This window comes from Diadema antillarum, unplaced genomic scaffold (genome assembly GCF_040938485.1).
Source record: "Diadema antillarum isolate AM-2024a unplaced genomic scaffold, OU_Dant_1.0 scf00000009, whole genome shotgun sequence".
Lineage (NCBI taxonomy): Eukaryota > Metazoa > Echinodermata > Echinoidea > Diadematoida > Diadematidae > Diadema > Diadema antillarum.
The window spans coordinates 1,355,791-1,427,879 of NW_027270898.1; the positions used below are offsets into that span (position 1 = coordinate 1,355,791).

Here is a 72,089-nt window from a genome sequence, read left to right on the forward strand (position 1 = left end):
GACGTCGAGGTTCGATCGAAATCCGTGCCGGGAGCAGTCCTTGCATACCTTCCGGTGACGTCATCAATGTCTTGTAGAGAGCAAAATACGTCATACAATTCGTTTTGCATAATAAGATTGTTCCCCCTTTCAAAATGCTGGGACCTCCAACAAAGTGCAAATGCACGATTTTATAATGTCAAAGCCATTGTGTCACCCTCAGTGAGTATCTTTTAATCTTTATAATTAAAGACAATGCATGTATTACACCAGCTTCGTATATCAACAAATACTACATGAGACTAAAGAAAAAAAAATCTTCTTTAAGATAGAGCTAGGAGACAGCCAATTTGACATCCATAGATAACCGTTATTTCAAGAGACATTGGTAAAGAATCATTAAAGTAATTGTTTTGGGGTGTTGTTGTTCGCCTGAAATACATCACCTGTATCGACTCAATTTCCACAGGCTTCATTAAAGGACAAGTTCACCTTCATAAACATAAGGATTGAGAAAATGCAACAATATTAGTAGAACACATTAGTGAAAGTTTGAGGAAAATTGGACAATCGATGCAAAAGTTATGAATTTTTTAAATTTTTGTGTTGGAACCGCTGGATGAGGAGACTACTACAGCTTGTGAGTCATATGCGTACAACAGTATAAAGAAAATATAAAAGAAAATTCAACATATTTTCACTTTTTTCGCATAATAAAAGAGCAATTGACTTGCCTCTTTCTAAAGGGAGGGGGAATAATATTACCCATAACATTTATCGGTAACGAGTCAGGGGAATGTGTACTTTTTTCAAAAGATGGAATTTTGTGAAATTCTCTTTATATTTTCCTTACATTGTTGTACGCATGTGACATCTAAGTTATTCATACACTGCAGTAGTCTTCTCATCCAGCGGGTACTGCACAAAAACTTCAAAAATTCATAACTTTTGAACGGATTGTCTGATTTTCCTCAAACTTTCAATGATGTGTTCTACTAATATTGCTACATTCTCTCAATCCTTATGTTTATGAAGGTGAACTTGTCCTTTAACTGTCAATAATTCAGGGTTTATTACTCACCGTGCATTATCAGAGGAAGGCACACAGCGTTCTCCAGCATCTCCCCGCCACGTTTTCCATCAGGGAGGGTCAGGGGTGAGGTGACTACATAAGGGAATGTCGGTAGGAGTTCCCCGTTTGCGCCTCTGATTGGACGACAAGGGTTCATTCTGTAATCTAGGCCTACCATGTCTGCTGCAGAAACCATCGCTCCGAGCAATCGAATGTCATTCATTTTGTTACCGTCGGCTGAGACATTCTCCATGATACCTTACAAAACAAACAGATTTAGTCGCGTTCAATTAACAAACAGTGCATAAAACAGACCAGCCAAGTGTACACACAGAGACAAGGAAATACAATGATGCAAAACGAAATATAGACAGGAGGCGGGGCAGAGATAAACAAAAACAATGGCTCTAAAACGAAGAATTTGTGAGGTAGCCAAGATGATAGACGCTCAGACAGTCATGTTACCATTTTCAAACGAGTCCATGAAATAGAAAAAAGATCACTGCAAATCACACTTAAAAAGAGGCGTTATAGTGGTATGAGGAGAGTACCAGGGCTTATAGTGCATGGGGGGGGGGGGGGGATGGGGGGATGGGGGAGGAGTTTTACCTCTAGGCTAATCAGCAAAGATTTAGGATTTCTTCAGATTCAACTATCGAATATCAAACACAATATTCTATATGATCGCTTGAAATGCATGATATGATGTGTTATACTCATGGGCGTAAATCGGGGGGGGGGGGGGGGGATGCACCCCCTCCCCGCTCTTGAAGGTGGAATCGTCTGTACAAGTCATTGTCCCTCCCCCCCCCCAAAAAAAAAAAAACAAAATGTGACCGGCGACAACGGTTTCAGGCAAAAGTCAGGAATTTTGAAAATTCATTTTTTCACTGAATCTCATTGCCCATTTCCTAAGCTTTGCATTGATATAAAACACTTGTATTCTTCGGCACCATGAGTGGGCATAGAAAGAGAAATAAAATGCACTTTTTTAAGTTGATAGCCTGACAAAATTGCGAGAAAACAGGCTTTGAAGATTCACCTCTTTCTCAAAGACAATGTCCGGGCGGCGATGCGAGGGGAGAATCACCCATCCGTACGATGGTGCCAATCGATGTTAAGCTCCGCCTCTAGCAACCACATCGCCTTCTGATTGGCTCACTGAGAGAGTCAAATTTCCCGGGCACCTTCCTCGGAGCTCAGCGTATGGAGCCGAAAAACAATGCATTTCGCTCGGGTTTGTTTACCATTACGTCTTTCAAGATGGCGAATACGATAATTGCACGTATGGTGTACATGTACAATGTTCATGTGTATGGTGCACGCATTACGCAATGGCATCCACATGCCACTGCCGTGTGCATGTAACAGGAGCGGTGGCAAATCCACACATTTACAAATCGCGTTTTCATTGTGGTGCCTTTTTAAGGCAGAAAATTGCTAGTGCTGGTGAGGGTCACGCTTCCTGTTTGTTTTGCTTTTACAAGACATGCATATGTTGCTTTGTTCGGTGGTGCTAATTAAATTAAAACAAACCAACAAACAAACAAACAAACACGACTCGTTACTTTGGTGCGATCTTGACGTGTAGTATGTGAATATGATTGGTTACATGTGACGGCTCCTTTCCTCTCATCTACCTTCCATTGAGTCAGTCTACTGTCATAATTTTTACTGCATGTACAAGTAGACAAATTTGAGAATATTTAGTTTTCTTTTCACACGATTATGTCATGCTACATGATTTTTGTTTCACTTCCGTTGTCGAACATTGCGGTAGAATAGTTCGGATAGAAAGCCAAACGAAGAGCACGCACTACAGAGCAAGCGTATAAACCACTATAGCAAGAACAATGGAGCGTGCACGCGTGGACAAAGCATTCCCCAAATGCTGCAACTGGTGTCTCCGAAAGCCGAATTATGTAAATGTATGCGACGCACCAGCCAATTGCATGCAAGACCCTGCGCCGTAGCAACGCTGAGGATATTGGCGCGGCGTTCGAAAGAAGCTCGAAACTGACGGGTGCGATCCAACATAGGGTGCTTAAAATTCCATTTTCGATAGGAAAAACTTAGTCTTATGCTATGAAATTTGGTGTAGATGTAGAAAACATATCAAAGATTCGATTTCTGCAAAAAACCTAAATCGACAAAAAAAAATGGTCAAAATCTTTGTACCCCGCCTAAGAGGGAATTTGCTCTTGCGACTTTTGCCTGAAACCGTTGTCGCGGGTCACAAATATATATATATATATATAATTATGTATGTATATATATATATATATATATATATATTATATATGTATATGTATGTATATCAAAATGGAAGAAGAAGAAATGCGATTGTATTTAATTTACGAATGAATTTTCAAATGAAGATGTTAACTTCTCATCTTCTCTAAAGTACAAAATATCGATAAATGCTTATACCAACCTGTCAAGAGAAGTAGACAAACATATTTGAATGTGATGCCGGCGGCGAAAAGAACATTTCGTGCCTAAAAGTAAAGAAACAAAAATGACAACGGTTTTCGCCGTGTTATTTGTTGTGGTAGTACGGATCGCAAGCATCACAGCAAGGATAAAGAAAACAGAAAAAAATGTACATAATTATTTAGACATAACGTTTCTGTTTCCCAAATCCGATTTTTTTTTTCAAGGAAAGTTGATACTTAATTGCTATATTTATAGCCCTGAGGCACGGATACTTTTTAGAGGGGTCACTGAAAGAACAATAACGTATTCTTCTGCATTAATGCAAAGTTTGGGTGTTTAACCCGGTGAAGTGGTCCCACCTCACATCCATTTGGACCCCATTCTGGAAGACTAGCTTAATATAGCTGAATGTGGGTTATCCAGGCATCTTCTCAGATGGAAATGAACAGACAAACCAACAAACTTACTTCCTTGCGATGGTCACTTCCGCTCAGCATTGTCTCCTTTTTCTTCAATTTTTCTTCTAGGCAACCGGACTTATTATCAGCGAGGAGTTTTGGCCTAAAAGGTCCAGTGATGGTAAGCACTGTTGCGTGATGGGTCTAGCTCTGATCTCGACAAGTCCCGCTCGATGGATCGGACAATTTGTGTTAGGATTTTGAAGATGACAAGTTACTGACGTTGAAATCGAGACTGCATTCTCTGCACCCTCACGCAAAGAATGATAATGCAGCTGAAGTGAAAATGCATGGTTCAGTGTCGCTCAAGTGCCTCTATGGAAATACAAATATGAAGGTGATTTTTATATCACAGGTTTTCTACGGCAGATCAAAACTAAAAAAATGCCGTTAGTTCGTTCGGTACCACCACCTATTATGTTTGTCGCACGATGGTGAAACAACACGACGAGGAATTCGTCGTTTCTCCACTCTATATACCTTTTAGCGCTTTGTATCCAGTGGAAAAGGCGCTCTAAAAATGTCTACTACTAGTACTACCGCCCTGCCTACACTGTACATTGGTTGACACGAGAGGGATCGTAAAAACGATCGAGGCTATTAGTGTCACATGTGCTTGGGAGTTTCAACGCATCCTATATTTGGCTTTTTTGGTATTTAAAATGTTTGACTCGATGTAGAGCAAGGTTGTTACCTCATAACAAGGAGCTTGCTCATAACCACATCAGCACTTTTCTGTACATCGTAGTTCCAGATCGCTGATAATGATATTGTGTTTGCCCTCTCAACGGACCACTGGTCCTGCGACGTTGGATTTTTAATTGCTTTTTCTGATGACATTTGATACGCCAGAGCATGGAATATATCTCAAGCGAGTCTGGATTTCTGAAACTAAACAATATTCAAATTGAGTCACGTTGCAACGTGATGACAAGAAAAGAAAGAGTGAATAGCATAATTTTGATTCAAATTGTATAGTCATCAGTCTCACAATCAGAATGTCTCCAATATATTTCCCAGAAGATATCTACTCACTAACGTTAAGGGTAGCGTGCTCGGCATGGTGTTGTTTCTGATGTTATTCCTGGTGTTACTCAGCAACAACCTGCCGGAATATATTTAGTTTGCACGTGGATTGCATGATTACTGATCTGCTAATGGTGTTACAGACACGTTAGCCACCTGATAGATATCCATAAATCATATCAATAAGCTGCAGACTCCGTGGTACCTGTTGCCCCATGGAGGTTATGGGAAGTTCAGCTCTCATTTGGTTCCACCAAGGTACGTGTACATGGGATCCAACTCCGCCAATAATGGGAGATGGACTGGTTTCTATTCCCACCAGCAACGCACATGACATCAAATACAATTCGATACTTATCAGTAGCTAATCCAGAGGGGGGCGCACCGGGCGCGCGCCCCCTCTTTATTCTTTGTTAAAAAAAAAAAAAAAAAAATATATATATATATAAAGTAAAAAATGGGGGGGGGGGGGGGGAGGGTCTTGCGCTCCCTTTGATATTTACGGAAATCCTGGATCCGCCCCTCCTTATTACAGGGCCGGTGGAGCGTTTTCAAAAGTGTGGGGGCCCTCTTCCGGGTTTCATGAGCTAACAAGCAAAAAAAAAAAAAAAAAAAAAAAAAAGAATGAAATAAAATAAAAAGTCCTCAGCTCATCTCTCATCTCTCCCCTTGGGTTTCTTCACCTGACGAGCAAAAAAAAAAAAAAAAAAAATGTCCTCAGCTCATCTCTCCCCTTCCATTTACGGGTTTTTTCAGCTGACAGGCAAAAAAAAAAAAAAAAAAAAAAGGTCTGCAGTGGAAAAACATAACCTTACCATGCTCACACTTCAAGATCTCTATATCTATTTCTATTTAGTGCCACTTAGTTTACGTACTTCCGGCCCCCTCGGTTCCGCCGGCCATGTAGTATCCCAATACAACGTACGATAAAAGTTATAACATATCATTACACATTGTCGTTATTATACTAGTATTCACTTGTGTTAAAATCATATCGCATTATACAGTATCCTGAAAGTATGCACGTGGTTAGTTTGTCACTTAAGTTGTCAATATGCGATATTATATGAAATGTTGAGAATTGAACGACGAATATTATTAGTCTTGATCAGGGCTGAACGAAAAAAACGTAGTTCATAAAATAATCCATGATGTTCTGACACAGCGCGTCTCCCATGGTTACGGGAAGCCTTGTGAAATCATAGAAGCACTAATAGAAACAAAATTTCCCTTGTCAACGTAATGAATAGCGTGCTCTCTACATCAACCACAAAGGAAGATCTTTTCATAATGCTCAACAACTGGCATAGGTTTCCGCCGTACATAGCTGCCACATCTTCATTTGGCTTGGCTCTGAAAAACATCTACCCCCCCCCCCCCCCCCCATAAGAGAAGGAGTAAGTGAGCCTACTTTAACAGGAAACCCTATAACCCAAATATAAAATATAAATGTGGATTGAATGAAAGGAATTATAGGGATTATCTTTCCTTCAGAGGAGGGTAAAGTGCGTTTAAACCTCTACTGAATTCAGCATTTCTTTTGTTGATTTTCTCTTCCATCACGTTGGAGGATACTAGTTTGCTTCCTATAGGTTAAACTGTCTAGTTAAAAGTATGTCCATTAATACACTGATATTACTCTCTCTTCTACCTGTCTGCCTTCCTTCATATATTCTATTTTATTGTAACTCAGTTTCATACAGTCCTGCAGCAGTAAGTCTCTGTCCCACTGATCCATGAATGTCTGCAGTCTTGATACATTCTCTCCTGTCTGTGCAAAGTCATCTGCAAAGCCAACGCCTTCAGCTAGTACTCTTCCCTCTCGATATATTTGTTAAAGACATAATGTCTTAAGTCCAACTCTCGAGTATACTCTCGCCTTTCCTACACTCACTGTGTTTTCTACTCTCTTCTCATCTCTACCGGATTTCCGTTGAAGTTTGCCAAGGTATCTATGTATATGAAATATGTATATATCTATATATATATATAATATATATGCTTTTTTTTTCTTTCCCGCCAAACCATATATGTACAGACAAACTTGAAATGTATACCGATTCTTTTGTTTATTTTTTTTACGAGTATCAAATAAAGAATTGATAGGTGATGTTTTTAGCTCTCAAAAAACCGTCAGGTATCCGTCGGGCTGCTCAAGAAATGCATGCGGGGCGTGACCTTACACCAAGCTTGATTTTAACGGCCCTCTCCCGCCAGCTGGTGGAAAAGCGAAATGGCTGCCTTGGTGAGTTAATGTATCTTTCCGGCATCAAACATATTCAAAGAAAGACAAATATTACTAAAACCCTTTCATCATTGAGTTTTGAACGAGATCGTGGTTAGTTATTTATTCCTGTCAAGAAATGATTCCATTGGTGCGGAAATAACATCGAATTCGAATATCTTGCTATAATAAGCTTTAATTGTCCATTATTATTAGAGTACCGACGTGACGATACAGTATTTGTGTTGTAGCTTGGGTTTTAATCAGGCGTGCACATAAATGAGCTTTTGAATTTTCAAAATTCAAATGAAAATATCTCTTTAACACATAAAATACACACACACACACACACACACACACACACACACACACACACACACACACACACACACACACACACACACACACACACACTCAACTACACACTGAGACATCCAATATCAGAAAGCTACATGTAGCATGATTGGCTGCTGCCGGTCATTCCATGTCCATGTCCCTGTCCCTAAATTTTGCAAATCAAAAGAACATGTCTGGAGTCTGCCTGATCAGTGCTTTCATGTAATACATGGATTCTTCTTTTGGGATTTTCACAGTAGCTTCTCCATGTTTATGGATAATGCCCTCGACACCATCATTACATACACATACATAAACATACATAAACATTAAAAGAGACCTCTGGAGGATTTTCTGACTTTTACATTTGAACTATAGATTAGTTATACCGAGTACAGAGTTTCAGAATTTATAGTGATTGGGTTGAGGAATGAGAATGTTTGCAAAATTTACAACAAATTGCGATGAACAAGGATGATGACATGCAGCCTCACCACAAGAATTCATGAGTTGGGGCTCAAGGAAGCAGAACAAAAGAAGATGGCATGCATACATTGTACATTCTACACAGGTGAACTTGTTAAGCAAGTGCTAGTGTAATGGAATAAGCCAGTTCGTACTTAGCTCATGGGCACGTTGGTACAAATGACCTTTCTTTTTTCTCAGTAGGTTAGGCACTTTAATTGTTTTCAAAGAGACATTATGCGTACCGGTAAGCTTGCCCGACCTAACAATTCATGGAATTCATGTTCAAACAATGCATGAACTTGCATAGACCTGCAGTGACCAGAATGGTTCGTCAATCACCCGTCGGGGGAAGCATTCATTTCATTGTTTTACGATGAATGCAATAAAAACTGTTTGAAATTCATACTGCCAAATACCAGGCTTGCGGTCAGGTGGATGTACTGGCAAGCAACATTTACAAGGATTGCATGAATAATCATTATATGACAGTGAATTTAAAAACCAACGTGCCTCTTGGTACAAATGACCTTTTTCTGCTCATGCGCAAAGTGGAACTACGAACTGGCTTATTACATTGCTACATTTCTGAAATATGTGAGGCTCCTATGTCATCAGCACTGTTCAGTGTAATTTGTTCAAGATTTTTCAGAGTATTGGTTTCTCTGCTCAAGGACCACAACAAATTCAACAAATCTATGCATGGAGCTGTCGAATTATGTACTACATGATGTGAAATTCTGAAAATCATCTGGAATGTCCCTTTAAACAGCAACTTCAGACATGATTAGCAAAATGATGCACGGACTGGTATCTATAGACTCAGCAAGCATGGGAAAACAGACTGACTACATATACATCTCATTTTGATACTCATTTATTCTATAAAAATCATTTTTTGATAGAGAAACATTGTGCGTTACATCAGATTTTGTGAAACAAGTGAAAATATATTCTACAAAATACAACACATTGCTATCCTATGATCACATAGGACTGAAAACTTGTGTCAGTGATAACCATACTTGCATGTACAAAATTACATTACACTCAAGTTATAGTACTCACCGTTTCGATACCATTTCGTTCGGTACATTCCATCACTTAGAATCAGTATGATAATGATTATTCCGTATTTGGCTGAGAACTGCATATTGGGTAACTGCTGTGAATTGATTATGATAAATTCCACACATTCGTATAATTCTTAATGTCAGATTTATATTTCACATAATATTCCTTTATATCATACAGAAAAAAAAATACATTAGTTGAGATGACATGCACCAGCCTCTTTAGTTGATGCTAACAAGGCCTTGAAAAAACAAACAAACAAACAAATATTTCAGAATTTTTTACAGGATGTAATATTGTCCATGATTCCTCTTAAAGGGATCATATAGTTTTGGTTGAGACCTCATTTCAGGTTTCCAACATTTTTTTTTTTTTTTGGTGAGATGATATGAGAAACCTCTCATGAAATATGAAAGAGTATGTAAAATTCTATGAGGAATTCAACGTTTGTTTGATGAAAATTGGTGTTGAAATGGCTGAGATATCGAAAAAGAGCGATTCTAATAAAGTGTGGGACCCACACTTTATTACAATCACTTTCTTTTACTTTGTTTTTGGATGTTTCAGTCATTCCAAACTTGATTTTCATCAAATAAACTTTGAATTCCTCTTAAAATGGTATGCTCTGTACTATATCATAAGTGTCTTCTTGGTATCTCGCAAAAAGTTAAAAGCCCAATTCTCATCTCCACCAATACTGTACCATCCCTTTAAAGTCAAAGTTTGGGAGGAGAATGCCTGAGAGTGATCCATGATTTTGGTGAATAGCACACAATCAGCTTGCATCATTTGTAGTCAAATGCCATTCTTTTGAGCTACTCTCATAAAAAAAAATAATAATCAAAAAAATATTGGTACAGTGCAGCATTTATGTTCACATGATTACATAATAGGGTAGTAAGAGCCCCATACTAATGCAAACTTGATGCTCAACCCTAATTTCAACGTTTTTCATTCACTTTTGGTAGTTATGGAATCAGGATTTCTGGAAATCCAGTGCAGAAGAAAGACCCGTTTGGACATGTTCAAATGACTAGCTTCTCTGCCTCCTACACCTTGGGCATGCCGAAGTTGATGTCGTTTTCGATTCCGCACTCATTCTGTCCACGCAGGATCTTGAAGAAGCCTGTGGAGGGAACAGAGAATCAAATCACATCACATACCATCCGTTCTTGACCCCCTAGGAGCATCAAAAATTACTTGGCTGCTCTACCTGTGCATCTGGTTTAATACAGGAAACCAAAACCCAAAGAGAAATGTGGATTCAGTGAAAGCAGCAACATTAGTAGAACACATCAGTAAAAAGTTCGAGAAAAATCGGACAATCGACGCAAAAGTTATGAACTTTTAAAGTTTTGGTGTTGGAACCGCTGGATGAGGAGACTACTAGAGGTTATGATGTATGTGTAAACAATAACATAAAGAAAATATAAAGGGAATTCCACAAAAATTCACTTTTCTAGCATTATGAAAAGCACTTGACCATCCACTTCCAGAATGCAGGGAAAATAATTGGTACCTTTAACATATGTCAGTATCAAGTTGATGGAATGTGTAATTTCCATGAAAAATCTTTTTTTTTTTTGTGGACTTCCCTTTACATTTTCTTAATATCGATGTCCACACATGACACCATCGATTGCATCAATTGTCCAATTTTCCTCAAACTTTCACTGGTGCGTTCTACTAATGTTGCTGCTTTCACTCAATCCACAATTCTCTTTGGGTTTTGGTTTCCTTTAAGGACCATCCATGTTCAATTCAATCCATTTTGGACCCTTTAAGCCCCAGCCCTGTAGTCCAGTGGGGTCCATCGGAACCACCTGAGCAACTCTGTATCCCCCATGCCTACTTTCCTTCTCCTTCAGAGTCCAAGTTTCAAGAGTTGGCCATCAACCAAGAAGATGGAGATATTCTCTCTATCTATTCACCACACCGATGTTCTTTGGAATATACATTTCTGTTCTATCTTGCTTCTACAGGTATGACTCCATCATGATAATTCCTTCTCAAACTATTTCTCTTCAAGAGTTGGCCATTGTCCAAGAAGAGGGGTACATTCTCTCTGTGATCATTAACCTTAACCAATGTTCTTTGGAATATATGTGACCCGCTACAACAAAAGGATCCTAAAGTCGCTGACAGCCGAGCCGAGATAATCAAGTTTGAAGTCACATCATCAAAATTGGTCAAAACAATCAGATTTCTATTTTTTGGCATAATTTTGTAGTCTAATGTTTTGTCCATCATCTGCCGAAATTTCAAAGCTAAATTGTCAAAGGAAAGGTAAGAAATAAGTGTTTTTCTGGGCCATGATTTTCCGACTTTCAATGTAAAAGAAACGTGTCCGAAGATTTGGATTTAGCGCTGCAGCTAAACTCCGCCCCTAGCAACAAGGGAGTGATCTTATTGGTCAGTGCGTGGCATCCTGATTACCGATTGGTCATGCGTAGACCGCTGGCGCTAAGCTTGACTGAACATGGCGGAGGTCGCTAAGAGCGTGCCTTCTATTGTCAAGCGGTGAAAACTGTCTCGCCTCCCCATGACCATGAAATCATCGGAAGGACAACTTTGAAGGCGTTTTTCTTGAAACTCTGATTTCCTCAACCACTTGACACGTGCTGATAAAATAATTGATATCTCCGCAAACGAGTACTTTCATGAGTTGTTTTATATATGAAATTAAATTAGAAGAGTACGGGAATAATATCATGTCATTTTCAGAAAATTGTCCTCCCCGACTTTTGGATCCTTTTGTTGTAGCGGGTCACATATATATACATGTATATTTCCGTTCTATCTTGATTATAACCCCATCCTAATAATTCCTACTTGAAATATTTCTTTCACCATCCTTCCTCTCCCATGTTTCACTCCACATAACCAACCTGATATAATGCTGGTAGAAATAGGTGGCCTATCATTTCCTCGTCTACATTCACGTACGAAGGAGATGACGAGTACTACCAGAAGACAAGTTAATTTCTCGCCTTCTTGATTCCTTCGGTCTGAGGTAAGTTTAAAATCTCATTTCCTCAGGTCAGAGAAGACAAGAAAGCGAGATAGAGATTTCACCTTCTTGACCTCTTTGTTTTGAGATCTAGACTTCTCAACTTCTTGTCATGAGTTCACAAAGGTGGTTTAAATTTAGAGCATGGACTAAAATAAGCATGAAAATCATATACTTTTGACATGCGCGAACCAACGCATGTTTGCTACTGGATGTCTGTTGATGTGCGCAATCTGTCAACAATATCAATGCGGAAGGAATTTGCATAAACCATGGTCTAAATTTAAACCATCTTCATGAATTTTGGCCCTTGGGTTAAAAAAGACGAGAAGGTGAGTTATGAAATCTTGTCTTCTCAACACCTCGGATCCAAAAAGGCGTGATGTCAGATCATGACTTCTCGGTTGCAGGAAGGCAAAAAATTAGAATGTATAATCATGTCTAACCTTCTTGGTGGCGCTCAGATCATCCACACCCCTTTCTCTGATATCCCTTCTCTATCTTTTTTAACTCTTTTTTTTTTCTCTCTCTCACATACCTTTATCTCCCCAATCTGGGTTCCAGGAGTTAGCCACCAGCCAGTAGGGGGAACCACTCTCCACACCCCAGCCTAAGATTCTGATGGCATGTCCTCCAAGGGCTTGCCCAGTGACATGTTGGTAGACACCTGCCAGAATGAGCAAAAACAAAACATATACGATGAAACCATTCACAATGTCACTATTATGATATTCCTTTGTACCCTGGTGCATTAAAAGATACAATCGAATAAGTCAGAAAATCAAACATAGTTAGATATCAGCCAGTAAGATTTGAGTATTCAGAGGCTTGGTGCATAAAAAGATACAATCAAGTCAGAAAATCAAACATTTATAAGTTAGATACAGCCAATCAGAATTGGGTATTCAGAGGCTTGTGTTTGATTTTCTGACTTACATTTGAATTAACTTTTATGCAACCAGGGCCCTGGTAAATGAACACTTTTTTCGATTAGATAGATACAGGGCATTCTTTTTAACACAGTCACGCAGGTAAAAACATATCATCCAAACAAAGAGCTTTTGTCTAACTTTCAGCACCAATAATTTTTGCAGGTTTCTACACAGAAAGACATCATATATATCATAATACATAGCAGATTTGAGGCCACAGCTACCTTCCAGAAAGTTTATGACTTTTCTGTTTCTTGTTGCTGGGGAGGAGTGGAAGAGGGGTTTGACTTGGTCGCAAAATCATTTACCCAACTAATGTCCAAAAATGTTTAACCTCTTCACTATTGAGTATATAAAGGTGCTATTCTGTGGAAGAATACTTTGCACACGACTGATGGTCTACAATCAAATATACATACAGTTTTGTCAACATACATGTGTATGCAAAAGATACGGGTGAAAAACATGTAAGAGATGGACACCAATGATGTGGGAAACATAAGCAGCAGATGAATTTACATCTCTACACCAAAATAAACTCAACTAATCATGTACACTGCCATCACAAAATACACAAATTTCAATTTAAATATTTAAGTTAAGAAGGAAAAGCTTTATTTTGGATGATGTCCAAGCATAAATGTCTCAAATGATCAAACTAATCATGACATAAACTTACATTGATCTATGCACCATCTAAAGATATTGGGAGGTTCAGATTTGACTGATGATAAGTGAAGTAATGACTTTGAATAGAGATTTAGATATCTCACCCGACTTGTAGGTGAGGAAATCCTCATAGACGGTGAAGTCGGCTTCCACTGGACCGTTTGTCATGATCTCGGTCATGATGGCGTCATCCCTGCCGCTCAAGCTGCCAACCGTGTGGGCTGGGATGTGTCGGAGGTTGCCATCGTTGACGGTGTTGTTTGTGGTAGTGGTGGTGGTGGTATATCACAGTTGTTGACGGAAATGGAAGTAGCAACAGAAGACATTATATTGTGCACTTGCGCTTCCCTCACTACAAGCATTATCGTTACCAACTACTGATTATTAACCTGTCCTTGCAAGAATGTCAAATTCTCAAGAAATTTACTTTGCGAAGGATAAAGAAGATTCCCCTATTCAACATGTTAACCCTTCCCTCAAACCTGATACTTCTCTTACAGTATCTTTCCTCTTTGGAAAAAAAAAACAGTTGCAGAACATGTTATTTTTTCTGCTTGTTTCTGGGGCAATGCTCAAACTGAAACATGTATATGGTGACAAAATATACACCATCCTATATCCTGAGATTAAAGCCATGGTTGCATATTCATTCAGGACACTTGAGTTGCAGGTTGTCTGTTCAAGTAACCTTTCAAAAAATCCTATTGATTTCAGAACGCAAAGTGGCATTATAAATTCACTCAATTTCAACAATTCTCCCATAAAATAAATCATGGAAAAGAACAGAAATCTGCCAAGTCTGGATTCAATAAGGAACCTGCAATTTGTAATATCCCACGATAATGACGAATATTTCCATTGAGTAAAGTAATGTGTTGATAATCATCCTCAAATGCAGATAGTGAAGGAGTCTTTGCACAGAATATGTTGTTGGGATACTCAAAAATGTTGCTCACTGGTAGCATATTAAGGAAATTTTATATCCAGAGCTTCTGCTGACTATTTGTGACCCGCTCGAACAAAAGGATCTGAAAGTGGGGGAGGACGATTTCCTGAAATTTACATGACATTATTCCCTTACTCTTCTTCTCATAAAAGTACTTGGTTGCAAAGATATAGATGATTTCATTAGCGCATGTCGAGTGGTTTATGAAATCAGCGTTTTGAAGAAACTGTCTTGAAAGGTTTCCTCTCGACGCTATCATGATCAAGGGAAGGCAAGAGAGTTTTCGCCTCTTGACAATAAAAGGTATGCTCTTAGCAACCTCCACGATGTTCATTCAATCTTATCACCAGCCGTCTACGCATGACCAATCAGTAACCAGTGGGCCCAAAAGTTCTCGCAGGTGGGCCGCAATGTTGGCCAAAAATAGAATGAAAAAAGAGTATCTGATCTAGCTGAGCCCTCCCCCCCCCAAAAAAAAAAAAAAAAAAACCCAAAAAAATGTAGGAAGGAAAAGGTGCCTTGGGGTAAAAAAGGTTGAGAAGCACTGTCATATACTACTTATGACTATGCTAATAATTACAAATTTCACTCTAAGATAAAAGGAAAAGTCTGTCTGAAAACACCCAAAACCCTCCAATAGAATGAATCTTAAAAAGATTCCTCAAGTTAAAATTGTGATGAAAATGCCATGATACTTTTAGTTTTAACTACTGTACATGTACATCTACATTACAAGAGCCAACCTAAACATGGGGTGAAATTGCATTATGGAAACACTTCTTACCATAGTACTTGTCTTGGTCGTATGGGGTTGTGTATCCCGCTTCACACTTTTGACTGCACTTCGGGGTGGGGCCAGTATCACCACAGGGCTGCTTGGTGCCATTGACGTGGTGATCACAAGACTTGATGAGGTACGGCTGGCATCCCTGGTGACTCTCATACTGGCCTCCTGTCACAATACCGGTCTCAAGGAAATACTGCCAAGCTGAGGCGGGGTATCCCCCATCACAGCTGTTAGGTGTACGTCAGAGGGATGAGCAGAAGCAGAGAGAGTGGGAGGAGGAGGAGGAGGAGAGGGAGGAGGTGGAAGAGGAGGAGGATGAAGATGAAGAGGAGGAGTGGAGGAGGATGAGGAGTAGCAGGAGCAGGAAGAGTAGGAGGAGGGGAAGAGAAGGAAGAGGAGGAGATGGAGAAGGAAGAGAAGGAGGGGAGGAGAAGGAGAAGGTGAGGGGGAGGAGCAGGAGCAAGAGCAGGAGCAAGAGAAGGAGAGGAGGAGGAGAAGGAGGGGGAATAGGAGGAGAATGACAGGAGGACAAAATGGAAGATGAGGAGGAGGAGGAGGAGGAGAGAGAGATAGAGGAGTTTGAGGAGGAGGAGGAGGATGAATAGGAAGATGAGGAGGAAGAGAAGGAGGAGGAGAAGGAATAGGAGGAGGAGGAGGAGAAGGAAGGAGGGGGAAGAGGAGGAGGAGGATGAAGATGGAAGAGGAGGAGGAGGAGGAGGAAGAGAAGAAAAAGGAGGTGGACAAAGAGAAGGAGCAGAAAGAGCAGGAGGAAGAGAAGGAAGAGGCGGAAGACGAGGGAAGGGAAGAGAAAGAAAGGAAGAAGAGGAGGAGGAAGAAAAAAAAAAGACAAACGATAAATAAAGTAATTAAGACATATGAAAATGTGATTGAAGAAACAAAAAAACTTCAGGCGACAGTCATGGTCTTCAGGACTCTGCAACAATTCAATCTCTGTCCAAAAGCTGGTTGACTCATTCCATTTCTTGTATGAAAATAGGTGGCATTATACTTTGGGTCAAAGTTTCTTTATGCTCAAGTTGGTAAAATGATTTTGATAGTCAACAAGGTAGTTTAAGTTTCACTGAATCAAATAATTACGAAATTCTTGATTTTTCAAAACACAAAAATATTGTTCACAATCACATGTATGCAGCTTAGCTGAAGCAATGTTAACTCAACTCGGCATAATTTCTTCTGTCAAAGAATTTACAAAGCAGAAATTATTTCATCCAGATCTTTACTCTACACTTCCATTGATTAAGCAATCCTACATCTTCATTTTTTTTTTCTTCAAAAAGTGGCAGAATTATAGCCATGAAAGAACTGACAAAAAAAAAAAACCACACACAAAAAAAAAACACCACATTATACTCCTACGCTGTGAAGTGATGATAGAATTGCCTAATCTGGTATATCTACCAGCATTAATGTACCTGTATCAGACACCTCAGGAGGTCATTTACCAAACTTTTGTTAGCAGTGGAAATGGGAGGGATATATTCCATGTATTTTGCGTTGTTTCACTATGAAATAACTCTCTTACGCTTGCTACATGCATGAACTCTTGCTAGAAGTGCAAGACACAACATAGTGTAGCCGTTTAAGCATTCTCTTGACAATGAATTTACCTAGATAATAACATGAAGAAACTGTTACATTAATTGTTAATAGCAAGTTCTCTTCAGATTTCAATAAAAATAATGATATGGACTGCCCACTTTAGGGAGACACTTGCCCTTTGATTTAGACAATACAATTCTAATTTAGGCAATAAATGCTGTATCCTTCTCAAGGCCAGTCCATATTCTATCAATATTCTCTATTTTCTGAAGAGAGTATGTATGAACCTACCCAAAACCACATGCGCTGCAGCAGGTCATCAAATTCTCAGCCGAGATGTTCACGATGGTAGCTCCATTCGAAGCAATGCAGATTCGGTCTGACATAGCCTCTGCAGCACCAAATGCCTGGTGGGCAGAGAAGGGGCAAATCCAACATCCTCATGTGAGCATAAAAATAAGATCCATTAAACAGTGGAACCACAGATAAGTGCTGCTTGTCCTCCCTTAAGCCCGCCGCACACTACACGATTTTGCCCCGATTCACCGGTCTTAAGACCTTAAGACTAGAAGTGTGACGTCACAGTCTTGCCAGTTTCTGGTCGTACGACTGGGTCTCAGCGCCAGTCGTAGAGATTTGACATGTTGAATTTCTACGACTGGTCGTAGGCTTTCAGCCATTCACAATGCAGTAAAATGCAAGCGCGCGCTTTTACAGTCGGGTCGTATAGTGTGCGGTGTCCGGTTGTATGACTGGTCTTAAGACCTAGCTTGGCTTAAGACTTTAAGACCAGTCTGATCGTGTAGTGTGCGGTGGCCTTTACTGCCTCAACCCTTTCGCTACTCTTCCATCACCCTCTCTTCTTGATGATGGCCCTGTATAATAGGCTAATACGATCTAACCCCAGGCCAACAAGACCAAGGCACCCTTTCCCCTCAAACATTCAAAACATCACTGGCATCTTGCTCCCGTATTGGAGTACTGGAACAGGCAAGTGACATATTATATTTCCCTGTTAAACCCATCCACTTTATCACTTTATGTCCAGAAGTCACTCAGGTTTAAGCAAAAAACTTAAAATCTAAATATGGGTAAAAGTGAGTCAACTGATAAACAGAATAATTATCATTTAAAGCATTGTTTATCTACATTTTTCTGGAGCAAATATCCAATGGGGCAGAGCTCCACTAAAATCAAAACAACAACAACAATATCATCATCACAGATAAGATCACAATTTCACATTCTTAGGGTCCTGAGTTAGAGGCTCCTGGTAGTAGTTGTGGTGCTTTTCTAAGAATCAGATTAACATTTGCCAAGCTGCAAAACCAAGCTGTGACTGAGCAGAGTAAATAAATAAAATGTCGATATGACATGTAATTTTGACTGTCTTAACCCATTGAAGACAGACTGATTTTGCTACAACATGCATTTCCCATAGACACCTGCCCGAGAGTATACTTGGGGCTCATCCTCAATGGGTTAATATATTATTCTCAATTTGTGAGCTGGATCCTTGTGAGTGCATGAGCAGATTTACACCTGTTCATCATCCTAAACACATGTTTTAAACACCTGCTTTAACCAGATCTATGTTTTTATCAAGTTTTGCCTGTGATATCAACACATTGCATTGACATGCCTTTCAACCCGTCGAGAACGAGTCCTGAGTGTACTTAGGCAGGAGTCTATGGGAAATGAGTATTGTAGCAAAATCAAACCATCCTCAACAGGTTAAATGTTTTTTCCAGAAAATCTATCTGATCACATACACATCCTTCTTTTGGCAAAACAAAAATAAAAGCATGGAAGCATGGAAGATTATGTCCATGTCATAAAGGAGCTCATATCACATGACATGTTTCATGCTACAATGTATCCTGGTTTTGGCTTCTTTTTACTACAGCTGCTGTATGAACATGCTCTTCTTGTGAAGGTGTAAAGGGATCGTATAGTTTGGTTGAGACCTAATTTCAGGTTTCTAACATTTTTTGGTGAGATAATGAAAAACCTCTTATGAAATATGAAAGAACATGTAATTCTATGAGGAATTCAATGTTTATTTGATGAAAATTGGTTTTGAAATGGCTGAGATATCCAAAAAAGAGCAATTCTAATAAAGTGTGGGACCCACACTTTATTACGATCGCTTTGTTTTACCTTGCGTCGCTGGGGTGACAAGACCTCGTATCTCAAAAATGTCAAATGTTCAGGAGAGCAAAAAAACATGGCGGAAAAGCACTGTAGTGAATGGGAAAGCCTTTCCTTTGACATGTCATGATGGCTTCATTTTTGGAGTATTAAAGACAGTTGGGATTTGGCCAAGATATCACTTGACCTATTATTTGACCATTAAGCCCCCCCCCCCCCCCCAAAAAAAAAAAAAAAAAAATGACATTTTTGAGATACGAGGTCTTGTCACCCCAGCGACGCTTGTGTTTGGATGTTTCAGCCATTCTAAACCCGATTTTCATCAAATAAACTTTGAATTCCTCTTAAAATGGTATGCTCTGTATTATTCCATTTAAGTGTTTTGTTGGTACCAGGTATCTCGCAAAAAGTTAAAAGCCCAATTCCATCTCCACCAATACTGTACCATCCCTTTAATGTCAAAGATTTCGGCAAACATGTGGGCTGGAGAAAGAACTCATAAAGTACAAGATAATCCCTGTGACCTTGGATAAAGAACAGCATCATAAAGGCCAAATTATGACCAAAGGTTGTGTTGCATTTGTTTATGGGTATCTTTGTTTGTTTTCACCATGCCTCAGACATCGCCATGGTAACCTACCCAGCAGGATCCACACGCCCCTTGGTCGCGAATGTCCCCGATGGTCGTGCATTTCGGCCACTGCTCGCGGGCATCAAAGTTAGTCGGGAGGTCACCGATGATTTTGGGGTTTTCAACTGCAGGCAGTCTACAATAAAGAGATAGTTAATTGTATAACATTTACTCAGATAGATGATGTCTGCACGCTATAATTGTCTGTTATGCACACTTACAATTGTAGACCTACTAGTACTTTCACACAATTTAGTATGTACAATGTACACTGTATATTGTTGTCAGCTCGGCAGAAGGGCCCCAAGGCTTGCTCGCTCAAAAAAATTAGCAAAAATTATAGTGATATATACGACTCATATGAAAGAGCTTTCAAAACTTGTCAAATTGTGTCACAAATCAAAATTTGATTTGGGGGTCCAATTTCATGCTAGGGCCCCTCTGCCCAGCAGGGAATGACATCTAAGATAAAGAATGCTGAATTCTGTATCCATGTTGTGTGCGATATCACATGGACAGAGAATTTGACTGATGTTAATACAACTTGTCACGAGTCCTGTTTTTTTTTCTTTTTTCTCTCAATTTTTTTCATACAGGTAATTCATTGTTTTCCACTTCCAGCACATCAAACGCTACCTATTAATGTGTGATGTCATAATCATTCATCACCATGGAAACTGGTTTTAAACAATCCCACATACATATTGTACTCCAAATATCTGTGAACATACATGTAATTGTTGCTATAACCATGCTCCTACTCATTTCCAATCAATGCCACTGCCTGAAGCCGTGTGCAGTCAGGATATCCTGTTTAGAACTAGCACCGACCTACATTGTACCAGGTACGGTTTAACAAAAGACTGTGACATCATTACTAAGCTGTAGGTACTCATTAGAACCAATATGGATATATCTTTAGCATGTCATTGTTCAGACATGATTATATCAGAGCAACTTTACAGCCTGCTCATAATGTATAAAGAGAGTCTGGCCAACTCAGTTTTTCGGCTTTATGAGTTTTGAAGCCTGTGATTGGTCAAAAGTGGTCCCGTGATCTTTGCGGAGCCATGTCGTTACCAAAGTGCGCTCATATGCAGTGCTCATTACCCCTTATTTGGTATCGGTAGGTTTTTCATTATTACGTTTGAGCGTACACGCTAACCCTGTAACGCGTAATACACTGGGTAACGACATGGTGTCCAACTTGCGAGTTGGCCAGACTCTCTTTATATAAGGCACTGAGTAAAAGACGCCCACTGTGCACTTAGTCACAAGTTCACATAACTTTTCTGCCCCTCCCCCATCCAACCATGTCACAATCCTGTGTTCACAAAGCAGTCATGTGACAAATCACAAGGATAGAATAAATAGCCTGGATTTTATGACATCTATGGATGACTTCAGACTTTGATCTATTGAAAGGCAAAACCACATGACCTGGGTATTGATCATATTGGCAATGGGGAAAAATGCAGGTGACAAACACACTGTAAAACTGTCATATCCTGTTACATGTATTATCAGCAATCTCATTCCACAGTCAACCACAGAAATTCATTCATGTCTAGATAGCATTGTCATCCCACAGCCTACCACAGACATAGATCGATGTTTACAGGTGCGATATCCTGGTAATTCAGCAGTCACATCCCATACTGTCCTCAACAACAGAAAATAATTGTGGGGGAAGTATGAACAATGCATGATTACAGGCAGACTAGTTTCAGGTCAAGTCTTTTGCCAGTCAAGATTTCATCCATTAAAATTGTTATGTGTACAGCAGGTAAAGTACCCTCAACCCCAATGTTTGTGGTTTATACTATAACATTCCTGATATTTGTGTCCAAATAATGATGTTAAACCATGGCAGTCCTTGCCAACCAAACCTACAAATGAAAAATGAACTCACACCTTAGACTGAAGGGCTAATTTGGCATGGAAAATTGAAAAAAAAAATCCCAAATCATAGGGAAAAAGCAACAAAAATGCCATGTTCGGCTCTATACCTTCGACGTGGGTGCCTGAAAGTCCCAAGCATCTGACGGACATCATCAAGCTTCCATCCCCGAAAGTTGGTGTGGGCCTGATTCAGAAATGCAACACACATACTCATCAATTGTGCAATCAAAATCAAAACTAAACAAAGCAAAACAAAACAAACTATAAAGCTAATCATGTGAATCATATGTCAGTGAGATGAACATTAGTCCGAGTTCAAAACGAACCTCAAGGACTTTTGAGACTGTCGCCAGCATAATATATCTCTAGAACAATGGCAAGAGGAGAAAAATCTGATGACATCTTCAAACAATGTGCAGGCGAGAGTCTCACTTTCGGTAAAGTTATTGACTGTGAACAATGATATTCTTAACCCACTCCATACTAAATTCTGAAATCCTTATAGACTTAGAACAGAGGCCAGCAGGTTCCTGTAGGGAACAAGTTAAAACTGTCAGAGGCTTCCCTAATCATATGAATACTTTCATGACTTTCTAACAAAAATGTAAATCCAATATTTTTGCCATAAGCAAAGAATTAACTCATTACATAAAAGCAGTTCTCTAAATCAGTGTGATGATTATACAGAACTTGCAATCTGCAACTTTACTTTAGGAACATGAAAAAGAAGAAGACTTCATTTTGTTCATCCCTTTTCTTCACCACGTCTCATTAATCATAAATTCTTCTCTAGATGCTAACATTTTTATCCGGAAGAAAGAGGTTCCATCACATTTGCTCCTGCAACAATTGCTCCCACGAAATATCTAAATATCTAAAAGCCAAATATACATTCTACCCACAAACATAACACTTACCCTAATCCTAATCTTCAGGCAAGTGATTATAATATTAGGCTAACATATCATCTAATAAGGTCATATATCCCTTTTGCAAATGTTACAAAGTTTCATATGGTTGACGAAGAATGTCTCCCAACATAGTGTATGAAATTATACCTGGTACTGTATTACACCTCAGAATTGTAAAAAAAAAAAATGAAAAATTAACTCTATGCCACTTGACAATATGCTCCTCTTCTGTACTGAGAAAAAAAAATGTTGAATTATCTTTTATTATCTTCTTCTTTTTTTAGGGGAAGGGGTCTGGACAAATCTCCTATTTATTCCCTCTTCACCATACAAGAAGTTTCCAGTTTACTAGTCTGAGGAAAGGTTGGAATTACCCACCCTTATAATATACCATGAAATGACGTGAAAGAAATCTAAAAGTTTCAGGGTTGCAGAAGAGACACACAAACTTTAAAGGGATTGTATGGTTTTGGTTGAGACCTATTTTCATGTTTCTAACATTTTTTTTTGTGTGTGAGATAATGAGAAAACACGTATAAAATATGAAAGAGCATGTAATTCCATAAGAAATTCAATGTTTATTTGATGAAAATTGGTTTTAAAATGGCTGAGATATCCAAAATAGAGCGATTCTAATAAAGTGTGGGACCCACCCTTTATTACAATCTCTTTGTTTTACTTTGTTTTTGGATGTTTCAGTCATTCCAAACCCTATTTTCATCTTTAAAATAAACTTTTAATTCCTCTTCAAATGGTATGCTCTGTACTATTTCATAAGTGTTTTCTTGGTATCTCGCAAATAAGTTAAAAGCAAAATTCTCATCTCCACCAATACTGTACCATCCCTTTAAAGACCAAAAAAAAAAAAACCCCAAACCCCTGTATACCTAATGAAATAAAAACTCAATGAGACTGGAACCTTTAACAAGTGTCTCACGTGGACACTAAAAAAATTAACCCATTGAGGACGAGACCCGAGTATACTCAGGCAGGTGTCTAAGGGAAATGCGTGTTGTAGCAAAATCAGTCTGTCCTGAACGGGTTAAAGGGATGGTATAGTTTTGCTTGAGACCTAGTTTCAGGTTTACAACTTTTTTTCTTTTTTTTAACTAATGAGAAACCTCTTTAATATGAAATATGAAAGAGCATGTAATTTCAAGAGGAATTCAATGTTTATTTTCTTGAGAAAAATTGGTTTTGAAATGACTGAGATATCCAAAACAAAGTGATCCTAGTATAAGTTGGGATCCACTTTAGGATCGCTCTGTTTTACTTTGTTTTTGGATATATATCTCAGCCATTTTGAAACCGATTTTCATCAAATAAACTTTGAATTCCTCTCAAAAAGATAAAATTCTAAAAATCTAAATTGTAAAAATGGTAACATTTCATGAGTGGTTTCTTAGTATCTCGCAAAAAGTTTCAAAAGTGCAATCCTCATCTCTACCAATTATACCATCTCTTAATTTACCATTTGCAGATGAAACAAAAACCCAACACTAATGCTTCAAATAATTATAAAATGTGAGTTAGGGATAGAAACAACCATTTAGATGTAAAAATTTGAACAAGTATAATTGATGTTAATTAAGTATTGTTAAATATACAAAATGTGAACAAAAATGTTCCCAGACTAAACCGTGTACAGTTATGGTGTAATGAGAGAAATAGTGATATCTCCTTATATTTTAGGCTTTATTGCAATAATTGGATGTTTTGTGATACAGCTGACCTACATACAATAATGTAGGTCTATGCATCAAAAGTGATATCGTGAACATTTTTTACATCACTGCTCCCAGAGGTAAACAGGACCTCTAGCACAAGGTTATCCAACTCAAAAAAGAAAGAAAAAAAAAAAAACGCTCCCCTGGTTAGTACCCAGTAAACATACCTTCCATGTTGTGTGCATGTTGTTGACTTCAAAGGCAATCTTCCCCTGGAGGATCTCCAGGTCGGTCGCTGCCAGACTTACAGCCAGCAGGCTGGCTAGAATCAGCAGCTTCATGGTGTAAAGCTGGTCAAGAACAATAATATTTGTAATTGATAAAAAAAAAAATTATATCAGTATTGCGGTATCAGTAATTACGGTATAACCAATATAACTGTTACTTAGAACATGCATCATGACCCAGCATGTCTGAATTTAAAGGTGTGTGTGTGTGTATGTACTTTTGCCATACGATATCAACCATTTGTGACCCTGCATCACAAAACCAACAAAAAGTCGCCAGACATGGATTTTTAGTTGAGAGCAGATTCCGGAAGAGCAGACTTTAAGCTTTAAAATGATGCATAACTCAATTCAAATGGACTCTCCTAACCTATCAAAATACTGGAAAGAAAGCACACACTCTGGAAAGTGTGAACTGAGAAAAGAGGCTTTGAAGTACAGCCTACAGGGTCTATTCAAGTGCTTCTTGCTGTGTGATGAATGGTTGACCAATTTCATATATTTTCAGTCCTGACATAAAATCAGTGGGTGCGACTGTTGGTTTTGTGATGCACGGTCACATTTACTTTAAAAAATAACCAAAAACTGATGCCAATGTGCCATCACTATTGAGAACTGAGCTGGATATGTCTCGAAAGGCATTAGGATAATCCTGATCCTACAATTTCCACCAATCATCTGATCATGTCGATTATTCAAATGCTCACCATAATATGGCGCCCCTATTTGATTTCTTAACCCTTGCACTGCGCATTTCCTCCAAAAGAATAAAATCCGCATCTTTTAAAGCAAAATCTCATATTTAAATTATTAAATAGGGTAATTGAAAAATAAATACATTTTCTATAAAACTTAGATGTCTAATACTCTAAACTAATATCATAGAATCTATATTCATGTTTAAAATTCACGAAATATAAATCTTCTGTATTCTTCGTTGCTTATCTTTGTTGCTCTCCCAGAACGGTCATAGGAATTCTCACATAAAGAAAACACACTCAACTGTTTAAAGAGTCATTTGGATCATTTGGATAAGCACTGTCCTATCTAGACAGAAAGATCCGTCTGTCCCGGAGGACTCTTTTATATTTTGCCATTAACGCTGTCCTCCGTAGACGGAGGGGTTCCATGAAGCCAGACGCAGTCTCCGCGGAACATTCCCCGACGGACAGATACAGACCGATCTTTCGGTCAATGTCCTATCATACTAGACCATAATACATAAACCACTCGGCACTGGCAGAAAAATCTGTCTGCCGGAAGAATCTTTTACTTTTTCGGCCCTCCTCCGTAGGAAGAAAAGCTAGACGTAACGTTACAATATCACATATCTCCAACGACAAGATGCATGATATAGAATTCTAGACCGATCTTTAGGTCAAACACAGTCAAATAAGTTACACAGCTACACAGCCTTGGCCCTGCCTGTCGCTGTACCAGTATGTACATAAGTGTCTCCACTCAAATAATCGACACAGCTAGTGAGGTATTGTTCTACACCCTGCCGATGCCGATATGCATCGACCGCTCACATTATAGACAAATCTACATACAATACTCATCGAGTCATCATAGTATGTAGCCTGTAGGTAAACAATGATTATTAATTACCTAATTAATGTCCAGCGAAGTCCCTCAGTTAGAAACCCTCAGAGCTCAAGCCTCAGATACATGCACTCTCAGTAGGTTGGTGGTGATATGAAGTGAATGAACTGAACTACTTAGCTGAGGACATAAATGCGGCCTCGTCATTTACTGTATGTAGAATGCCCTCGCCGGTAAATACACGGACAACGTGAAGACCGCAAAGCGTATCACGTGACAAACGTTTACTCAAGTCATGTGAATCGTCCTCATGTGACTCCAATATTCTACGCTCAAGGCATTTTTCTTCTTTTTTTTTTTGTAAATGCATCATTCTCAAGGGAAAACGACAATATTGAAAAAAAAAAATACATAGAAGAGACGATCATGTCAGTAGTGAATAGTAGAAAACAAGTAAGAAAAACTGTGATAAAACATAAAAACTAGCGTGTAAAACTGCATGCAGGTCCCAAAATTCATTGGCGTGAAAATTAGAAAATGTAGGCCTTTAGATATCAATTTACCTAGCCTACTACCCTGGTACAAAACATGTATAATTGATATTCATTATCCTATATGAATGTCTATTATTTTGTGTATCATTCAGTATGGTTACTTTATGAGTAATTGGATGATTTCTCCATATAACAATGCGATTTTTATCTCAGTGATCTCAAAACAAAGAAAGAAACAAAACAAAACAAAACAAACCGAAACCAGACAAAAGCAGACCTCAGAAATTAATTCTCTCTGTACTAATTGCACAAGAATCTCCCCCCCCCCCCTCTGCCGCACCCCCGCCCTCTTTATTTCTCGACCTGTCACAAGTATTTATGGTGATCACTGATGGCACGGAGACTGCTCTCAAGAGAAGTGCAATTTCGCACATTTTCTAGTCGACTTTTATAAACAGAGCAAACTCAGAAGAAAAGTGAGGAAACAGTTTCACATAATTTGGACACTTATTAACAAAGTTATGCAAATTTATAGTTTCATACTACATTGCACATCATCAAATTGTGGTATTTATTGGTGTATAGGACCTATATAGAGGCGATGACATCTCAAAACTTTCGCACTGGTATAGTTTGCACACACACACACACACACACACACACACACACACACACACACACAACATTATTATGAGGAAACCTCTCGCATTCTGTTGGTCTGATATTGCCAAACGAATCTCTTGGGCCAACCTGAAAATGATATGGAAATGAATATAAAAGTCCGAGTGCTCAACTACCGCATGACCCCTAGCTCCATCATCCATTGTCTTGTTTGATGTCATTAGAAATAACACAACTCACTCGTATGAAATATGCTGTCAGCCTCACAGGTTACCCATGGGAAAATATATCAATCATCAATGATGTTCAACAGACCGCACGTACTATATACATGTTTGCACTCCCAAAACGAATTCGAAGTGAAATACATAATTCAAGGATTCATGCTGTTATAAAGTCAAACGTAATTTCAACATAATAACCTGATTCATTTCATTTCATTTATTTATTTCAGCACGGCACAGGATTCAGCCAGACGGCTGTAATTCTTCCTCATGTCCGTGCATCATGAGATAAAAGTGACATACTTATTTCAAAACATACATGAAACATATATACAACAGACAATTAGATATGGAAACAAATCAGAGCAAAAGTGAATAGAAAAAGAAAAAATATATTTACAGAAAAAATGAACACAATCATGTTCGGTTTACTTGAAAACAAAAATGAGGGAGGGGTACAATATCATTGTGGTGTCAGATACAAATTTAAAGTCCGTCTATAACCGCTAAAAAATATTTGCTGTTTTACGAATGTTGGCAATATATCCCATAATTTTGGGCACTTGATAACTAAAACTCCTTTGCCTAAAGCAGGTTTGGATAATTATATGGTAACTTCAATATCAGCGTTATATTATTTAAATCATAATGAAAAATTGTCAACTCAAACATTTCACTTATATATTTAGGGGTTAGATTATAAGCGATTTTATACATTGTGCACAACATACTTATGTTTGTTTCTTCTCATCTTAAGTGTGTCAACATTAATTTGTACACTCATGAGTACAACAAGTTAGTTGGATATCTCGAATTTACGTGCAACACTGCTCTTAGAGAACGACTCTGGAGAATTTGAAGACGCTGAATATAACTATGTTTAATATTTGACCATATGACATCACAATAATCAAAATTGCTTTGAATGGCGGATTTATAGAATATAATAGCCGTTTTAAATGAAATAAAATGTCTTATCCTTTTTAACAAATACAAATTTCTGACAGTGCGTTTACACAAAATAATGTTCAATATGATGGCTCCAGTCTATAGGGACTGATCAATATACTAGAACACACCAAGATATTTACAATGAGGAACTTGAGCTATTCTAACATTGTTTACACTCACATTAAAGTTCACAAGTTTAATCTTTTTCTGAGACCCTATTGGCATAGTTTCACATTTTTCCAAATTAAGGGCTAATCAATTACCTGATAGCCAATCTGCAATACGGACCATATATCATGGTATAAATTTTGTTCAATCTGTTTCACATTTTTACTAGACACATGAGTACACGTGTCGTCAGCATAAAATGCAACCGATGAACGTTGTAAGCAGTTAATAGGCAAATCATTAATATAGATTGTGAACAAGAGCGGTCATACGAACATGAAAGTAATTAGTGGTAAGAGTTAAAATTGTTGGTCTGCACATGGATCCAAAGTAGGGATTCAATTAGGACCTATTATCAAGAATGTCTACCTTGAAATACGCCATCAATATAAAAACTTTAATACGTGGCATTTCAATACTTCCGAACTTGAGTTCTTCTCAATGCAGAAATTATCAGAAAAAAAAAATCATTTATTCATGCAAAGATTTTACACAACAGAGTTTTACTGATATGCATTATACCGTCGAAAGTGCGTCATTTATATCAACGACTTTCAAGTTTGCTGAAGCATGGATTGCGTTTAACAATCAAAATTTGAGCTTTTGAGCTTTTGTGATATACGAATACATTTCAAAATGAAAAGCAACAATAAAGCAGCAGCTTACGCGGTAATGTTGCAGCCGACCTTGTTGAAAAGAACACAGTGTCCCACCATGTGAAACACAATGTGAAACACAGTTTGAACACACTGTGAACTCGCAGTGTGAAATCTCTTGATTCACACTGTTAAATTCGAACGTTTTAACAGTGTGAACACAATGTGAATCATTAATATGTGAATACCCTGTGAAAAACCACACCAAAGTGGGAAATAATCTTCACACTGTTATATTCGAGCATTTTTTTTTCAAATAGTCGACTGTGTGAATACAGTGTGAACACACTGTAGGATACTGTGTTCTTTCCAGCAGAGGAGGATAATTATTCATGATATAACATAATATACTTGAACATTTCAGCACAAGAAAAAAAAAATTCGACTGTCAATATATATTCTATATTTATGTCAATAAAGTAATGTGGTCTATAGTCTTCGCATTTTTCAAAATGTTATTTACATAACATATATATATATATATATATATATATCTATATCTGTCAAATGTGTCATGTATATCGACGATTTTCAAGTTTGCTGAAGCATGTTAAGATTGCATTTAACAATCTAAATAGCCCCATACGAGCTTTTGTGATATACAAATACATTTCAAATGAAAAGCAACAATAAAAAGCAGCAGCTTACGCGGTAATGTTGCAGCCGAACCTGCTGGAAAGAACACAGTGAACACAAAGAACACAGAAAAAAAGTTTCACTTATTCATGCAAAGATTTTACACAACAGAATTTTACTGATATGCATTTACTGTCAAATGTATCATGTAAATCAACGATTTTCAAGTTTCCTGAAGCATGTTAAGATTGCTTTAACAATCAAAATAGCCCCATTTCAGTTTTGTGATGTACGATTACATTTCAAAATGAGAAGCAACAATAAAAAGCAGCAGCTTACGAGGTAATGTTGCAGCCGACCCTGCTGGAAAGAACACAATGTCCCACCATTGTGAAACTCAATGTGAAACATAATGTGAAACACTGCTTGAACACAGTGTGAACTTGCAGTGTGAAATCTCTTAATTCACACTGTGACAGTGTGAACACAATGTGAATCATCAATTCACAGTGTAAATGATTAATTCACGATGTAAAACAGAACATTACTATGTGAGTAGCCTGTTAAAAACCACACCACAGTGGGAAATAATCTTCACACTGTTATATTCGAGCGTTTTTTCCACATAGTCGACTGTGTGATCACAGTGTGAACACACTGTAGGATACTGCGTTCTTTTCAGCAGAGGAGGATATGTAAATTCATGACATAACATACTTGAACATTTCAGGCTCAAGAAAAAAATTAATTCGACTGTCAATATATATTCTATACACACTAAGAAATCAGGGTTCAATTTGGGGTTGAATTTGACCCAATGCACCCTTGCGTGGACTAGGGTTGAATATTTAACTCCTATGGGTGCTATTTACTCCGAATGGGGTTCACCTTTGAGAAAGTTTAATTTTTGAACGTCTCCAAATAGAAGAGTTAGTCTGCTACAAAAACCTAGATCATAGTGTTGCGTTCAAACATGTTATGATTTGTAATGCAGTATCAGTAATGATTTGAATTGTGGATGATGTTCATCTTTAAGATTGCAAATCAATCAATATAAAGATGTTTGTTGGTGTTTGATAAAATGAAATAGCATTTTTTGTTCGTGCCAGTTTCATAAACAGTACGTGAGCAAAGACTAACACGCCAATCCCGGAAATTAACCAATCACTCACATCAGCAGAGAAGACGATCGAGGCATACAGCGAGCTAGCTACTGTACAGTATGTGTATACGTGTCACAAAGCAAAGCGTCGCGACAGTTCACTTCCATTTCGTTCTAGAACTCCCGTGCAATTGCATTGAAGCGGGGCTTTTTCGTTGCAAGACTTGCTGATTTATACAAGACTAAGGTGAGTAAATGATCACTTTGTAAATCATGACATATTTGGGTTGCTTGTGTACGGCTAGATCCTTCAATTCTTCGGTAATAGGCCTAATTTCAATCGTTTGTCGTGCCGTTCTTTGTTACCACGTTCACGCGTGTATTAATACACTGTACTGTACATGCAAAATCATATGACCTATAAATGGGAAGTAATACGGGCCTCTTTACGGTTACTACTGCTTGCTACTGCCATTTAGCAGAGTTACCAAGTCTCACGCATTCTGAGTGAGACTATCGACAAGAAATAAGGCAAAACAGTTTGCATTGTTTAATTTAATGGTAGTTTAATGTATAGTGATTTGTGATACTGTTTCGTCTTATATTGCATGTGCTTATATGAGACAGTGATGAGTCTACAGAGTCAGTAGGCTATTAACTGCTGCGACCTGCCTGAACTCGAAGCGTTCGGGCTCCCACAGTGTACAACTGTGTATGTGACTAAGACTCGATCGCGCACTGTCACTAGTCATATCTGCATGCCCCTGATACAGTCTGCATGATAAGCTGTGTGAGAGTCGCGGTCGGCGGTGACACACATGATACGGATACCGGTGATTGAAACACTGAATGAGAGAATGTGCATCAAACTGCACTAAGGCAGAGGAGGTACAGCTAGTAATCATCAGTGTGAAAGAAATTCCTTCTTACTTGGGTTTGGTTGCACAGTGCCGCAGTCAGTACCAAGTACCACAGTAGTGCAGACTGAGTACAGTAAAATCCTATACTGGTATAATAAAGTTTCTTGTACGGTATATAGTGGCCGACTAGCTAGACTAAAAGGTTTAGCTGTGTCAGTGTGGCAAGGGTGTGAAGCTGATGATACCGGTACTGATTATCAAAAAAAAAAAGAAGATATTTCAAGTAGATCTACAGTACATGTATAAACTTTATGGCCCAAACTTTATATCTATGGACATGGTGAACAACAGTCGATCATAATTATACTGATTTCGAAGTGAAAATACAAGTTGCCAGCAGCGTTGTACGTCATGTAGCAGACTAGTACATTGTATTAAGTGTGAGCAATCTATATAATAGCCTATTGACATCACCATGCGCTGTGCAGACATCATCTACATATTAAACTGGTGGGTGGTGGTAAATTTGAGGTTACAATTGGTACCCGTACCGGTACAACAAATGTACGTTACTCAGACCCTTATGCTTTGTATCGCATTGACGGCACTGTTACCTGCAGATTTGTTATAGGGCCTACTGCACATGAACAGTTCAATATAATTTCAAATTTCTGTGTTACCATTGCAAGTTTCTTTCTTTTTCCCCTTTCTTTCTTTCTTTCTTCAGGTCAAAGGTGTTTGAAGCATCCTTGTCCTTACAGCAAATGAAGGATGTTGTTTGTTTCATTATGGACTATGCTGCGCTGAACTGCATCCTACTCCCTGGGAGTATTCTCGGTATGAAACCTGATGTCAAAGCTTCTTCTCTACTTGTGACACCAAGGCAAAGGTGAGTTTTCTCTGCAGGCCAGGAAAATGCACTTTTGCTCCCTTTGATATAAAAACTGTTATCTTATGAATGTTGCAAATGCAGCATTAATTATCTGTAAGAGTTGCAAAGATCGAATGGTTAATCTTGTAAGATTAATTGCAGTATGCCATGCAGAGTCTTTGTATCACTGTTGGCGGAAGGTTTTCAAAAGTGGGGGGGGGGGGGCACTTCCTAGTTTCATGAGCTAACAAGCAAAAAAAAAAGGCCTTAAACGCAACTTCTGGTGACACTTCCAGGTTTCAGCTTACAAGCAAAAAAAAAAAGCAAAACAAAACAAAAAAGTATTCAGCGCAAAAACAGATCCTTATGGTGCTCACACTTCCAGGTTTTTATCTACATGTATTTCTTTCTAGTGCCACTTACACACTTTCGGGTAAAGAAAGTTGGGGGGGGGGGGGATGGGGACCCGAAGTGGGGACAATTATAATGTTTTCCTTTGTATTGTGCCGAAAAATTAGGGGCCCGAGTCCCCCTGGTTCCTGTGGCCATGTATATTGCATCCAATTCTTTCTTGCACAGCTCTACATTACTGTTGTTTTTTAGTTGGATTATCAAAGATGACATACCATGTATTCGGTTTACTTTTGTACATGTGCTTAATAGATTTAACGCAGGAATCGCAACACTACAACGCCAAGGAAGAAAGAAACCTTGCCAACGTTTCGCAAAGTCTGGAAAAGTCTGCTGCCATATGTCGCTGCCACCAACCTGCAACTGACCTGTACTGGATCTGCCAAAGAACAATACTGTGAGTTGATCACGAGACTGCTGTGTCTCATTTTTTTTTTTTTGCATTGTATGTTCCGATGTATTATTTATGGAACTCTTTAATGCATCAGTCTTTATACATACACACAGTGCACTCCTGTTCTGATAAATAACGTTACAACAAAATTGAAATTGAGGCCATAATGTTATTGGCTCTACATTTGTTGCTTTATTGTTTACTTGTTTGGTTGCAACAAAACATTGATAAAACGAAAGAAAACTGTAGGCCCTGAGGACCTCATTATAACAGGAGTCCAGTGTATACTGGGCCAAATACGCTGTACCGAATTGCTGATGCAGTCACTGCATCAACATAAAAGGAGGATGATCCTGGACAAGACGTTTGTCCCAGTACTAGTATACGACTGGACTGGTCATCTCTCTTCTCTCAATCAACAGTTGTTCCCAGTTCAAGGTTAATCTGCATTTTTGCATTGAATGTGAAAACTCGGTACATGATCAGTATGACCTTTTTCATGGAGAGGGTTGATGGCCCTCACAAGTAATTTTGACTTCACCTGTTCTTCATTGGCATATATTTCATCCAGATGGCAGAGCATTTTCAAATTTTCAGTGTAGAGTGTATGGTCTATTAAAGTTCTAGAATTACATTGTACATGTAGTATAGCATTGTTTTGAGATTGTTACCCTACAATCAAATTTAAGCTTAAGAGGGTGTGTAGAGTGTGTTGTACTTGTGATTTGTCAGGAAAGTGCAACCCATAGAAATGTTCAATTTGGTGTTTTCCTTCCTCCCAGAAATTAATCTTCTCAATAAATGTATGATATATTGTACATTTTTGCATCACTATACAGAGGAGAGTGTAACACTTTTGTTGTTGTTGTTGTTTTCCCCCAGGTATTCTGCATGACTGAGGCACCTTCTTCAGCTGTCTTCGTGGAATGAATCGCTACAACTTCACTCAGTTCTACAGATGCATCCATGATGAAACCTTTGTCCAGGGCAATCAACTACAGTCTGAAACAGTCTTCATTAAATCAGTGTAGTATACTGGCAGGTAATATTGTATTGTGAAGAACACTTCATCGAATGATTTTAAAGAAATCACTGTAGAGTTACAACCCTGTGGCTACTTGTATCGTGATGAGTTAATACTTGTATCTGCTTTGCATTGTGTATCATCCTCTGCCTAAATGACTAAAACACTAAAAAAATGTATTGTTTTGTATGCTGACACTTTGTACAGTACTATCATCCTCGAGGTTGTTATAGAAATTCTTGCAGCTAGAGTAGTGTGGTTTTCTTGTCATTCTTGCTTATGAATATAAGCTGCATTTTGATGTTTTGGGTGGAAGATGAATTTTAGCCTTGAGCCAGCACTGAGAATTACACTGTAGTACAGTGGTATCATTCAAGCTTTCTGTATAAAGCTGGACAATTCCTGTACCTTCCTGTTTTATGCCTCTCCTATCCTGCCTATGCTATCCTACTATTATCTCTGAGTGTTCCTCTCTCTTCTATCATATCTCGTACAATGTGATTCTAGTTACAAATGCCATCCCTATATCGATGGAATAGACATATCCCCATACTTTGGGTTAATTGGATGCTGTTAGAGGAAGGGGGGGGGGGTCCTTTTTCCTTTTTTGCTTGTCACAATTTGCATGTGTGTGTGTATTAGCGGTGTTGATTATTTATTTTATTGCAGTTTCAGCAAACTTGGTATCCTTCTTTTCCTTCTGTTATGTAACAGGTGAGGATACTAACCTTTACAATTATAGTATGTAAACATTAGCCATGTAAAGATGTGTTCACGGAAATCCTACCAATATTTGTGTACTGTGCTTTGATTACTTGTTAATGATCCTTCTTTTTTGAAGGTCTCTAGATATTAATCTTTAATTTATGAAGTATTTTCATTCATTTACATATACATGTAGCTGGAAAGTATTGTGGCCATTTTGTTTCCTTCTATGCATGTGGAAACTAACCATGAAGGTTTTGTAATGTACATGTATACCTTTTATTCAACTGTTTTATTTTTTTACCTGAATTCACTTTGTTGTAACTGCTTGCAAATGCAACATCTGGAATTAACAGCTCTGCTTTCTTTAGATGATAAAAGTGTACTTTTTGCACAATGCACATGGATTGCAAATGTTTCATTTTTTTTTTCTGCTGGGAGAGATTTTTATGTTTATTTTTTGTCATAAAGAAATTCTTATAGGGAATTGAAATGATGTAATGATAATATAATGACAGATGTTTGATACATTTTTTTTTTCATCAGGGAATATTGTTTTCCCTTATTTACAAAATTTAAATATACATTGTATTCCATTACTATATGGGTATATGTTATGTACATGTATTGTATTTAACTTTCTTAATTGTACATGTATTACATTATAATGCAAAAACTTGATTTGACTTAATTCTTTGTTTTGAATGATGAAAACCTAGCCTAGGAAATTAATACATGTGCATTTTTGTGTGAATGCAGAAATGCATCCATCTTGGCAAATGAAAGTGACAAGTTTGTATGTACCAAATGATGAACTGTACTTAGATAATGTACGAAAATGGGGAATTTCTCTTTATTTAATTTTCCTCGTTTTTTTATCATCCCAAGACTTTATTAAACAAACATGAAATGTAATCATCTGTGATGCAGATATGTTTTAATTTCTCTGTGCAAAGTGTGTGCCAAACATGAAGTATGAGCAGCATGTACAATGTACAATGAATTGGTGGTGGCATTGTTAAGGAGTATGTGTTTGATTGAACAACTCTGAACACTGCTGTACTTTAAGCTTGAACATCTCCATTATTTCAGCAGGATATATGATATATATAATATATATACATATTGTATGTAATATTGTATATAATATATATATATATATATATATATATGTATATATAATATGTATATATATATATATATATATATATATATATACTATTTAATACATGCATGTATTCAAAATTGAACCCTTTGCGGTGCATCTACGCTCCCTGGTTTTTATTTTTCCTCCTTAATGGGTTACATATATACTTTATATATACCATGTATTATGTATAAAGTATATATGTAACCCATTAAGGAGGAAAAAACAAAAACCAAGGAGCGTAGATGCACCGCAAAGGGTTCAATTTTGATATCTGAAAAGTTCAAGAATTAACCCTTTTGGGTGGAAGAATGAACCTTTTTACAACCTTGAGGTTGAACAATGTATCCTTCAGAGGTTCAATTTTTAACCTGCCTGGGTGCAAAAAATAAACCTTGAGGTTCAGTTTTGAACTCAGAGGGTTCATTTTTATGATTTTCAATTTTCAATTTTCAATTTTTCAATTTTGAACCCCATAAAAAATAAACCTTGAGGTTCAGTTTTGAATTCAGAGGGTTCATTTTTATGGGGTTCAAAATTGAACCCTAGACAGGGGTTCAAATTTTGAGGGAAAAGGGGTGCTGCTATTGCATCACGCCTAGAGGTTCAATTTTGAACCCTGATTTCTTAGTGTGTACTTATGTCAATAAAGTGATGTGGTCTATAGTCTCCGCATTTGTCAAGATGTTATTTACATTATATATATATATCTGTCAAATGTGTCATGTATATCAACGATTTTCAAGTTTGCTGAAGCATGTTAAGATTGCGCTTAACAATCAAAATAGCCCCGTTCGAGCTTTTTGTGATAATATACGAATACATTTCAAAATGAAAAGCAACAATAAAAGGCAGCAGCTTACGCGGTAATGTTGCAGCCGAACCTGCTGGAAAGAACACAGTGTCCCACCATGTGAAACACAATGTGAATCACAGTTTGAACATATTGTGAATGATTTTGCAGTGTAAAATTCGAACGTTTTAACAGTGTGAACACAATGTGAATAATTAATTCACTATATGAAACAGAACATTACTATATGAATAGCCTGTTAAAAACCACACCACAGTGGGAAATAATCTTCACACTGTTATATTCGAGCGTTTTTTGCACATAGTCGACTGTGTGACTACAGTGTGAATACAATGTGGGATACTGTGTTCCTTCCAGAAGGGGAGGATATGTAAATTCATGATATAACATACCTGAACATTTCAGGCACAAGAAAAAAAAAATAATTCGACTGTCAATTATTTATTTTATATTCTTTTTTTATGTCAATAAAGTAATGTGGTCTATAGTGTCTCGCATTTTTCAAAATGTTATTTACATCATATATGTATGTATATTTGAGTTCACAGCATCCTGCATTAATTCTCTTTAAAAATTTTCTTACGATTTCTGAACGTATGACAAATTATTTCATTGGCAATGTCAAAAAGCCTTTGGAATTTATGACTTAACCGCGGTAACTGCTTCAACGAAAATGTTCCACATATCCTTGTTGTTCTGTACTTAGATGCCAATAAATCAAACATGATAATGTGTCATCATCATTCAACGCTTTCTAGAATACATGGCATGCATGGGGAGGAGAAGAAAAGAAGAAGACAGACGACTCCATATTCTTATATTCACATGTATATACCCTGTGGTGGCGGTATCCCGTATTTTCCTTTTAATGCTTTAATATCAAGTTCAAGTTGTTCAAGTTGATTTATTTCACTTCCAACAAACAAGATAAGAAATACAAAGAAACGCTCATATACACAGACGTCATGAAATCAGTACCACAATGCGATGAACAGAATAACATTGTAAGAAAAATATAGGTAAATCATCAACAGAGATACAAATAACTGTTACGTCACTGTGGTAAATGCATAAACGATATAATTGCTGGAAATGGAGGGGACTGCTAAAAAGCAGAGCTTGTAGAATGCAGTCCCCTCATAAAGAAAAAAAAATTGCAGAAAAACAACAACAAATTTCCCTAAGCGGTAGCAAAAAAAAAAAAAGACAGACAGAGTAATACACACATACATGCACACATACGGACGCACATTAACAAACACATGGCGGCTCTCTTGTAAGGAAAAAATTGATGAGAGGATAGAAAGATATAGTAATGAAGAAGGTAGTAAGTCCGAGGTGGACAAGGGGGGGGGGGGGGAGGAGGGGAGAGGAGAGGAAAATGGTGGGTCATGACCAGAGCACTGGAGGCACAGAAGCACGGGCTCACTGATGAAGAAAGAGTAGTGAGAATAACGAAGCAACAACAACTTTGAAAATCAAAAGTAAAAAAAGAAAAATGAATTATGCTGCGTACGAAGTTTTTAGATGATTCTTTAACTTTAAAGAAAATGTATAAAAACTTAAAGCTTCTTTTATATCATTATCCAGAGAATTCCAGAATTTTGGTCCAGAAAAGGAGAATAAAGATTTTGCAAAAACCGTCCTAGTCAAAGGCAAATGATATTCATGGGATTGACGGGTTGGATATGCATGAACAGTTTCATTCTTTAAAAACATGGAATCAAACACAAGGGGGAGAGAATGGTTGGTGAGTTTATACATGAATTGTCCTAATTGCAAACGATAAAGATCATAATTTTTCAAAATATTATTTTCGTGGAATGAATTCGTGGAATGAATTCGTGGAATGAATGTATGTAATGTAAATTACTTTCGAGCCAGTATGGAATTCATGTTACTCACCTAAATGTCCGTTCTTTGTATAAATGCATTGATGAGATAAGATACATATTCCAGAAATCACCATTTCACATAATTTCTTTCAGTGAAACTATGCTAGACGAAAGTATCCCAGACGTAGCTGTAGAAATTGATGGTTATATTACAATAAGAAAAGACAGGAATAAGAATGGCGGAGGAATATTGTTTTATGTTAAAAGGGGTATCTGTTGTGAAGTCAGGCATGACTTGATGGATGATGATTTGGAACTGCTTGTTATACAAATTGATAGAATCAAGCAGAAGCCTTTTCTGGTGTGCCTTTGGTATAGACCACCAAATTCTAAAATATCTTTGTTTGGAAAGTTAGATAATATTTTTCAAAAAATTGAAATATTAGGTTTTGATGTTATGTTGTTAGGTGATCTGAACTGTAATGTTTTAACTCAGCGTAAAAGTTCGTCCACCCAGCGATTGTTGACATTTGCTGAGGATTATCATTTAACACAACTGATTGATAAGCCAACAAGAATTACCCCCTCCTCCTCGACAGTTATTGATCTCATATTTACGTCTGCCCATGAGAAAGTTACTCATTGCGATGTTATACCAATGTGTCTCAGTGATCACTACATGGTGACAGCAACTAGGGGTCGAGTTAAACATAAAACTCAACATCATAAGTATGTAATGACACGTGCATTTGAGAGAATGAATGTTGATGATTTTTAAGAGATTTGTCTAATGAATTGTGGGATGATGTCATAGAAGAAAAAGATGTTGAGGAGGCTTACCTGAAGTGGATAACGAAATATAGGAAAGTCATTGATAAACATGCACCACTTAGGAAAAGAAGAGTAAAACAAAATAATGTACCCTGGATAACCGCTGAAGTAAAAGATATGATGTATAAGAGAGATAAAGCTAAAAAGAAAGCTAGAAAGACTGATAGTAAAAGAGATTGGAATCATTATAGAAAGTTGAAAAATGAAGTAACATTGATTATGAGAAAATTGAAGCAGAATTATGTATCAAATGGTATTAATGAAAATCAAAGTAATAGTAAAAAGGTGTGGAAAGTTATACAAAAGGTATTACCCACTAAAGCTAAAAATAGAGATGTGTGTTATGTTAAAATAGATAATAGGGAAATTACTGATTCTTTGGAATTGGCAAATGTGTTCAACAGTTATTTTTCGAACAGATAAAACAAGATACAACGTTTCAAGGAGATTTTAGACAGTATATGAAGATGGAGTCTGATTCAACTTTTGTATTTACTAAAGTGACTGAAAGTGATGTTCGTAATGTACTTGATAATATGTCTTTAGATAAAGCTACAGGTTTGGATGGAATACCTGCGGGATTCGTTAAACTGTCAACGCCATGTATTCTTCTGCCATTTACTCACATAGTTAATCTATCCCTTTTCAGCGGGGTCATCCCGCGTGAATGGAAATGTGCTAAAGTCGTTCCTTTATTCAAAGGCGGCAAGGAAACAGAGTTAGCAAACTATCGACCTATTTCCTTTCTACCGGTTTTGTCTAAGGTCATTGAAAGAATTGTTCATTCTCAAGTCACCAAATACTTATCTGAATACTCTATTTTGTCTACTAATCAGTCGGGGTTTCGACGCGGTCACTCCACTACAACAGCTTTGTTAAACGTTACCGAAAATTTATTGTCCAGTATGGATAAAGGCCTGGTTTCTGGGCTTGTAACATTAGATTTGAAAAAGGCCTTTGACATGGTCGACCATACAATAATGGTTGAAAAGTTAAGGTTATATGGGTTTGACCACACCAGCCTGTCGTGCTTTACGGATTATCTAAACGGAAGAATGCAAAGAACAGAAGTGAATGGTGCCATGTCTAACCCTGCTCCTGTTGTGTATGGGGTGCCACAAGGCTCGATACTGGGGCCGGTATTATTTTTACTTTTTATAAACGATATTACTCACACGGTCAAATATTGTGATTTATCTCTTTATGCAGATGATACATGTATGTATTTTTCCTCCAATAATCCTGTTGAAATGACAAGATGTATAAATCAAGATTTGAAAGAGATTTCTAAGTGGTTGACGGCAAATAACCTGGTTTTGAATGCTGATAAATCAGAACATATGATTTTGGGTTCCAGGAAGAAGTTGAAGTATTTTCATGATTTTGGTATTATTTTTCAAATAAATGGTATAAGATTGAAAGAAGTATATAAATGTAAAATTTTAGGAGTTGTATTTGATCCAAACCTTACATGGAAACTTCACGTGGATTATATAAGAGGGAAAATTTTGAGAAATTTGTTCGTACTGAGGAAAATCCGGTTTTGTGTGAATTTCAAAGTTGCAAAAATGTTGTATTTTTCTATTATTCAATCTCATCTGGATTATTGCTCACCAGTATGGAGTAATGCCGCAAAGACCACTTTGAATAGGCTCTTTGTTTTACAGAAAAGGGCTTTACGTATTGTTTTAAAGGTAGATAATTTAGAAAGAACCTCGATACTGTTTAGTAAATCAGGTATATATTCAATATATGTTCGTTGGAAAAGAGTAAATGTGATTTTGTTGCATAAATGTTTGTACGGCTTTGCTCCACAACATCTTTCGTCAAGAATACATTTAAAAGAACACAGTTATAAACTCCGTAATTATCAGGTTCAAATTTGGTTACCCAAACCTAAAACAAATTTTGTGAAAAGAAGTTTTTTATATGCAAGTTCAGGTTTATTCAATTCATTGTCATTGGTCACCCGAAACACAAAAGATATACATTGTTTTTGTAAGAAGATGAAAAATGAGATCCAGGCTTCTTAAGTTGTAATTTGATATATTTGTATTCATATTTTTAATATCTGTTTTTATATAAAGTATTGTTTTATTTATCACTTGGTCACCGGTTCCAAGTTTCCGGTTTTAGATATCCCCCTCCTCATAATATATATACACACACACACTCAAATACGTTTTTGTTGTCGTTGATTAGTATTTTGATTAGGTATTTAGTTGTGTTAAGTTTAGTTCTCTGAGCATATTTCTATCGTTTTTGTCCGGCTATTTCTATTACTGCCATTATTTCAATATATGATATTAACATGTCGACTGTGAGTCATTGTGTGTATATCTTTTTCTACTTGCCACTGAAATAAGTTTGATGAATTTATCAATTAGTCGACTGTAAGTCACATTTTTAAATTTTTTACAATGATTTCATACCCACGTTGTACAAGTAAAAATGTGTATTTATCGCTGTTGTTGTTTTTTTATATGAATTTTATATGTACATGTATGTCAAGTGGACCCCTTTGAAAATCAGCTGTGCTGAAAGGGCTATCCACCCTATTGCTGGAAAGAAAGAAATAAATAAATAAATAAATTATTATGACTTCTCCACGATTCGTGACAAATGATACGAAGAGCTTTTTTCTGTAATAATAATATTCTTTCTGTATAAGTAGAAAAAGTGTTTCCCCATGCGAGTATCCCATAATTTAAGTAAGGTAGTATCAAAGTAGAATATAACATTAAAAGTAAATTTTTGGGAAGATAAAATTTAACTTTGTTTATAACACCTATATTCCTTGAAATAACACGACATACAGAATCAATATGCGAACCCCAGGTAAGTTTATTGTCCAGGATCAAACCTAATAATTTGATGGAGGAAACTTCCTCTATGACCGTGTCTTCCAGGAAAAATATTTCTCGGTAAATTTTCCAGCGAATTACTGAACAACATGCATTTAGGGTTTTTTTTTTCAAATTTATTGATAATTTGTTCGCTCTTATCCACTGAAGTAACTTTATTAATTCACTATTTAGAATATCAATTAATCGATCAGAATCAGAATCAGATAAAAACACATTGGTATCATCCGCAAATAATAAGAAAGAGAGGATGTTTGAAGAATTTGACATATCATTAACATAGAGAATAGATAAAAGGGGACCTAGTAAGCTTCCTTGAGGAACACCACAGTTAACATTTTGTGTAGTCGATGCATATCCGTTGATAAATACAAACTGTTTTCGATTAGTAAGGTAACTCCTGAACCACTCCAAGGCCTTTCCTCTGATACCATAATGTGATAATTTGTGAAGTAGTATGCTGTGGTCTATGGTGTCAAAGGCCTTGGAGAGGTCCAGGAAAACTCCAATAGTATGATGAAATGGGTCTATCGCTTTTGAAACCCTATCAAGGAAGGTAAGGATTGCATGAGATGTGCAATGCTTTTGCCGAAATCCGAATTGATAATCACAAATAATTTTATGGGTGTCTAAGAACTTCAAAAGTCTGGTGTAAACAACCCTTTCTAATATTTTCGAAACAGAGGTTAGCAGGGATATTGGTCTATAATTGGAGACATCTTCCCTTTCCCCTTTTTTATGGACGGTAATTACTTTGGAGACTTTCATAGCCTCAGGGACAACACCATTACTTATAGACAAATTAAATACATATACAAGTGGATCAACAATATAATCAATAATATCAATTAAGCGTGGCAGTAAAAGTTATTATGTGCGTCACTCTATGCAATTTTTATGTGTAAGAAGGTATGAAAAATCATTTTATTAATACTATTCTTGCCTTATTCCATGATATGTATTTTCCTTGTGTCATGATATACCTATGGTAACGTAACTATAACTTCAAGCAAATACTATGTTTCCTAGATGTTCTTGCTGCATGTACACGATCTCAAAGTAGTTAAATCAAACTTACACGTTATCACTTCTCAACACTTTCTACGATACACGGGGTGGAAAATGAAAGAAGAAGAAAGAAGAGACAAAAGTGACAGAGAAAAAGGAAATGAAGTAAATCTGTGTCTTGCGATATAAATTAAGTTCATTCATTATGTTTCAGTACGGTACAGGTTCCAGCCAGGGCTGTTCTTCATAAGTTAGGGGATGAATAAAATCTAGATGCAATGATAGAATTCCATAAAGTGATATTATACAATGAACTTCTACAACATATAGATTTTAACACGAAAAGAGTAATTAGGTAGAACAAATCTTAAATTTAATCAGTATGATATGAATATCTGTCCGATTAGTGGTCACATACATGTTCACCATGTTCAACAACGTGATTCTATAATACTCGTTTTCAAAATATTGATCTAGTCTCTTTTAAGCATCAAAAGTGTGTTAGGACTTAAGATCTGAAGACAAATTATTCCGCAATTTAGCCCCATGATAAGTGAAACTTAATGTGTGTTTGTCTCGGGCAACGAGAATCTTAGCAACATACTTTTTAAATCATAAGAAGCGTATCTACAAGATCAAATTTCAAAAACTTGAAACGATGTTTTATTCAATTTACATATAACTATCTATTCTAGACTTAATATTTACATAATATACATTAAAGCGGTGGTATCCCATATTTCCATTAGAAGTGTATTGACATGTAATATACGTGCATCTTGATATTAATAATGCAAGACAATTTGTAGCATCATCCCTTTATGCAGTTTTTAATTTGTAAGAACGTACGACATACAGATTTATTGACTTTGTTCGTATATACACTATAATCAATTGTATTTCTCTCATAATTTGTCATGTCAACTATAAACGGTAATGTAACTTCCTCAAACAAAAATGTCGCATACGTGTTCTTGCTGTTCACCATGCAGCTAATATTAATGTTATTATAGCCCATGAGTCAAGCAGCCCACGAGTTATACAGCCCACGAGTCATACAGCTCATGAGTTCGACACTAAAGCAAACAAGGCCCACGAGACCAACACATACAGCCTCGTGTTGCAATGTCACGCCGAACTCATGGACTGTTTTTACCTAGTGTCGAAATCATGGGCCTTATTTGTCTCGTGTCGAACTCATGGGGTGTGCGACTCGCGGCTGTACGACTCATGCCACGTGTCATACAGCCCACGAGTTCGACACTGATAAATAACGGACTTTTTTTATTCAATGTCGAACTCTGGGCTGCATGACTCGTGGATGTCAGTCTCGTGGGATGATTCCAAGTTTGCACCGTCTGTGGGATCAAACATTGTTAGGTGGAGTGTCACGGGGTCGCAAACATGGTAAGCTGACACCAAAATGTAAATGTAAATTAATCAGTGAAGATCACGTATATATAGTTCCATGCGTAAAGCGCAATACCAGACGCAATCAGTGGGCATGACGCGAACATACTGGCAGACCCTTGGCTCGGGAAAGCGGTTGAACACCGTTGTGTCACTATCACAGTTGGCTCGAAAGATCTGCGATAAAGAGAGTGAGTAACAGAGCTTGTTGAAAAACAAATAACCAGAAATTAAGAAAAGAAAGTACGAAGAAGGTTTAACTATACAGTTAATATTTTTCTTTACAAGACAGTGAGAGAGTTGTGAGGAGCTGGCACTATCGCCTCTTCGACTTAATCACTATTTTGTTCGTGTAGTCATGGAAACAATTTGATGACATCAAAACCACACAGGAAAATGTGAAGGGAATAGAACACCGGCCTGTATGTTGTACATTACGGCCTAGGTTGTACCATGAAGCTAAAGCTCCTTATGGTTGTACACTTTTTGCCTCTTATTATCTTGATGGAAAGAACAGTGTCCCACAGTGTGAAGCACTATGCATGCTATGTGAAACACATGCAGTGTGAAATCTCTCATTCACACTGTTAAATTCGAGCGTTTTAACATTGTTAACACATTAAGAATCATCAATTTACAGTGTGAAACAGAACATTATTATGTGAACACTGTGTGAAAACCAACATCACATGCAGTGTGACATCATCTTCACATTGTGAACACATTGTGAACACACTGTGGGACACTGCATGTGTTCTTTCCACCATCGCAGGGCAGAGCGGGTGATGTTCATTATTCTGAAGGTTCGTTATTCTGAAAGACACGTATTCCGTAGGCCTATACCTTCGTTTTTGTTTGTTTGTTGTTGGGTTTGGGTTTTTTTTTAGCCCGAAAATGAAATAGGGTTCGTTAATCGGAACATTTGTGACATTTTTCCAAGGTTCGTTAATCCGAAAATAAAGAAATTCGAAACCGCTCACCATATCCTCATCAGGATTCTCGCTTCCTCGGACTGTAGTAAAGGTGTCTCCGTCTAAACTAAAGCTGACCTTGTAGAACTTAACCCGTTGGTCAACATTGTGTCGTCCTTGCGTCGCCACTCCGACGACTGTACGGGACGTCGCTAGATCGACCTGTCGGGCGTATTGACCAAAATCTTGTAATTAGTATCAATTCGCTAAAGGAGAATTTACCCCGTATGTGGATTCCATGAATGCAGAAAATATTTGAAGAACACATCAGGGACATTAGAAGAAAAATCTAGCTTGATGCTACTAGATCAGTGTGCATCATCGCTGGATAAGAAGACTACAACTATTGTGAATTCACAAATTGTTGCAGCCTTCTTATTCAGAGACGCCTAGCGCATGGACTTACCCACAACACTCATAACTTCTGTACGTATTGATTTTCTTCAAAATTCCCTGGTATGCTCTAATTCTTTGCTTTCACTGAATTCACATACAGTTTGGAGCAAATCGACTTTATAATAAACATTTCTAAATAATACGAGAGGGGGCTAGTCGGAGAGGCTGTACATTACAAAATAGCAGGATACGTCTCAGGGAAATAATTCCTCCCTGTAACATGTGTAAGTATTATTTAATAGGGAAAATCCGGTTAGTGGTATATAGTGTGGAAGGAACATTTTGCTAGCCACCGGAATAATGAATGTACATTTTGGTCGTAATTTTTTAAAACACCAATTCGTGTCTAACAACATGTTTGACAAGTTATCGCAGGACACAGCTTGGTACCAGACAGATTAAATTCACCTTTCCGAAGAGGAACAGGTTATTAATCCACAATGGGTATACGATTTCGGCCGGACTGATGTTCTGGAATTACCGATTTGCACATACATACATACATCGATAAATTTGACGAATCCTTACGAAGTCAAATGCCAGTACACGCGGCATCCAATATACATGTATAGGGAACCTTCATTAGCGAACAGAGAAGCCAGTTGTACCTGGATCCAAGGACTCGAATCTGATTGACGAGCCCCCCACGCTGTATCCGAGTTGAGTCTCCCGTGTCGCGCCTTCATATTCTTGTTAGCCTGAGACGATGACGTCATTCTTTCGTCGGGGACGCGATCCCGGTCTGCTATCCCAAGCGCAGAGACATTTTCAGGAATGTCATCGCCTGTTTGACAATAAAGAAGGAAAATACATAGAAATACATTAAATCATACACTTAATGCAAAACTCTTTGGCCTCATCCTTTCCATTTGTGATAAAACTGGACTTTGTTAGTTTTCTGTCGTGCACTCATTCGCAAGAACCTGTTGAAGCAGAATAAAGTATAAAGATATCGAACCGTTCGAAACTGTAAGGGTAACAAAAGAACCACGGTCACTTGGGTTATCACAATTCTTCTTGGTTTCGTCTCATAGGGAGACCAGCTTTCATTGCGGTTTCAATATCTGCATCTTATAATTTTCACCGCAATGTCAAAAATGATCACAGCTGATTCGTTCGTTGAATGACTGACTACTCGACCTACTTACTGCTTAGCAATCATCGTAAATACTTCTATAAAGTGTAGGGTGAAATCTGATTCTGATGTACTCTCATTTCTTCTGACCTTTATACCAACTTATTGACCCCTCCCCCCTCTAGCTACCACCACGCCCTCACTAAGCCGATATTTCTTTGTTTGCATGACCAAGTTTAAATTTTCTACCACCTCCTATTCTATCCTTTTCGATACACACATTATTACTATTTCTTTCACGCATTTATACAGACATTTTCACTAACCTTTGACCTTTGAATTCTGATCCCATGGCCCAAAACTTTCCCTGGAGAATCTTTACATGGTGATACATGTATGGGCTGAGGTTCATGAAAATACCTTCAGGCATTGCGATATGGGGAAAATACTGAAAGTTTAACAATTTGACATTCACGGTTGACCTTTGGCCTTCAGCGTGTTTACCCAAAAATTGATAGGCATGTATAACTCCATCCACTCGTTCGTACATATGCCAAGTGTCATTAGGATACCTCAACCGATTCTTAAGTTATACGCTGTCCACAAAATCGATTACGGAGGGAAGGACAGACGGACGGAAGGACGAACGGACGGATGGACAACCCGAAAACATGATGCCTCCGGCGACATTTCGTGGCAGAGGCATGAAAAGTTATCGACGCATAATTAAAGATTTTTTTTTTCTTCATGATTTTTGCTTTTATCGCAGTTGATACCTCTCCATGTTGCGCACGAACTCTCGGTTGACGTAGGGCCGGTAGAGCCAGCTCGGATAGTGGGTGTGGCTATGGGCTGCCCGGAGAGTGACGCAGAGGACTGACTCGTGCTGATCCCGTCCATAGTTTGAGTGAGGTGTCTTGTGATGGATGGAGTGGTTCTAGTGCTACCCATGGCGTCCTCACCCGTCTCGGTTGTCATTGTACCGGTATCAGTCGCCATTGTAGCAACCAATCCTGCCGTCAGATAATAATTACAGTGAGCAACAGTGAAAAGGAAAAAAAAATCACATAAAAACTGTCAAAACGCTATGGACTGTATTAGATTAACATTGTTTGAGTTTGAGTTTGAGTTTGAGTTTATTTATAACAACAACATATGTACAGGAAAGTTTGAATACATGTTTATACATCAATATTAATACATACTACATGTAACTGTCTAAACGATCTAAACAAAACATATTGAATATAATCTATAATATAAAATTATAAATGATTATGTAATCTAAAACTATTAATCTAAAAAAAGAGCTACAATATTGTTGTACACAATGAGGTTGCTAAAAGAACCAAGAGGTAGCACAGGTGCTAGTAGGTGTTGGTCCTTTTAAACACGTATTACATAATGAACTATTGAAATACATTTAAAATGCTGTTATAATAACATTATTAATTTGTAGTACCATTGTCTATACAGATTTAATGTGTTTTGCTAAATCACTTCGGAAATTTTTCCTGGTATTAATACTCCTTAATTTTTTTTTGGCAAAGCATTCCACAATTTCACTCCTATATAAGAAAGTGAGAGTTGGCCATACATAGTTTTGCATTTTGGTAGATGAAGCAAGCCTTCTTTTTTACCCCTTGTTGAATAAGAATGTTGGATGTTTTGACAATATTCTACTAGATCATGTGGCATATTTCCCTTTGATAAATCAAATATAAATGTACAGATGTAAAGTTTATGCAGTTCAAATACATCCATTACTCCCAGTTTTTGAAATAGGGGATCAGAAGGTGTTCTGAGTGGACTGAAAGTGACAGCTCGCATGGCCATTTTCTGACTAAGACGAAGGCAGTTTAGATAAGATTTGCATGTACTCCCCCACACTTCAATTCCATATGTTATGTTGGACTGGATAAAGGATTTGTAAAGTAGAATAAGTGTATGTTGGGGGACACAGTGTCGTAATTTAAACAGAATACCAACCTTCCGTCTTACACATTTATTTACAGCTTGTATGTGACTATATGACAAATGACTATCAATGCATATTCCAACAAAAGATGCCTCATTCACTCTACTAATGAAATTATCTGATAGTTTCATTGTTCCTTTTACTGTAACTTCCCATTTTTTACTTTTAATAATCATATAATTTGTCTTTTTCAAATTAATTGTCACTTTATTAGAATTGCACCAGTCTTGAATTTTCCCTAAATGCGGATTGATAATCCCCATGTCAACTTCCCTCTGGCCAACATTGAATGTATGAAATATATTTGAATCGTCAGCAAATAGTCTAAAATTAAAAAAATGAAGTTGAATTTGGTAGGTCGTTTATATATATTAAGAAGAGCGTTGGCCCGAGAACTGATCCTTGTGGTACACCACACTTTAAGGTATTCGGACTACTGACTGTTTCCTTGTAACATATTACTTGTGATCGATTCGCAAGATAACTCTGAAACCATTGTAAAGGTTTGCCGCGAATGCCATAAAAACTCAACTTACTTAAGAGGATCTTGTGGTTTATTGTGTCGAAGGCCTTTTGGAAATCAATAGATACACCAATAGTGTGTTTACCTTTATCGATAGATGTTAGAAGTGAATTCACAAGGTTGATTACAGAGAGCTTAGTACTGTATTTTTTACGGAAACCGTATTGATGTTTGTACAAAATACTGTGTGCGTCCAAAAAATCCACCAACCGCTTGTTGACAATTTTTTCAAAAATCTTAGCAATTACTGGCAATATTGAAATTGGTCTGTAATTGCCCGGTTCTTCCCTAGAACCTTTCTTGTAAATTGGAGTAACTTTTGCTATTTTCAGAGCATCTGGGAAAACTCCATTTTCGAGTGACAAATTGAAGATATAAGCCAGTGGCACAGAAATTAGATGCGCCGAGTCCTTTAGCAAACGTATTGGTATATTGCCAAAACCATGTGCTTTCCTTTTATCCAATGCCTGGAAGTAATTGCAGATTTCCCCAGGTGTAACTGGTGCCCAAAATAATGATTTTTCATTTCTCAATGAGAGATATTCCATATGATTTCCACTCTCTGCTGGAATCACTTCTGCTAACTTTGGGCCAATGTTCACGAAAAAGTCATTGAAGGTCGTAGCTATATCTTTTTCTGTTGTGATAATCCTTTCTACTCCATCAGTATTTGTTACCAATTTATCCACTTCAGTATTCTTTTTCCCTCTATTTCCGCCATTCAGTAATTCATTGACGGTTTTCCAGGTTTTGCTAGTATTATTCTTATGCTCATGAAATAAATTACTGTAATACATTCTCTTTGCATTTTTCAAAACAGTTCCAAGAGTATTTCTGTATCTTTTATACTTTGCGGTATGAATTCCTTCAAAGTTTACTGCCTTGCATGCCTTATATAACTTATGTTTTTTTGTTTTTTTGTGACATGCATAGGGTGCTTGATGATGCTCTGAATAGGTAGTAGTTACTGATACTTCACTGGCTAAGTTGGCCACAGAATATTTCAAATTCAAATAATGAAAATCTTCCGTGGGGATGTATTCATTGCAACTGATTGACAAATTGCCCTACATCGACGTAAATGAGCACTGAATTGATCAGTGTTTTAGTAGCAGCCATGATCAAAAATCATGGGCGTACATACTCGAGCAGGATTCGAATAGGATGGGGTGGGGGGTCAATCAGGAGGTAGTAGGTTCGAATCCTACTCGAGTATGTACGCCCATGATTTTGATCATGGCTACTACTAAAACATTGATCAATGCAGTGCTTATTTACGTCGATGTAGGGCAATTTGTCAATCAGTTGCACAGAATGATTTTGGTCTGAATTCACAAAAGTAGTTGACATCTTAAGCTTGGAGTATGCTAATTATGATCTTGTAAATGCGCGTGACGCGCAAAGCGCGCCAAGAGACGTTCAATGATGGATGAGCCCTATTACACGCATGTGCAACTTATACACCGTTATACATTGTACTGTAATATATTATACACATTAACCTACAAGTACATTATTAAACACAAATGATGAATAAACGACGATCGAATGAAATATAATGAACACAAACCACATAATAGTTTCTTAGATGATTATGACGGGTTAAAGTTGCATTGTAGTGTGATTCAAAGCATAACATCTACATACAGAATAAAAAGTACGTCATGAAGACAAATGGAACCAATACTGATTATCCCCATACATAAAGCCTAAATGTATTTCTATTATACGCAAATAACTTCGGTAGTGTTTCATGTATAAGCAGTGTGTCACTAACGCCTTTGAGCCACAGTTTCTCTGACAGTTAACTGATCTAAAATATCCAAGGTCTTTGTAAGGTCAAGGAAAAGTCCAATCAGAACGATTTTATTTTGGATTACAAATGGTATGGATTGATGCGTCTTACAAATTCCACTTTGGCAGTATTAGTAGGGCAGATATGTAGCAAAAATTGGTCGAGATGCTCACATCCGGCGGAAAGTACGTATGACATTTTGCATATAGGGGTATTCTGGGGCGCTGATTTCAAATATTGCCGGATCCAAGAGAGCTGACCACGGGGTCGGCCGCCATTTTGAATTCCAATATGGCCGCCATCACAAAACAAATTTAAAGATCCCTATCTCCAGTTCTGAATGACCTGTGGCACCAAAATTTGGTACACATGAGCGTTTTGACATGTTGAATTTGATGACAGATTGATTTGAAGTGTCTGACAAACATCGAATGGCCGCCATTTTGAATTCCAATACGGCCACCTCGACGAAATATTCGAAATCCCTATCTCGATTTCCAAGTGGTGAGTGACGCTGAAATTAGGTGTAAACAAGTATCTTAACATACTGAGTTAAAATATCAACTAATGTGAAGTGTCTGCCTGCTATTTTGACTTCCAATGTGGATACGAAGACAACCATCACGACTAACATTCACGGGCATGTCAAAAAGTGCAGCAAAAAGGAAGCATAATGCACCTTTCACTGACGTCGCCATGTAAATACAGCAGCGCGCACTCAGTTACAAACGCGCGCTCAATCAGGTACCCTAATTTACAAACTCGAGATAGATATTTTCAACACTCCAACATGGCAACTATGTTTAAAAATTCAAATTGGCCGCCGTACAGCTTGTCAGACATATCAAATAAGTCTGTTATTGAAGTCATCATATCACCATGCTTTTATGTATCAAATTCCAATGGCTTATGTCATTCAGAACTGAAGATAGGGATTTTTGACGGTGGCCATAATGGAATTCAAAATGGCGGCCGACCCCGTGGCCAGGGGGGGGGGGGGGGGCATTTTATGAAGCGATTTGTCAGATATTTCATCTGACAAAATGTTAAAAGCTACTGAAATCCTTGCATCTGATTGGCTGAGAGCGCTTCATGAAATGCCCCCCAGATCTCTTGGATCCGGCAATTTTTGAAATCAGTGCCTCAAAATACCCCTACATGCAAAATTTCATACTTTCCGCCGGATGTGAGTATCTTTTTCACATATCTGCCCCACTATATGAGGAGTATTTAATGCCAGACTGGGGGGGGGGGGGGGGGGGGGTCAGTAATTAATTACTTAATTATTACTTAATTAATATGTCACTGAATCTGGCTGAGCAGCTCTCTCTGTGTAATATATACTGAAGAATGGCTTCGGTGTTCGTGATTTCGTATGTTCCAGGTTCTACGAAAACAGTTAACTCACGAATATCGCAGCGGCTTCCACCAAAGCCTGGCGGGCAGTGACAGGTAAAGTTGTACATTGTCTCCTCGCAGAAACCGTTCACACAAGGCTTCGCCAGACAGTCTGAAACATTTGGAAAGGATTATATGCGACTGTGAGACAGTAATCGCCAATCTTCGTAACCTTCTGAAAAGGCCCTCATGGTATTGTCATCGCCTACGAAATCGCGAGACGAAGATAGCCGAAGATAGCCGAAGATAGCCGAAACACAGTGTGGGGGGGGGGGGGGGGGACTGCTTCTGGCCAATATTGGCTTCACTCTCTCGTGGGCAATGTTTGCTATTCCGGAGGTTCGTTAATCCGAAAACAAAATGAGGTTCGTTATTCCAAAGATTTATGATTCCTAAACATATATAGGATCTATACCTATACCTATACATTTGTGAATCCTAAAATAAAAAAGAGGGTCGTTAATCCGAACATTAAGTGGCGTAGTTCAGAAAGTTCGTCATTCCTAATATTCGTTAATCTGAAAAATGAGAAGAAGGTGCATTGTATACATAATAAGAAATCTACGGAATTATGAACCCTACTTCGATTACAGATTACAGAACCTTCGAATCAAATTTCATTTTCCGATTAACGAACTTTCGGATCGAATAAGGAACCTTATTTCATTATTTGATGAACGAACCTTCGAAATAACGATTTGTAACCCTCTCTCGTTTCTCTTGCAATAACCATCGACAACTACATCAGCGCTTATCGTACACAGCTCTTTATGAGAGTGGTATACTTTTCTAAAATTGCACGATAATAATGTCGCATCCTCCTTTGTGAAGTAGCTATATATGGACACGCTAGAACATATAGGTATGAATTTGTGACATGATTAGAATAAAAATGAAAGTATAATTACAAAATTATACTCCTCTGGTTTGAGATAATTATATCAAAACAATCATAATGTGGTATCTAATGTAACGGAAAGAGCATAAAATCCAAACAATAGTTCTGTTGATTGTATGGTTGCGACTATAGCTTCCCTGCATGTTTGTGGCGTCACCTTGAATGTTAATCTTGAGCGCAGGGCCTATGTAGGCCTATACTGTTGCATAGCTGTCGGCAAGGATGGGTAAAGCCTTATCATATACCCACTGCTAATTGTGAATCGCCGTTAAAAATGTATTTGTGTCAATCAATTCAATGAGGACTCTCGTGATACATATCATTTTAGACGCTATGTCCATCAAGGCTTAGGTTCAGTCTCAAGCAGAAACAGTTCAGCGTAAAAAAAAAAATGATACATTGTATTGCATATCAAACTCCAAGTTTTATGTTTTCAACATGGCACTAAAACTATATACCTCCTGCAATAATTTCATGTTTGCTGCCATATTGACGCATGAGAAGAGATGGAACGGACGAAATCACATTCTTCGTGAAACATAGACCTATCTCTAGCTACAAGATCTTAATTTTACACCATAACCTTGCGTAAGCAGTAAGGCGTCTGTAGATAGTAAACAAGTCGTTACAAGGAATTTGACAAATTGAGACCGGTTCTGTAATGCATAAATAATCTTTAATGCAATGTAAAGACTTTATGCATGCTTTATTCACAAAGCTGCCCTTCACAACAAGATTACCGGAGACTTGCCCAACCTATAGCAACATCTAAGTGAATTCCCGGTGGCGGATCCAAAGGAGGGTGCACCGGGCGCGTGCCCCCTCTTTATTTTTTTGTTAAAACAAAAGAAGTAAAAGGAAAAAAATGGGGGGGGGGGTGCCTAATCTTATTTGGTAAAGGCGCCTCCCCTTTACGGAATTCTTGGATCCGCCCCTGATTCCTGCCTATAATGAGACGGAGCAGGTGAATGAAATGACTAGGCTGGAAAAGAAATATCTATGAATAATTGCAGAAACAGTCTATTCAAGGTAATGATTTTTAGCAGAATTTTGTACCGCGTATAGCCCGATCAGACACCGTGCGGTTTTTTACAGCGATTGGGCTGTGTATAGTTATACCGCATATGGACCAATTCGGTTGCATAGTTATACCGCATAATAGACCAATTCGGCTTGGGTACTATTATTTCTTAGGGCCTATAGTCATTTTTTTCTAACGGGGGAGGGGGACCTTCAAGTATGCACTGACATAGCAACGCAACTGGCTCATTGCTTAACCCATTGATAGTGCTTTTGTTCTTCATGTGGAAGCCACCCAGGTTATGGCCACCACAAGATAGGCCTACAGTTAGTGCGTGCTTTGAAGTCGGATTCATCTCCTACGACAAGCGATCGTTCTCTTCCATTAAGGTCTCTTACCTGGTACGCTGCAGACTCGGTCGCCAGATGGAAATAGGCGGCTGGTCCTCTTTCTCGGACAAGAAGACGACTCGCTGACACTGTAAGGTATGAGCTTTGGGATGAGTTGCACATGCTGACCATTCAACAACCTCACTGGACATCGCCTCACCATGGGAACGGTGTAATTGAGATTGTAGTCATCATGACCATGATGACACTTTGTAGTGGCTGGAGAGTGAGCGAGAGAAGGCGAGAGTGAGCTCAAAATGATTACAGCTTGATACATACGAAACTTATAATTCATAGCATTTAAAATGTACTGTACATGCATTATGTAAATGTGTGTGTGTGTTGAACTACTTGCGTTATCATATATATTATTATCTTACATATTTGTCTATCATGACCATCTATTTTTTTTTTTTTTTGTGTGTGTGTGTGTGTGTGTATCTATGTGACCTATCATGTTGATTTCCGTGCTTAGTCTGTGTGCTTTGAATAATTTGCTTTTTGTCATTTTCAGATTTCTGGCGATTTCCCGTCTTCAACCGTATACCACTTTACCTGGATGACCGAAATTACCAATGACGACGCCCAGCAAGTTAAAGACTTGTAGAGGGCCATTCAAAAGGGGACAAATGACGCTATTTAGACGCTATAATTCATCATTATCATAGTCATTACCAGTATTATTCTCTGTCCAGGGTCAATGTCCTTTGTGTTGCAAAGCTAGATATCCTTGGACATGGCCTTGATGGCTTCCAAGACAGGCACTTAAGCATGCAATTTAGTGTGTATTACTAATCAAAGACGGGCATTACTAATTTGTCTGTTTCTTTGTTTGTTTGCAGATACTTTTCCGCCTTCAGAACATTTAGTGATAACAACAGTAATGTGATATCATTAATGACGACGTGCATGATCAGGTCATAAACAAGCGAGTAATATACAGTATACGTAGATAAAAACTTGTTCTATATAGGCATATAGAGTAAGTACAGTTGATTAATGCAGACGGTGAGACCATCAAAAGCAATAGTGCTTGAGGCAATATAGTATCCCCCAAAATAATCCTATTAAATTTGTAGAATAAAGGATCTATACTTGCTACGGTACAAAATGTGTGTGTGTTTGTATGTGTTTCTTTTTCCTTTTTTGTCTGGAATAAAAAGAGGGAAATCTTTTCCTCCTTTATTGCCGAAAAATTATCTAAATTGCGGTAACATAGATATAAAGAGCGCATTGTACAGTGAAGAAGGTTTTTTTTGGGGTGTAATTCAGTTTGCTAACTGTTATCTACTCATTTTGAGACATTGAAGATATAATCATTATCATAATGATTCTTCCACGCTAAATCTGAATCTATTACTGCACCTACAGGAATTTGGTTAAATCTTTCCCAGTCAGGGTATACAACACGGCCAGCAATCAGAACACCATCGCGGGCAATATTTGGCTCACAGGCAGTCGAGAAATACATGAAAGTTATGTTATTTACATTTGACGACAGCATATTACATTTTAACCAAGAAAAAGATACACACTTCATTCTTGCCCTCTAACTCACCTGCCCTCATTGAGTCACCTCTTGTTAAGAGCACATGCGCAGTCACTCCGGTCATCACGTACCAACAAAACCCCCGCAACACACGTGTCTGTAGAAGTCCGAATGAAATCACTGAGAGAATAAGTTTTTGATGATGAGACACTAAAAAAGAAAAAAAAAAACATTCTTCAAGACGTACGCTGAATCATGAAGTACCATACCAGTAAAACCAAGTGTACGAAGAGCACAGTAAAACAGGACTTACAAAATGTGCGAGAAGTCGCTTACACTGAAAAGTAAGGATCTTGGATATTGCAGGGCAAACTATTCCAAAAGGTGCGTGGAAGCAAAATTATAACATATTTCTGATCAAGAGAAGATTAGTTGTAGGCAAAATGAATGATTTTTGTCAGTAATCAAGGTCCCATATTGTATGAGGAATCTACATGGTCAAAACCTCCAAAAAAGCAGAAGTCGTGAACCCATTCCAAAACTTTGAACACGAAGCAGAGTTTCAATAGCACATAATTATTTGTCAATGGGCATCATAGGCCTATTATGCCAGAATTTACCAAAAAGAGGGTGTCTGAATGGGTCATATTATTTTAAGTTTTCTTATCCCTGCTCACGCCAGTATACAACTAAATGGATTGTAATTATGATATTAATAACTGGATGTCATAAGAAAATAATTATGCATGCAGGAGTCTTTGGGCAAGTAAATCATTTTCAACGTATTTGGACCTCTCGCAGTGTTCATATACACGTAATCATACAAAATAATGCACGACCTTAAACGAGGTAGCGGTTTGCTATGCATGATATAACTACATTGCTGCTAATTGTGATGCGTGAGACTAGAAAAAATAGGATTCACTAAAAATACATTTTCCAACTATACAGCTTCCAGGGACTTCGCGTTGTCGATCCATATCTAATCAAAAAAAGTATGATAGAAACTTTAATCTATTGTAATTTGACGAAAAGTTGAAGTGAAGGACATGGTGTTATAGCTATTTCCATTACGTTGATTGATTCCTTTCCCCCACCAATATATTGCACACTCTGAATCACCAAAAGAGAGAACATATAAAAGAGAACATGTTGAAGGTATAGCGCAGACATATATATTCGGCAACACAGATTTAGGATTTTGATAATGATGGGAGAAATAAATGAAAAAGATTGTCTGAGCGCCGTTTTCAAACATAATGTAAGTCAGACAGAGCCCCCCCCCAGAAAAAAAAAACCCACCAACAACAACAAAAACAAACAAAACAAAACAAAACAAAACAAAGAAAGAAAGAACAACACAAAAACAAACTCTTTAGTGATACATCACTTGAAACAAAGAATATTCTTGAGGATATGGTTAAGGATATCCAGTATATGTATTTTCTCAGTACTTTCGTTTTTTTAACATCATTAAATGCAAATATTTCATCTCAACAAAAACGGAGTTAGCACGTTTTGAGATAAAACTCTCTGTCACAGTCCCATCCTGGTCTGTAACTTATCTAACCCTTTTATTTTTTATTTGTTGCATTGATATGGAGTGCACTCAGATGTTTCCATTACATTAATTGTCTGCCTTCCCCACAATATTCACGCCCTGCTTTACTAGAATAGAACATAATTCATCAAAGAACGTCTTAAAGGCCATGCAGAATATATTGGGGTCATCCCACGACACCGACACCCACAAGTCATACGACCCACGAGTTCGACGTTGGAAAAAAAAAAACAGGTCCATGAGTCATACAGCCCACGAGTGCGACACTAGGCAAAGAAAGTCCATGTGTTCCACACCAGGCAAACAAGGCCAACGAGTTCGACAGTGAGCAAAAAGGGCCCACGAAACCGACATTACGTCACGAGCCTTAATGTGCCGATATTGTGGGCATTTTTGCTTAACGTCGAATTCTTTGGCCGTATTTGCCCAGTGTCGGACTCATGGGCCGTATTTACTTAGTGTAGAATTCATGGGCTATATGACTCGTAGGCTGTAAGATTCGTGGTTGTCGAACTCGTGACGCGCACTCGATATTTTCAGCAACAAAGTTATAGGATCTTGATAGTGATGGGATAACCAACTGCTATAGAAAAGATGAATTACCATGCTAAACATTATTTTTGTTTCTTTTCCATTTTGTTACATTCAGAATCAAGACTCTGAATGAAAGTTTGAAAAGAAAAAGAAACACAAGCAAACATACATTTCAATATGAGAACTCAAAGAAGAGAAAAATCGAGAAATGTAGGCTGGAGGAAAATAGGACACTTCCTTAAAATTGTTAAAAAGTTTGGTTTTATTTAGAGGGTTAAGTTTTGGCTGTGTCCATGTGCTATCCTCTCTAATACAAGTATTCAAAGGAAACCAAACTCCAAATTACATTTTTCATGAAATAAAAATGCTTACCGAAAGAGGTATTGAAGTTAAGTACTCTTTCATTATTCTGGACAAGTGAAAATAGTTCAGTCGCATGACTCTGAGGCCTATACTTTCCTGCCACCCTCCATCTTTATACACCATACTCCATTAATACTGCGTCTTCCATTCAAGTTTCTCCCGTTTTCGTTTTCGGCAGGAATTGTGCTTGTCACATATTGATTTAGTGGCATCAATTAAGACTGTTAGTGATCATGCCAAGCTTTTGAAGGATTATCTGAATTCTATAGCTTGAGTACGAGGTAAGCATAAACATGCCCGTGGTATAAACCGTACAATCGCAGCGGGTCTCCCAACCCTGCCACTGTGGGAGGCAGTCCCGGCGAGTTAAAGGCACTGTTTACCATTGGGAGTAGTGATTAAGAAAATGTTCAAGTTTTCACATTTGATGTGTATGTATGGTTCAGTTGTGCTACGAAACATCCTACACTGTGCATATGTCTTTTCATCCTGTGTCACTCCTTTCCTTTTTAGGCAATTTACCTTATTTTTTTAAGTTCATATTCACTGACTAGGACTGTCTCTAACGTGTCCGTATTGTGCATGCGTATACCCTCTACAGGGCTATGCATGATCGCAAATTCACATATTCCTGAAAGGAGGCTAGCAACCGCTTGATTTGAACGATGCTTGTGTTTAAGCATTCACTGCCAAAATTGCGCAGGGTTGATCAAAATTAAACATGGTCGCTATCAAGAAGTTATTTATTGATATAACACATAAGTGAAAATTAGAATTGTCTACCTTGCGCATTATTTTAGGTGATTATTTTAAACCGACACGTCTCACAGAGGACGAACAAGCCCATTCACTTTGTACAGGAGCGAGACACGCACCGAACCGAGAGGCAACGCATGAATAATTCATGACTGAGCAAAATCCCACTTTTCCGACATAATTCGCGATCTCGGAAAAACGGGACTGTGCCACACTGATATTGGGTACTAGTATTGTTCATGAGGGGACTGCAAATTAAATTATAAGTCCTACTTTTCAGCAGTTCCCTTAATTTCCGCAACAACTTTGTTTTGGTATGATTACAAAAGTCACGGTATATTATTGCATTTCAGTTCATTTGATTTGATTTGATTTATTGGTTTCTGTATCATCATTGTACATACACACATTCATGTACAAACATAAATATGATAATATATATAAGTATTTTCTTGTTCATTGCCTGTGTACAATGTACAGCAAAAGTACAACAAAACATACTACAATGAATGATACAGAGGGGCTACAGCATAAGCGTAGCTTGATTTGCGTGCAGCCCCGTAGCATAACATAATATTATAATGTACATCGGAAGGAGAATAGGAGGGAGGGATGACTTGCATAGAGATAGGATAGTTGAAAGGAGAAAGGGAAAGGAGAGGTTTGTCTGCTTTCACTAAAGGTTTCTACAAAGTAAAGTCACCTGTATCACTGATTAGCAAGACATGACAAAATATTTCCTCAACGAGGTACAGGTGGACAGTTGATACAGGTCATGGTCGGTTACATACAAAGTGTAATCATTATTACATAATAGATTAATTGTGTCGATATTTGTACGAAAGAATTTCTTGTATATAACAATGACAATGGAATTACTGATATTCAGATAACAACATTGTTTTTACAGCCTTCCTAAAAGAATACATGGACTTTAAACTTCGAATTTCAGAAGGAAGAGAATTCCAAACATCGGGTCCGGTGTGTCTGACAGATTTCAGAGCCATCACTGTTTTGGGATTATACAAGTGAAACTTATCAGATTGTCTTGTTGGATAAGAACGTATTTCCTTATTTAATTGAAATAGTGAGTAAAAAGAAGATGGCAACTGACCATTATGTAAGCGAAACATAAAGAGTGAGTTTTGCAAAAAATTAATGTCATTTACCTTAAGTGTTCTTAATTCTGCGAATGAAGGATCTGAATGGTCTCGATAACCTGAGTTGGTGCATATACGTATTGCTTTCTTTTGCAAAAGTAATATACTATCAATGTGGCTTTTTGAAGTTGCCCATACAATGTTGCAATAAGAAATGTGCGATAATATCAACGAATTATATAACATAAATAAAATATTCTGAGGGACATAATACTTTAACTCTTGAAGTATACCAACATTACGAGATACTTTATCAGAAATATATTGTACATGAACGTTCCATTTCATATTTTCATTTATATATATTCCGAGGAATTTAATACTCTCTTTTTGTTCCAATAATACACCATCCACCATAATATTTAAATGTTGCATTTCATTGTTGTGCTTCTTGTTATAGAAACACATAAAATTTGTCTTTTTCAGATTAAGTGATAATCTATTAATCTTAAACCACATAGATAATTTCGGTAATTCAGTGTTAAGAGTTCTTAGGAGCGAATGAAAATCAGAATTGGAACAAAATACATTGGTGTCATCCGCAAACATAATATATTGCAGTGACTTAGATGAGTTTGAAATATCATTTACATACACTAGAAATAATAACGGTCCCAATATGGATCCTTGTGGGACTCCACATTGTATAGGTAATACTTCAGAGTTAACAGATTTATAGTACACATATTGCTTTCTAGTTTAATAACAAGTAATCTTTAAACTATTCAAGTGGAATGCCACGAACACCATAGGACTGCAATTTACGTATGAGGATAGTGTGGTCAAGAGTGTCGAATGCCTTGCTTAGGTCCATGAAAACACCGATGACATGTTTTTGTTCAGCTAAGGCAGTCGACACTCTATCGTATAATTGGGCTAGTGCCATAACTGTTGAATGAAATTTCCTGAAACCATACTGGTCTTGGTTAAATATATCATATTGTGTCAAAAAATCATACAATCTGTTATATACAAGCCTTTCTATTACCTTAGAAATACTAGGAAGAATAGAAATAGGACGGTAATTTGATACAAGAGAAGAGCCATCTTTTTTATATATTGGAATAACTTTAGCAATTTTACATGCATTCGGAAATATACCAGTTGAGAGTGACAAATTACAAATGTACACTAAGGGTGTCAGTATACTACCAATAATCTGTTTTTAAAAATACGTGCTCATTTCATCATGACCAGTTGCATAACTTGATTTTAATGAGTGAACAATGTCAAGAATCTCACCATAATCTGTTGGTTTAAAAAATAATGAATTATCATTTGACGCACCTAAATACTGCGAAAAATCAGTTTGTGACTAGGACCTATAGCAACAAAATACTCATTGAAACAACATGCTACATCCCTAGGGTTACAGTGTTTGACCGTCACGCATAATTTGAAATGTTGACATATTCTTTTGCTTACCAATAACATCATTAATAAGTTTCCAAGTGGCTGACATATTTCCAGTGGCATTTTGAAAGGCTTCTGTATAAAACATCCTACGGGAAAGCCTTATAATTTGTGTCAATTTATTTCTATATGATTTATATCGATTTACGTTATCATTATTAGGATACCGTAAACTGTATTTATATAACATATTTCTTTTCTTTATTGATCGGACAATTCCTTTTGTTATCCATGGATTTTTAATTTTTCTATTACTTTTCCTTTCAATTGCGGGGATATGTTTGTTAAAATAAGAAAGAACTATATTCCAGAACGTATCATAAGCAATATTTGGGTCTGCGCAAAGTAATACATCATCCCATGTTTCCGAGATTAAATCGTCGTTGAGTAATGATATATTTTCTGATGTGAATTTGCGCTTCTTCTTACTTTTTGTTTGCTTGACATGGGAATGTTGTGTCTCGTCACAGATAAAAAATATAGGTAAATGATCAGATATATCACTATACAAAAGACCAGATTTCGAATGATCTGTGTCAATATTAGTAACAATATTATCAATCAATGTTGATGAGTTAACCGTCATTCTCGAGGGCTTATCTATAGTGACATTACAGAAATTTGCTTGCAAAATATTGCAAAACTTATTCTTAGCATTATTTCCTTGATTCAAAAGATCAATATTGAAATCACCCATCAAGTAAACATCTTTGTTTTCTTGATTGATCAGCTCTAATAAAACAACCAAATTTTCCAAAAATAAATTACTGTCTGTATGAGGGGGCCTGTATACAACACAAAGTATTATATTTCTTCTATTACATATATTAATTTCAACACACATGCAATCAAATTCATTTCCGTTATATATCAAATCAGGTCTTACTTTAAACGATAACGAGTGTGATAAGAACAAAGCAACTCCGCCCCCTCGTCCGCATTTTCTATCAGACCGGACAACAGAATATCCATCAATGTTATATAAAGGGGGAGATTTGTCGTTAAGCCATGTTTCTGTGACACCAATAACTGAAAACTTCATATTTATCGCAGACAACAATAATTGCATATTTTCAAAATTTCTTTGAAGCATTAACGTATAAAATACTGAAAAAATGTTCATTACTAAAAAATTCTGAATCAAACTCGTCAGGTAAATGATACCGACATTGGACATTTTTATGTGTACATACATTTATTTCATCCATATTTTAAATAGGAACAACATATTGACCATAGCATGATCATAAATATTTGCTTACGAATTACTGAAAGCAGACAAGAAGGGAAGGAAGGAATAGGGCAAGTCATACAGAATGTGCGTGTGAAAGTATGTGTGCTGATGGATGAGTGCGAGGTGCGACATGGTATATCATCATGGTACCTCATTTTATGAACTACAAAATTAGCGATTGTTTTGCACATCTCAACTGAATTACTTCCAATGAAACATAAGGACGCTCCACAGCGATCAAAAGTACATACTAAAAAAAGCTCAATTTCGAATCGAGCTCTGTCGAGAAGACTATAACAAATAAAATCATTATTATTATGATGTAACAAACTTGTCATTATAGCTGACAACTCGCAGCAGCAATGACAGCAAAATATCAAATACTTAATATCGTTTAACATTTATCCAATCTCAACAACTTTCACTTAATTTTTAAATTATTCATATCGTTTATATTTATCCAATCTCACCAATAATCTTTTAATTATATAAAAACCTTCAAAATATATTTCTTTTTATCTAGGTATATGAAGTTCATATCAAATACGGAAAAAGAAATATGTCCATTTAGAACGGAAAAGATCCAGAAGAAAAAACAACAAGCGAGGCATGTTGAGGTCTGGTGTGACATGGAATAAATAGCCCAGCAGTGGAGTTACACTGATATGGATACATGTACAAAAAAGAAAAGGAATTCAAGAGAAGCCAAGCGGGCGTGTATTAAGAGCACGTCCGTCCAATGAGTACACAAATTACAATTACGGTATTATTCCGACCACCTGACAAAGAGAACGGGAAATACTTGTAGGACAATAACAGGGCAGATACCAAAGTGGCGAAGTTCCAGAGTTCATTAACCTTGTACTATCGGTCCTTTAAATGCTCATAAAAAAATGAGAAAAAAACGAAAAAGTTCATAGTAGTTCCTTTATCATAACATTGCATTGATTTTGTACAACGATTTACAAGTATCACTGTAAATGCATTTTGTTGGAAACGGAATGAATGAAATCAAATTAACGCTATTTCCATTGTGGACACTGGACTCAAGAGACTGACGCTGTGTACATTATACTCTCGGAGTAAGCCCTGTTATGTGATGTCGGTCTATAGTATAGTGAACCTTTTTTACGTAGTGTTGAGCTGGTGAACCGTATACTGCAAGCTCGTGGGCCTTTATTACTTCATGTAAAGATCATGGGCTTTGTTCACTTTCGTGTACAGCTCGTCGACTGTAAGACTCGTGGGCTGTACAACTCATGGGCTGTATAACTCGTGGTCTGTATGACTCGTGGGCTGTATGACTCTTAGGCTGTATAGCTGGTGAGCTGTATTACTCGTGAGTTGTGTTATGGCTCGTGGACTGCAATGTATGACTCGTGTGTGTCAAGCTCATGACGCGCACCCTATCTGGCCTTTAATTTCGTTTCTTAATGATCACCAGTCTCATAACGAACAGCCTGCAATGGAATAACTGCTGCCTTGTTGCGCCGCAAATGACATCCAATCATAATCTGTGTACTCCAAGAGTGTGCATTCATGTGCGGCGATGCAGTATCAATAAGTTATTATATGGATTATTCCCCTAACTTGTGAGCAATATAATTTTCCTGTGGAATGGATATCATGTGTATTTCGGGTTGCCATGGCAGAGTGAATCAATACCACGGAGCAGAAATGTTTTTATTATACCATGAATGTGAAGGTGGGGGGGGGGGATAGGGGTGTGGCAGCGAAGGGGAAGAATACATTTAGGTTCTATTTATCATTCTTCGTTCACAACTCATTACCAAAGTGAAATGCGACTCCCGTGCTGAGGGGAGAGAGTTAAAACCAAAAGCTCATAATATCATAATTATGATGTCACGCAACGCAACAAGTTAGACTGGTTGATGATGTTATTATCCCTGTAAAGTTTCCCACTGACCTGCACACAAATCTTCGCAAAATTTCAATTCAATACAATGAAAAAAAAAGACAATAATTCTGTATTTCCAACCATATCATTGAAGAGTTTTAATGAGCTATGGTGACAAAGGTCAAGGTAGGTGGTTGTAGTTGATGAGTGATAATTTAATAATAACATGTTGTTGTTTCTTCTCAAAATAATAAATAAATCCTCATAATCCTGGCATCATCTCATTTGCATTGCAATGATCAGCGAAAATATAACATTCTTCTTATTTCAAAGTTTGTGTCCGACGTTGATGCAGTATACTACATTCTCTTTCTTGTTATTTACGCTGTTTCTTGGGGTGAAGTTTAACACGGAGTGACCATACATGGACGTTTAGTTTTGAAAATCCACATCTTTTTTTTTTCAAAATGAATATTAAAATGAAGTGATATGCATGCCATATAATGCATAATTATATACAACTGCGACTAGTCTCACTGTTCGGTAAATCCTGTAAAATTTAGAAACCTATAACTTCAAAACCTACCGATATTTTACACTATAACCTTACGTAATAACACACACCAACACAAATATCAAATTCATAAAACAGTGTAGCTTGTTTATCTGAATGTATTTTGTTTTTTCTTCAAACTCCGACATTTTTTATCCATATGACATTATTAGCACTGACATGTCTACTTTTGACAGTTTTACAGCGATCCACACTGTGGAGTATATTGTTAATCACATTACATCAAATATAAAGAATGATAAAAAGAATAGAGACATTTTTTGTATTATATGTATTCAAACAAGAAGGAAACAAAAGCAACACTGCGTCGAGCTCTCTCTCTCTCTCTCTCTCTCTTCGAGATTACAAAGGACGGAATCAGTACACAGAGTAAAAATGCGTTAATTTATAGATAACGAACTTACCATTCTGAAAATTTAATTTCGCTGAAATGTTAGAAGGATTCGCGATGGTCGCGATGGACAGAATCGTTGGCGAGGTTGAGGGAATCGACCCCACTATCCCCAGCAAATGGTGCTCCAAGAACTGTGCTGCATGCGTCAAACAAAGTTGCTCCAGCGCCACTGTGTTCAAAAATCTAAGGGCACTATACAATTATTGTTGGTTTGTCGCTTTGGGGGATAGGCCTAGTTGAATATACCTTGGGAGTTGATGAGAGAATTCCGAATTTGGTGGTCGCCGTCACGATCTGTGATTTGAGCGTGGTATATAACTCGGACTTCGCTTCCACAAAACCTGACTAATAATATGTAATGTTGGCTGTAATTATAAAGACGCATCCCTTTCTTCGTCCTGTCATTTACTATGAGTGTGCTCGTTTGATGCATCGGCGCGTGTGCGCGTACGTGTGTGGACACGTGTATAGTTTATAACTACTGTGCATGAAATGTGCGCAAGTAATATCTCTGGTAACCACCATCGAGCCAGCCAATTAGCAAGCTAAGTCATTGTGGACGATGTTCAAGATCAAAATGCCCCTAACGCTCCCCATCCCGGACCAGCGAAACTACAAAATACAGTCACCTTTTAATCTAATGGATACCACTCTTTGTCATAATGTACAGGCTGTATAATAATTGCAAGAGGCGCAACCGGGTGAACCCGCCACGCAAGACAAGTCAAGCTGCCACAGAATTCTGATTTGTAAATTGAAGATTTTAGAATAAAAGGAACAAAATAATGGAGACACTATCAAGGCATACAGATATGGGATACTAATCATCAGTATGTCGCGACCTAGCCAACTTGCCAGCGAGAGGTTGTCCGAATGTCTACTTTACGCCTTTAAAATACCGAGTTTTGGTTTAGGCCCACTACCGACGTTTGGTATAGCAATCATTCCAAACAGTCGGCAGAGAGCCGTCCGAAGAAGTTCATCCATCCACTTTCCGCTTTGCCTGTACCGCCAATGGAAGTATCGAGCATACTATTATATCTATGTTTGTCCAAGTGACTATTTAAAGATAAGTGCACCAAAATGCATGTGTGGATCGAGTAAATGTATTAGCAATATTAGTAGAACACACCGGGGAAGTTTTTGGAAAATCGGGCAATCCGTTTAAGAGTTACAGGGGCGGATCCAGGAATTCCGTAAAGGAGAGGCGCCTTAAAAACGCACCCCCGGTATTCTTTCTTTTTATTTCTTTTGTTTTAAAAAGAGGGGGCGGGTGCCCGGTGAGCCCCCTCTGGATCCACCTCTGAGTTATGAGGGTTTCCAAGTCTCATTGCCTCCATCTCTTGATGAGAAGACCACTAACAGTTTGTGACATCACTGCAGAACAACGACGTAGATAAAATGTGAAGAGAATTCCACAATATCTTTTGATGAAACGTACACATTCACGATGTGTACTTGTTACTGACGCATGCTACGGGTATTATTGTTCTCTCCCTCCCCCCCCCCAACACACACACACACACACTTTCTGGAAAAATTAGCCAGTGCTTCACTTTTGTTGAAACATAAAAAATATATATATCATGTTGAATTCTGTTTATATCTCGTTCATACCGTTGTCTTGCAACCAAGGTAATGACGTCACAATCTGTTGCAATCTTCTCATCCAGCGACGGCGGCAATGAAACTTTACAAATTCATCCGATACTTTTGTACGGATTGCTCGAGTTTTCCTCAAACTTTACTCATAATGTTCTGCTAATACTGCTCCAATCACTCAATCCACTTATGAAAAATTTGGGTCAAACCTGTCCTTAAATGTAAAACAATGGTTTACTGAATTATTTTGGTTGGAGTGGTGCGCTGTTCGTATAACGGGCTTTGTCCCTGCCGGTCACGTTCCCCGAACCCCTCACGCTGATGCGCTCGGCTTTGCCTGTCTATACCTCTTCGCTCACGACTGACAGTAAACTGAAAACAACGTGAGATCTTGTGAAAAAGGCTACTGGATAGCTTGCTGGCCCATTAATAGAAGCAATAATAGTTTTCACGCATGGCGTGACTTCCGTCCTTCTGCGTCTCATTATACCTTTGCGACGGTCCAGTAGTTATACTATACTAGTATTTCAGAGGCATTCCCATCAGGTCCAAAATGAATCATCTTTTAAAACGTTTTAATCATTCTAATTGGGTTTCGGCACTGAGCGAAAGAATGTATTCGTAGACATTGAATTTTGAATAAGCTCTTTGGTTAATTATTCTTATTCTACCCTAGATGAAAGGCTATGTTGCTCTACTGTGCCCCGAGGAACAGACGGTATAATAGGTCTGGATAGGTAGTTGTCATTGCATTAACCAATTAAGTCCCGAAGACACATTTCTGCATGGTTTGGATCTGCAGTATGTCTCGCATATAAAACTTTTGCTACTCATTGATAGCGTTCAATAACGTAGAGTGACAAGTTATCCCTCATTCGAGTCCTTCGTTGCTCATATACATGATATATTACCAGGTACAATGTTATTTTTTTGGTTTTCTTTCCTTCCTTTGCAGAATTTTCAAAGCCTCTTAATTCTTAGTTTTGTTAGGAAAACTTAAACTGGCAACACACTTCCAAAGACTAGACTGTTGAATTGAATAAAAGATGATTTAACCTTGTTATCACTCTGATTCTGTGAAGATTTAATGACTTTATGATGTTCAAACTAATCTTTCTCCATTATGAAATATGCAATTAAATTCATGCGTGCCAATCTAGTGACAATAAAAAAAAATACATAATTACTAACCCCCGCCCTGTACAATTTCCGCTCCCTCCCCGCAAACACACACATACACACACACACATACTTTTTTGTTTTTTTCAATCATCTTTATTTGATTTCTGTGAATTAATTTTTACATGACAAACACACATACACACATACACACACACGCAAACACACACACACACACACACGCTTGCGTGAGCGCGCGCACACACACACACACACACACACACACACACACACACACACACATTATACAGGTACACATCTGACGAAGAAAAGTCTCTCGGGCCAGGAAGAAAAAAAAACGACAACAGAAAATCCATTTTTCTCGTGCAAAATATAAGCCAGTTTGGAATTAGCTCATGGTGCGCATGGATACAAATTTTCTTTCTTTAGTCACGTCAGCTGTTAGGCACTTCACTCGTTTACAAAGCGACATAATGCGTAGGTTTGCCCAATATATACGTAACAAGTTATATGGAATAAATCAATCATGTTCAAACAAATTAGGATGAACCTCATTAGCACAATGGTCCGTCAATGAACACTCGAGGAAAGCATCCATTTAATTATTTCTTGTTGAATGTAAAAAGGCCGTGTCACACCTTTCCGGGCAAGCTACGCGAGCTTGTTGCGAGGAGGGATTTTCCATCACGCAGGAGAATTTTCCGCGGGCGGACAAGAATGTTTGCGAGTTTCGCACTTGTTTTTTACCTACTAGACGCGTGCTACTTACCTTCTGCTTGCGTGTATTCCGTGTGAGAGCTTTGAAACCGATCCGTTTTCTGTTACGAGCAACTTCTGGGTACTGAAAAGTACCTGCGTTGGAGTTGCCTGTGAGGAGCTGCCGGTAAGGGTCTCCTATATACCGGTGTTCTGCGTGTAGGACCTACCTCTGCGAGCCAACCCCCACGACTCACTCGGAACAAGTTTTGAGCATGCTCAAGGCCTTGTCATATCGTATCTGGGGAAGTTATGCGGCTTGACTCGCGGGGAAACAAATTTGCTACCTGGAGCTCTCCGCAGTTGGTCCGCACCTGACAGTACCTCGCGCGTATCTCGTAGTTGCCCGGAGGTGCGCACGCAAGTCCCATTTAACCGCAGCCAAGTTTTGAGCATGACCAAAACTTTTTCCGCGTGAGTCGCGGGGACGCCTGAAGAGGTCCACGCAGAACGCCTGCAGAAGGCCCTTAGCGGCAGCACCTCGCAGGGAACTCCCACGCACGTACTTAGCAGTCCCTGCATGCAGCCAAGATAATGACATTCTATGGGACTTCTGCAATTCCTTCAGAGGAACTCCTTAACTGAGTTGTCAGCCCCCACGCTACTGGTACACAGGTCACACAGTATACCCGTAAGTAGAATTTAAGTAGAACGCGTTCAGCAAGTAAGACGCATGTACTGACTCGCCCAAATCCTTGTCCGACCTCATAAAATGTCCGGTATGCTGGAAAATCCCTAACAAGCCCGCGTAGCTTGCCCAGAAAGGTGTGAAGGGCCTAAACATGGTTGCGGGTAAAAAGATTTGCGTGCGCACCTCCGGGCGACTACGGGTGAGATACGTGCTAGGTACTGTCATCTGCGGGGACCTCCAGGTAGTAAAAATTGTTTTTCCGCAAGTCGCTAGCAAGGATTGCCCGGATAGGTGTGACACGGCCTTTAGAAATCTTTTATATTGATATTGCCAGATGCCATTTTTGCTGTCAGGTGGATGTGCTGGCCAGCACCATTTATAAGGATACTTGAATGATCATTACATCACAGATGATTATCTCAGTGAATTTGGCTTTTGAGGCTTTTAATAGACTGGCATTATTCTACAGTTTATACCTCAGATCATAATGATTATGAGTGATATAACAAGACTCTTTCATCATGTCAAAATCTATTAACAAATGATATTGCTTCTTCGGTTGGTATCCTTCTATTCGTTTTGGCAATGAAACATAACGAGTTAATGGTATTAACCGTAAATTACCACTTGACGTAGTTACCTAGGTGTGGGAACCACGAGGGATATGCATCTTGCGACCGTCTCTTTGGTATGTAATGCATTAAGCTGCTTTTACCACCAAATCCGGCAGGGGTCACGGAACGGGGTTTTTGCTATGATGCGCCAAAAGGAACCATGTCTGGTTCTGCTACAATATCACTTCCTGGCTAATAATTTTGTTACAAATTGAATATTCTACTCTTGATTTTGTTGCTCTTGATTTTGACATAAGAATAACATTTTGGGTGACTTTGTACCGAATAACTGTTTTTTGTTGTTTGTTTGTTTGTTTGTTTTTTTTCTAACAGAACCAGACAAGGTTCCTATTAGCGTATCATAGCAAAAACCCCGGTCCGTTGCCCGTACCGTGTTCGGTGTAAACAAGCCATTTAAGTGCATAAAAACAATAGTCTATCCAAGGAGGTTTAAGACTGAGATGGAGTTTTCTCGACTGGCTGTAATTATTCAAACAGTTGTCATTTTTCTATTGATGTACGCAAGAATCAC

At 37.8% G+C, this 72,089-nt stretch overlaps 1 protein-coding gene across 1 annotated transcript; it reads right to left on the reverse strand.

Moving 5' to 3' along the window:
• Window positions 1-7,585: 7,585 nt before the first annotated feature.
• LOC139719847 (cathepsin B-like) lies at window positions 7,586-26,284 on the reverse strand. Its single transcript, XM_071631235.1, has 9 exons — window positions 26,135-26,284; window positions 24,464-24,586; window positions 21,766-21,842; window positions 19,766-19,892; window positions 17,266-17,381; window positions 15,412-15,641; window positions 13,786-13,902; window positions 12,619-12,747; window positions 7,586-10,196 (listed from the first exon to the last, which is right to left on the reverse strand). Exons 2-9 carry the CDS (start codon window positions 24,575-24,577, stop codon window positions 10,120-10,122), a joined length of 987 nt encoding a protein of 328 aa, XP_071487336.1. The 5' UTR covers window positions 24,578-24,586; window positions 26,135-26,284; the 3' UTR covers window positions 7,586-10,119.
• Between the last annotated feature and the right edge of the window lie 45,805 nt (window positions 26,285-72,089).

Bases quoted from the DNA above. Each gene is read 5' to 3' on its own strand.
- LOC139719847 (XM_071631235.1), bottom strand. From the start codon at position 24,577: ATGAAGCTGCTGATTCTAGCCAGCCTGCTGGCTGTAAGTCTGGCAGCG. The intron at 19,893-21,765 runs GTATAGAGCCGA...TCTTTATTGTAG, and splicing joins TTCAGGCACCCACGTCGAAG to ACTGCCTGCAGTTGAAAACC. The intron at 13,903-15,411 runs GTAAGAAGTGTT...GACACATCCCAG, and splicing joins CGACCAAGACAAGTACTATG to CCCACACGGTTGGCAGCTTG.